This window comes from Rousettus aegyptiacus, unplaced genomic scaffold, assembly GCF_014176215.1.
Source record: "Rousettus aegyptiacus isolate mRouAeg1 unplaced genomic scaffold, mRouAeg1.p scaffold_m13_p_4, whole genome shotgun sequence".
NCBI lineage: Eukaryota > Metazoa > Chordata > Mammalia > Chiroptera > Pteropodidae > Rousettus > Rousettus aegyptiacus.
In genome coordinates this window covers 125564678-125625625 of record NW_023416307.1, presented here as the reverse complement: position 1 = coordinate 125625625, position 60948 = coordinate 125564678, and the positions used below count along the sequence as shown (strand labels likewise).

Here is a 60948-nt window from a genome sequence, read left to right as displayed (position 1 = left end):
GGCAGAGGAAGAACAATCTAGGTGAGGACAAAAATGAGGCAGATGTTACTCTTGGGGAAGGCTTCAAAGACAGATTTTTGAAGGCTATATAGAATTTGCAAGGATGCTGCTGAAGATTGAAAGTATTCTTGGATTGTCCAGACTGTTGCCCTTCTCCCTGTCCTGCCTCTCTCCATCCCTCTCCCTGACTTCTACCCCCATACCTTTATCTTGAAGAATTTTAAAAGCCCAGGAAAATCCTAGTACCTTTAGGGAAACAATGAAAAGGTTAGACCCTGTAAAATCACTGACAGTTGGGTAATTGAAACCTCACTATACTTTTGTTTTACAAATAATAGGACCCATTCTTGCTCTACAGAGCTGGTGATCATTCTCCCAGATTTGACCTGATGAATCTTAGCAGTAGATGCAGCCAGGGTGTCTTGGGACTGTCAATCAGAGGGCCAACTCTTCCCATTCCCCACCCAGGCCAATCAGGTTTTCTTACCAGAAACTCGACCTGGATGGAAAGCATGTAGTTGGAACCATGTCATTCTGAAGGCGGCTTCCTGGAGAGATTTTTCTTGAGTTCTTGTCTCTGGTGACTCTGGAGCTTCTGTCTTTCAAGTCCTTCCTGTGGCTTAGCTGCTCAGCTTTCCCTTTAAACCTGAGATATTCAACATCCATCTCTGTTTCAACATCCATTCAATCACTGCTGTCTGTTTTAGTCAGGAAAGATTTCTGTTGCTTACAAGAGAATCATAACTGATAAACATATAACTCTCTAAAACTATCCCTCTGAAGACCTTTAGAAAGCCACTGACTTGCTGCCCTATGACTTTGCACCCCCTTCTGAAATACCAGGAATTGGATCCTGAAAGTACTTTATTTTCAAAGTTGGCAAGATAAGTACTATCATTATACCCAGTTTGCAGGTAAAGGACTGAGGCTCTGAAAGATATGAGCATCTGCCTAAGGTTACAGCTGGAACCAGGAATCTTGGTTACTCCATGTCAGTAAAACTTAGTGTAGCCTAAGCAAAAGATGTTAATGGAAGGAAAATGAAAGGATCTCTGGCCCAGAGAGCACCTTTCTCCATCTCTCTCTTTCTCAAACCTCATAGTCTGTCATCTCTGCTTCTGCTCCACTTTTCTGCCTTTCTTTGCAGACTGGCTTTCTCTGTTCACTCTCAGTGAGCATATTGCTGAAAAAAGCTGCTCCAAACATGACTCTTGTTATTCACTTGAACTTTACCATTAATTGTAGTTTCTCTGTTTCTTAGTTTGAAATATTGAGAGAAAATTTGTTTGGTGTCTGGACAGCTGGGATAGAGTGAAATATGTCCCCGGCCCCCAAAATATTTACCTCTTTATATGGAAACAGGATCTTTGGAGAAAGTGGTTAAATTGAGGATTTTAAGATGTGGAGATTAGCCTGGGTTATCCAGGTGGGCCCTAATTGCCACCATATATGTTCGTATCAGAGTGAGGCAAAGGGAGATTGGGCATAGACAGAAGAAAAAGTGGTATGAAGATGGTGCCAGAGATCAGAGTGATACAGCCATTAAGCCAGGGAATGCTTGTAGGCACCAGAAGCTGGAAAAGATAAGAAATAGATTCACCCCCTAGAGCCTCTGAAGGGAGCGAAGATCTGCTGATACTTTAATTTCAGCCCAGTGATACTGACTTCAGATGACCGGCATCCAGAACTGTGAGAGAATAAATTCTTGTTGTTTTAAGCCACCAAATTTGTTATAATTTGTTACAGTGGCTACAGGGAACTAATACAGCTGTCGGTGGACTCATTCCTCCTGCATTAGGTAGCCGCTCATTGTCCAATCAGTTCTGTCCAGGGGCTTGTTAATAGAAAAACTCAGCTGCTGAGGCCTAGACTCTCAGCAATGGCTATGGGAAAGTAGGTGGCAGATTCTCAGATAAAGGGCATGGCTGGGAGACACTTGCATGCACCCCACCACTCTCCCTGACACTGTGTATCACATAGGTCTAAGAGGAAGTATGAAGTGCAGAGCAGCAGTCATGCCTGAATGCAGCAGCAAGGGTAGGGCTCTCAACTTCCTTACCCAAATAGGGAATGAGTTCATAAACAGTTCTTACTGGGTGGTGGAAGAAAGGTGGTGAGATTAGAAGATGAGTCTACCTGTCCAGCTAATACAAACAAGTGTTTACTTAACACTCGTCTTTAGCCAGGCCTTGAGATAAGTTCTTAGCACAGGCACTAACCTATAGTCCAGGGGAGGACAAGACCTGCACACCCTGGAGAGCTAGGAAGAAAATAACGGAGTCATTTCATCATTCATCTAGTCATTTATTTGACAAATGTTTGCTGTGGACATAGATGTAAAATATAGAGTTGTCTTCATGGGGTGAGAAAAGTGAGTACAGATAAATAAGCAAAATAATCACAAATTGAAAAAAAAAGGGCTGTGAAAGAAAGGAGTAAGTTTCTGAGACAGAATACATGAGTTTATGGGGGATTATGGTCTGGTGGCCATCAGGGCTTAGAATTAGTTGTATTTGGGGGTGAGTGAGGTTTGTGAGAAGTTTTAAAGAAGTCGAATAGGCAGTTGGATTTAAACTTGGGGCTGGGAGAAGTTTTGGGCAGGAAACGGACATTTGTTGAGAGCCATGGAAACAAAAGAAAGGCTCAGGAGAAAGAGCACATAGAGAAGACGGTTTAAGTTTTGCCTTTGACTCTATGCATAGAGAAGAATATGAACATTCTACGTGTGTACAAGCACTTTACAGAAACAGTCTATAAAAGGCCCGGAAGTTGGCGTCGCTTTCTCCACCGCCACTCCCTCAACCGGACTACATTTCCCAGAATGCAGTACGAACTGCGCGAGACCGGGAATCGCTCCCAGACGCCTCCGGCGCAAGCGGTCGGTATGATTATGGCGGCTTTCGGACCCTCTGTGTCGCTTGGGAGCCGCCTGATAGGCTTTCGAGGCACAGAACGGGTCTGTTTCTGGGCCCGAATTCGGCCCCGGCTCAGCAACCTGCTCCAACAGCTTCCCGGACCCTGCGGAGCGGGAATGCCGTGCCGCCGGTTTGGTTCCAAGGCCGGTAAGTGACCTGCCGGAGGTCCGCTGGGGCGGTCTCCTGGGAAACCTATTGCTGCTTCTGGCTAGCGAGACCCACGCGGAGCCCCACCTCCACCTCTGCTCCTCCCGCTGCGCGCCCTTAACCCAGTCTCCTGCACCGTCAGGGTCTGTCATCTCCGGCGTTTGCTCATTTGTTCATCCAATTAACCAATAGTACTGAGCTGTGCTCTTTGCAAAGCACGTGTTAGATTTAGAGGATGCGGCAAACTAAGACTGACACAGACTTTTGCTTGAGAGGTCTCACGGCCCAGTGGAGAAGTGGCAGTCATTGTGACCTAGGCTGTGATAGGGCAACGCACTTAAGACTGACACTCAAACTAGGTTGGAAGGGCAAGGAAGGACTTCTGGAAAATATGACTAAAGTCGAGACCTGGTTAACCATGTTAGGGAGAAAACCAGAAGCATTCCAAGTAGAGGAAACAGCATAAACAAGAGTACAGAAATGAGACGGAACACAAGTAATTTGGGACCCCATTTTGGAGGTAAGATTGTTGAGGGTCGATAATGATTTTGAATGTAGGAGAAATCATTGTTGCTTATCAAGTTTCTGGCTTGGGCAGTTGAGTGGAGAGTAGTTCTCTTTATACCAAGACTGAGAAGATTAATTGTAGGAATCTTTTTTAGTGGGGAGGGAGAGGAGGAGAGGTGAGGGAGAAAAGGCAAAAGAGATGGGAAGAGAAGCAGAGTAAAACAGCTGTTTTGGAGACCTTAAATTTGGGGTTCCCTTTGAGATTCAAGTGGAGGTGTCCAGTATGCACACGTGGTCACTGAATGGTAGGTAGGTAACAGGCTGAGTAAGAAATTGTTTGAGAGAGGAGAGCTGAGCACCTATTTTGTGCGGGGCACTATAAGAGACCCTGGGTGCCAGGGATGAGTACAAGAAAGGGTAATGGTCTTGGGAGGGCACATTGTCTAGCCTACAACAGAGTGAAGTAAGCAGATCACCTTAGCTTTTTTTTTTTTCTTTCTAAATAATGTGTGTCATTGATGAATTTTAAGCACAAGGGTGACATTGATTGCATTAAAAAAATTTTTTTAGGTTATTTTTCAGTTTTATTGAGATATAGTCGACATTCAACAACATGATTTATATATATACACACATATATATTGTGAAATTATTACCATGACAAATTAGTTAACATCTATCTTCATATAGATACAAAAAAAAGAGAAATTTTTAGTATTTACACTAATAACTTCCGTATAAACCATATAGCAATAGTAACTATAGTCATGTTGTACATTACATCCCTAGTACTTATTTATCTTATAACTGGAAGTTTGTGCCTTTGACCACTTTCATCCAGTTCCCTCCCCCACTCTGGTAAGTACAAGTGTGTTCTCTTTTTTTACGTGTTTGGTTTGTTGTTTTTAGATACCACATATAAATAATACAGTATTTGGCTCTGTTTGACTTATTTCACTTGGTTTTATGCCTTCAAAGTCCATCCATGTTGCAAACAACAAGATTTCCTCTTTTTTATGGCTGAATAACATTCTATTACATATATACCACACCTTCTTTATCCATTCATCCATCAATGGACAATAAAGTTGTTTTCATGTCCTGGCTATTGTAAATAATACTGTTATGAACATGGGGATGCAGATATCTCTTTGACATATTGTTTGTTTCCTTCATATATATATTCCCAGAGGTGGAATTTCTGGATCATATGGTAGTTCTGTTTTTAATTTTTTGGAGCGTTTCCATACTGCTTTGTGTAGTGATTGTACCAATTTACAGTCACCAGCAGTGTACAAGCGTTCTTTTTTCTCCACATCCTTGTCAGCATTTGTTAATCTCTTGTCTTTTTGATACTACTAGCCATTCTGACAGTTGTGAGATGATATCTCATTATGGTTTTGATTTGCATTTTCCTGATGATTAGTGATGTCGAGCATCTTTTTATGTACTTGTTGGCTATTCATATATCTGTTTTGGGAAAATGTTCAGGTCCTTTGCTCATTTCTTTAATTGGATTTTTTTTTGTTATTGAGGTGTATAAGTTCTTAATATATTTTGGTTATTAACCCCTTATCAGTTATATGGTTTGCTAATATTCTTTCCTATTCTGTAGGTTGTCTTTTTATTTTGTTGTTTTCTTTTGCTGTGCAGGAGCCTTCCCCAACTCCTGACTTTATCGAAAGAAAATAGACAATTAGTTGCTCATATTTACATTGTGCAATTTAATGATTTTTTTTCAATTGTAGCTGGCATACAATAATATATTGGTTTTAGTTGTACAGCATAGTGATCAGATTAACATAACTCACAAAGCGATCACCCTACTAAATCTAGTATCCTTCCCCCTTACATATTTATTAAAACATTATTAACCATCTTTCTCATGCTACACCTTACATCTCCATGTCTATTTTGCAACTGTTTGTCTGTACTTAATCCTTTTGCCATCCCCCCAAACTCCCTTCCATCTAGTAGCCTTCAAAATATTCTCTGTATCTTTGAGTAAATTTCTGGTTTTGTTGTTGTGGAATCTAAAGAACAACCACGTATACATGAAATCATGTGATATTTGTCTTTCTCAATCCAGTCTATTTCATTCAGCACAATACTTTCTAGGTCAATCAAGGCAATATCTTTTTCTATCCCCTTTTTTTAGTCTGTGTGTCTTTTAATCTGAAGTGAGTCTCTTGTAGGCAGCATATGTAGGGATCTTGTTTTATTATCCATTCAGCCTCTATCTTTTGGTTGGAGCACTTAATTCTTTTCCATTTGAGGTACTTGTTGATAGAAATGTAGTTATTACCATACTATATTCCTATTTTTGACATGATTTTATTAAAGGAATCCCTCCAACATTTCCTGTAATACTGCCTTAGTGTTGATAAATTCCTTTAGCTTATTTTTGTGTGGAAAGCACTTTGTCTTTTGATTCTAAAGGATAGCTTTGCTGGATAGAGTGAGTATTCTTGGTTGTATATTCTGAGTTTTCATCACGTCGAATATTTTGTGCCAAGCCCTTCTGCATAGTTTTTTTTTTTTGGGGGGGGTGGTCGCTTATAGGAAATTAACTGCTTTTCCCTTGCTGCTTTTAAGATTCTCTCTTTGTATTTAACCTTTGGCATTTTAATTATGATGTGCCTTGGTGTGGGCCTCTTTGGGTTCCTTTTTCTTGGGACTCTCTGAGTTTCCTGAGGTTGTATGTCTATTTCCTTTACCAGGTGAGGGAAATTTTCCATCATTATTTCGTCAAACAGCTCTTCAACGTTTTGTTTTCCTTTAGGTACTCCTATGACATGGATATTTTTACATTTAATTGTATCCCATAGGCTTCTTAAATTATTGTTATAGTCTTGGCTTCTTTTTTCTTGCCATTCTGATTGAGTGTCCTTGGCTTCCTCTTCCTCTTCTTTATCCACTTCATTGATCCCCTCTAATATTCTCTTCATCTCAGAAAATGTGTTCTTCATTTCTGACTGGTTCCTTTTTTTATAATTTCCATTTTATGTTTTATTTCTTTGTTAAAGTTCTCATTGAGTTCATCTACACTTCCTCAAAGTTCATTGAGCATCTTTATAACCAGTGTTTTGAACTCTGCATCTGTTAGATTGCTTGACTCCATTATTCTTGGATCTCTGTTCTGTTCTCTCATATGGTTTCTGCTTCTTTGTCTTCCCATTTTGGCTGTTTTTCTGTGTCTGTTTCTATGTGCTAAGCAAAGCTCCTAAGTCTCCCGATCTTGTTATCGTAGCTTTGTGTAGTAGGTGTCCAGTGGCACAGTCCTGAGAGGGGTTCAGCTGCAGGCCAAGTTTAGCTCCATCCTGTGCTCCTCTGGGGCCACTTGTTAAGATTCAGAAAGCAATCCACAGATGCTGTGCTTATAGTTGCCTTAAGAAACCACACCAGAAACCGAGGCCAGCTGCCACCAGTGTGAATCTTGGTGCTGCCCCGCAAGGAGCACCTGTCTTACCTAGGACACACCTGGATGTGGCTTGAGTAGGGCCATGAGTTGGGGGAGGTGGAGTTTCAGGGAATCCTCTGGGTAGAGTGACCTCTGTTATCCAGTTTGAAAAGTCTCAGCTGTGGTGGCGTTGAATCCCCACCCTGGGAGGGGCGGAGGGCTCAACAGAGGAACAATGGATACCGCCAGGACTTCTGCTCAGGAGAGAGCCTTGCCTCCAGCCCTCACTCGACAGCTCAGTATCCCCCTATAAATCTCTGGTGTCCTCCATGCAGCTGACCCAGCGCTGGTGCTCAGAGTGAGCAGGTTTGTTGCTGCAAAAGTCTGCTCGCCGACACGACCCCTTTAAGAGGTGTCTGCAGCTGCCACAGCCTGTGTCCCACTCAACCCCTTGGGACCGGGCAGCCTCAATTCTTTGCCTCCTCCTACCTTCTAGTTGCAGGTTGATTAATTATTTCTCTTCCTAGTTGTTGTGCTTCTGTTCATCTAGGTCCCAGGCAACTCTTTGCTGTATGCTCCATGTTTCTGTCACAACTTTGATTTGGTTGCAAGAGAGATGGACAAAGCCTCTATCATATGCACCATTTTTTCCCATCTTCGTGTGTGCAGAAGCGTTTTAGTTTAATTTTTTAGTTTGATTGCCAAGACCACTGTCAGGGTGCTTTTCCTGTGTTTTCTTCTAGGAGTTTTATGGTTTCTGGTCTTACATTTAAGTCTTTAATCTATTTCGAGTTAATTTTCGTGAGTGATGTAAGATAGAGGTCTAGTTTCAGTCTTTTACATGTGAATATTCTTTTTTTCAACACCACTTATTGAAGAGGTACTGTCTTTTTCATTTCATATTCTTAGCTCCTTTGTCAAATATTAGTTGACCATATATGGGTGGGTTTATTTCTGGGCTCACAGTTCTCTATTTGTCTGTGTGTCTGTTTTTATGCCAGTAACATACTATTTTGATTAGTGTATATAGTATAGCTAGGAAGTGTGAGGCCTCCTCCTTTGTTCTTCTTTCTCAGGATTGCTTTGGCTATCAGGGTTTTTTGTGGTTCTATATACATTTTAGGATTATTTTTTCTATTGCATTGATTCTGTAGATGGCTTTGGGTAGATGGACGTTTTAACAATACCAATTCTTTCAATCCATGAACTCAGGAGACCTTTCCATTCATTTGTGTCTTTGATTTCTTTTGTCAGTGTTTTGTAGTTTTTAGGATAGAGATCATTCACCTCCTTGATAGTTTATTGTTTTTGATGCTGTTATAAATGGGATCTTTATTTCTTTTTCAAAAAGTTTATTGTTAGTGTATAGAAACACTACTGATTTTTTAATGTTTATTTTGTATCCTGCAACTTTACTGAATTGTTTGATTAGATGTAACATTTTTTGGTGGAGTTTTTAAGATTTTCTATATATAAAATCACGTCATATGCAAATAGAGACAGTTTTACATCTTCCTTTTTAACCTGATGGCTTTTCTTTTCTTGCCTAATTGCTCTGAACTTTTAGTACTATGTTGAATAGGAGTGGTGAGCGTGGATACCCCTTTCTTGTTCCTAATCTTAAAGGAAAGGCTTCAACCTTCCATTAGTATATGAGTATGATGATAGTTGTGGGTTTGTCATATATGGCCTTTATTATGTTGAGGTATGTTCCTTCTATACGAAATTTGTTAATTTTTAAAATTTTTTTGTGAATGGATGTTAAATTTTGTCCTCTGCATTCTCTGCATCCATTCAAGTGATCATAAGATTTTTTTCTTTAATTCTATTAATGTGATGTATCACATTGATTATGTTGAACCATCCTTGCATCCCAAGGATAATACCCACTTGATCATAGTGAATGATCTTTTTAATGTGCGACTGAATTCAGTTTGCTGGTATTTTACGGAGAATCAGAGATATTGCCCTGTAGTTTTCTTTTCTGTTGTCGTCTTTTTGGCTTTAGCATCAGGTTAATACTGGCCTTGTAAAATGAGTTAGGGAGTGTTTCCTCCTTGCTGACTTTTAGAAAGAGTTTGAAAAGGATTGGCGCTAATTCTTTAAAAGTTTGGTAAAATTCACATGTAAAGCCATCTGGTCCTGGACTTTTCTTCATTGGGAGGTTTTTGGTTATTGATTCAAACTCCTGACTAGTAATTGGTCTGTTCTGATTTTCTGTTTCTTTCTGATTTAGTCTTGGTAGGTTGTATGTTTCTAAGAATTTTTCCATTTCTTTTAGGTTGGCCAATTTGTTGGCATATAGTTGTTCATAGAAGCCTCATGATCCTTTGTATTTCTGTGGTATCAGTTGTAATGTCTTCTTTTTCAGTATAATTTTGCTGATTTGGGTTCTTTCTTTTCATGGTTAGTCTAGCTAAAGGTTTGTCAATTCTGTTAATATTTCCAAAGAACCAACTCCTTTTTTATTAATTATCACTTCTATTGTTTAGATTATGTTTTTAAGAGATTTTTCTGGTAGTCTGTGGAGAATGGTTTAAAGTGGAGTCAGAATGGAGTCAGGGAGGCTGGTTAGGAGGCTAAGGCAATATATAAGGATGGCTTTGATTAGGGTAATAGAAGTGGGAAGTGGAGGATTTAAGAAAGATTTATGAGGTATAACAGGCAGTATGTTTGGTGTCAGTATTCTCTTTTGTAAAATGAGGATAATCATAGTGTTTATGGGGTTGTTATGAGGATTAAATGTACTAAGGATGTACTTAGCTTGGTAAGTCCTGGCACATCGTAAATATCTAACAAATGTCTGTTAGATATTTAGCTGTTATTACCATTATTACTGCTGCTGTTGGCTAGATGTGGAGAGTAAAGAAGTCAAGAAGTAAGGTGTTTGGCCCACGTGACCTATTGGATGGTGTTAAGATAAGGAATAATAGGAAAAGCAGGTGTGAGGCATAAGAAAGTTGATGGGGTCCGCTTTGACAATATTGAAGTACATGTGAGATGTCCATAGGGTATTTGGATGGAAGATGATCTTGGCTGGAGATTCAGATTTGAGAATTTATAGCATATAGAATTAAAGTTATAGGAGACTAGGTGATCATCTGTCGAGAATGTGAGAAGGGAGAAAAGAAGGATATAGGTCAGAACCCTGAGGGTCCCCAGCATTCACAGAACTAGCAGAGGAAGAGGTGGCTGGGAAGGAATGGCTTTTTTCCCTAATGGTAATGGAGGTTAGACAAACTGCGTGGGGCAGAGCTGAGATCTGGGTTTCCTGTCCTATTGAAAACTTTTCCATGGTACTGCATGGCCTCTTCAGTATAATGTCCAGTGATCCAGGCCTCTTTTTCCTAGCTGTAAACCCTTAACCTAGAATGCCATTCCCTTTTTTCTCTACCCTCTTTAGGTTCTGGGGAGCCATATTTGACCCTATCATACCCTACCATGCTCCCAGGCTATGTTTAGTTGCTTCTTTTATAGTCACTCCCCCTGCCACTCCCATGCCTCCTCTGCATGTAGTACTTACACTGAGGAGCACCATGATAGATTGGAATCGATTTAAGCTCTAGAATCAGATAAACCTTGATTTAATCCTGGCTCTATCACTTAATAGTTAGGTCTTTAGGCAGGCTCCAGTATCCTCATTTATAAAATTGGGATATCAATACTTATTTTTTGGTTTATAAGCATTCCTGAAAAATGTATGTAATGCTGGCATATAGGAGACAATTCTGTAAATGATAGCAACTATTATTATTAATTTTGTTACATTAATTACTTTTTTATTGTTGCTTCCTCCACTTTTTGGCAGAAACTGTGTCTTCATCATCATGAATGTTCAGTAAAATTTAAATGAAAGCATGAATGACTCTCATAGATATTAGCATTATGCATATTGAGATAGACATTGTATTAATTACTTTTATTTTTAACTTTTCTATTTAGAAGTTTTGTTGGCTTGTCATTTTTCCCATCTTTTTATTTCTTAAAATCTATTTTAACAGAATCTGGTAGCTCGGAGATTAAGAAACCAACATTTATGGATGAGGAAGTCCAAAACATACTCATCAAAATGACGGGCTTGAATTTGCAGAAGGTTTTTAAGCCAGCTATACAAGAACTGAAGCCACCAACCTATAAGCTGATGACCCAGGCACAGTTGGAAGAGGTACGGGAATGAAAGAATATTGGTAGAATACCTTTTTTTAGAGGGTTAAAGAACATTTCCACAGGCCCCTCTAGAAGCTGATGTTTGCTCTTCCACAGGCATTAAAGAGGGAAATACAGGCACAGACCTGAGAAAAGAAATGTGAGTAGGCAAGCAGAGAGGAGCAGGGAGCATGGCCAAAATTACTCAGACTGGGACACGTCAGTCAGGTCTGGGTGTCCAAGCAGAGCCTCCGCTGCACCACACCCAGCTTGAGCAGCCTTCCTTTGGCCTGCTTCACTTCCTTCCTCGAGAAACAATAATTGTGAGCTGCTTTGAGGCTGAAGCTCTGGGGAAATTATGAGATCCTTCTGAATAGCATCCTACTCCAAGCACCAGTATCTTCCTGGAGTCAGTGGGTATTGAGTGCTTTCTGGAAAATGCTTTGATGTATAAATATGTGAAGCTTTACTGCTTTCTTTTTAATTCAAAAGTAATTTATAATCATAGCAAAAAAAATTCAAATATCCAATAGTATATCACATAACGAGTGAAAGGCCCCCTTTCACCTCTCAGGTAACCACTGTTAGACGGTATGGCATAGAGCAGTGCAGTCAGTGGTTAAGAACATAGACTCTAATTGAGTTGTCTGGGTCCAGATCTCTGTTGCAACTTCTTAGCAATTTACTTAACATTTGTGTGCCTCTGTTTTTTCTCCCATAAAATAATAGCATCTAGCTCATAAGGTGGGCCAAATACATTCAGAGTATTTGAACAATGTCTGGCACATAGCAGGCACCCAGTAAATGAAATCCTCGATTCTGTTTCAAGGAGCTTTTGTAGACTGGCTATGTCTCAGAGCATTTCTTGGCTGTTTTGAGAATGGTCCAGCCTGTCCCTGCTGCTCTCAGTCGTACCACAAGGCAAAGGCCAGAGCCCAGGAGCCCAAGTCTGGCTTTTCACTCACTGATTCATGGCTATGGCTTCTTCTCTTGGTAGTCTTTAGCATTTTTGATTAGTATCTGCTTTTGTCAGATGATCCTTTGGTCTGTAACATTGTGGCTTTCCTTAAGAAATGTTTTATTTCACTAGGCTACAAGACAGGCAGTTGAGGCAGCTAAAATACGATTAAAAATGCCACCGGTTCTTGAAGAGCGAGTGCCAATAAATGATGTGTTAGCTGAAGATAAGATTTTGGAAGGAACAGAAACAGCCAAATATGTGTTTACTGATATAACATATAGCATACCACACCGGGTGAGTATATGTCTAATTGCAGAATGATCTTTGTTTGTAATACTGTGTGGAGATGGGACTGAGGGATGAGAATCAACATCATGTGACCAGGTGTCTGAATCTTCCCAACCAGAATTTCTCTGTTTGGATGAGACCCTTCTGGAAGATAGAGCTTAAGGAAAAAGATAAATGCAGACCAGCCCCACATCATGTGACCATATTCTCCTGCAGATTATGGACACAGTATATTCCAGATTGGCTATAAAGAAAAAAGTATGCTAAGACAGATCAAGGGATATACAGACAGAAATGTACCCCAAAACCACAAGTAGGCAAAAATCTTCAAGGCAATGGGAGAAGGGAGAGTCTTTCTGCCTAAGCTAGAATGACTTCCTTAGCTGATGCTCTTTGAGAAGGTAGTGTTTCTTTCCTGTAATTCTTGATGATGCCAAAAACTCAGACTTCCCAAAAGATGTTCACTTTTCAGATTTTGCATTATGAATGGCAGATTTCCCCAGATAATCTTCAGACAGCACTACTTCTGTTGTAGTTTTTATTCTCTAGCTCCTCTTCCCTCGACTATTGGTTCCAAAGGAACACTGGTACTTATAAAATATATCAGTTTCGTGTTGCAGCCTTTTCAAGTCGAGTAAAAAGAAAGCAATTTACAATTTAGCCCACAAAATGCAGTAGAATATTACATAATGCTAGAATTGGGAAGAGAGCCACCCCATAATAGTCTTTTTTATCATATATGATTATGGTTAGAAGATTTGATGTGAGCCATGTACATGTCTGTACATCAACCACCTATATAGCTGCTGTATACACATCACATAGTTTCATTTTAGTTAGAAGTTTTGCTTCGAGGTGCTTTAATATGTGTTCGCAGTGCTTTGAAAGCTAGTTTGTGGGAGCATTCTACAACCTGAAAGGCAAAAATGAAGTTAGAATTCAAATTACCAAAATCCTTTTGAGGAATAATTGTGTTATTTTGGCATATGCTATTTTTTTTTTTTTTGCAGTGCTTGATGAAAGTTTTAATTCTATTATCCTCAGAACATACTCACTTTTACATTTCTGTAAAGTTAAAAGTCAGTACCATCTGGTTAATCAGTTGTATATTAATTATCTGCTATGTGCAAAGCTCTGTTGTCACTGAGTGTTGCAAAAAATTATAATGCACAGTCCTTGCCATTTTCCAGTTAGTTCTATAACAATATTAAATATCTGCGAGGTGTTAAGAATCTTGCACATGATAAGTTGCCAGTTGAGTAGTACAAAGAGTGGGTGGGATTCAGAGGAGGAAGTGACCCCATGGCCTGGGATTTGGCAGTTGGAAGAATGAAGAGACCAGAGCAGATGGGTCACTCAGTCTTTCTGACACCAGTATGAAGAATCATAGAGGTGTGGAATTAAGACTGTACATTCTTGGATTTGTTCCTTATATCCCCAGGACTTTAAATGTAGATCACAAAGTAGTAAAGACTATTTAGGGGAGACTGGCATGTTTCAGTTTGTAAAGGTTTTTATAGCCCTTCTTTCCTCCGAAATGCATTTAGATGAGTATCAGATCAGCTTTTTTTAGTCGAACCATTTTATGTATTGCCACTTTAGAACCATAGTTGGCACTTAGTAAATACTTTTGTTTCAGATTTTTGAGTGTCAGAGGCACAGCAGTGATTAGTGGAGGAAGTATCTTTGAGATTTAAAATTATCATTTAAATCATACATATGATTGCATTTGCGTTTCCCAGTTGTACTTTATATTGTTGATTGCAAATTATTCTTATAATGGTGTTTAATGGGATACTAGAACTAAAAATAAGTCCTCACAAACTCATCCTTGATTATGTTTTCTATTTTAGGAGCGTTTTATTGTCGTCAGAGAACCAAGTGGCACACTACGCAAAGCCTCTTGGGAAGAACGGGACCGGATGATACAAGTTTATTTCCCAAAAGAAGGTCGGAGAACTTTAACACCAATAATTTTCAAGGAAGAAAACCTTCAGGTAAGGTGACTTGGTTTTATAGAATCAGTAGTGATGGTTTCTTTGTTGAAACAGTTGGCTCTGGTCCTGCAGGCATTTTGCTTTGATAAACACAGATAAAAATTTCTAATAACTAGGTTATCTATCCTGTAGCTTGGATTTGAGTTCAAGTGTGACTGTTACAAAGCCCGTGTTATTTCTGCATACCTCTTGATGGGCGCAGATGTGGTCTGTATGTAGATGGACAGGCCTGTATTTGGATGGGCAGGTTTGTTGTGGTGTCAGGACAGGTGTTGAACTTTCGTATTCTTCCTATGTAATTCCAACTCTGCTGTGTGATTTTAGACCCTGTACAGCCAAGACCGGCATGTTGATGTCCTCAACCTTTGCATTGCCCAGTTTGAGCCAGATTCTGCTGAATATATCAAAGTGAGTATATTTTTATAATTTCTAAAGTATGGTTGAGTAAGATTTTTTAATGTAGCACAATAAGGTAGGCTATAAACTTTGATACAGGGGGAAGAGAAAGGAAATAACCTGAATACCTATTGAGAACCTGTATACCAGATAGGTATTTTATGCTCACAATAACCCTTGAGTTATAGATGAGAGAATTTAAGCTTGGAGAGTTGTCGCTTGCTGAAAGCTGCACCACTAATTAAGTGGTAGAGTTAGGACCCTACTTTGATGGCAAAGCCAGTTCTTTTTTTCAATTTACCATATAGTAACAAAGTTACTTACTAAAATTTACCAAAATGCAGTGTGCGTCTTACAATTCAATTTAATAAGTAATCATGTAGTACTTTCTGTGTGTAAGGAAGTATTGTGGATAGTATAGGTGATCATATAACTAAGATAGAGTGTGCTGTCTCAAAGCTTGCTGTCCAGAAATGATTATGGTGAAGGGTACTACATAAGTATACAGATAATTATCACCTTTAGGTCTATATACTAGGTGCTAAGAGGTTACCAAGTGCTCTCAGGAAAGGCTTTGTAGGGATCTTAAGAGTTCTAAAAGGTCAGGGAAAATTGTGGCAGATGGAATTGGGTGAAGAGAGGTATTTCAGGTAGAATGGATAGTATGAACAGGCAGGACACACAACAAAGTATGCTTGAGAAATGGCCAGTCACCTGGTTTGCTTTTATATGCAATGTATATATAGGGGGTGGTTTGGGATTATACTAGAAAGGTAGATAGGGCCCTATCACAGGTGACCTCAGATGCTAGGCTGAAGAATCTGGACTTAAATCAGCAGGGCTTTGAAAGCCTTTGAACACTGCCCTCCCTCGTCAGAGTCCTCATTTAAGATCAATTTGGTTGGAGAATTGAAAGAACATTAGTTAATAAAATGAAATGGAGTAGTCAATGGCATAGGGTAGTTGATAAAATAGAGGGAATGGGGAAGAGTGAAAGAATATTCTTGATTTTTTTTTCTTCCCCCTACTTAACAAGAAATGGTGGCCCATTATTTTCAGTGGTCTGTATATGATAGGTATTTGGCTGCTGAAAAGTAATTGATCTGGCTGTATTTGGTAAACTTTTTCCAGGCTGCCATATGCTTCTACTGTAGAGGGTTGGTCTTGATCATACCTACTTGTTAATGATAGTGGAGGAAAGTATAAGTAGATCTGGTTTTACTGATACTTTCTTGGATAGCACTCATGCAAGTAAATGTTTATCTGATAATGCCGCTCACTTTTTATTTTTGTGTATTTGAAAATTGCATTTTATGTGGATAGGTTCATCATCAGACCTATGAAGATATAGATAAACATGGAAAATATGACCTTTTACGTTCAACAAGACACTTTGGTGGAATGGCTTGGTATTTTGTAAATAAGAAAAAGATTGATGGTTTACTGATTGACCAAATTCAGAGAGATTTGTAAGTATGATCTTTGTAATCATTATTATTATATTAAGTCTGTATTTGAGCCGTTATTTTTCCACTGATGACAGTGTACTGTCCAGTGATAGCTTTTATTTACCTAAGTTTATGCATTTGTTCTTTCAGCATAACCCAGTTTTCTGTCTTTGCTTTTGTGATGTGTGAGCAGAACTAGATTCTTTGAAAGGGTGTGTGGCTTTCGCTCTGTATGGTATACCTAGGGTATTGACTTATCCCTGGCCTTGCCAGTGCTCCTGGGTATCAGTGGACTTTCCCAATATTCAAAGGGGATTAAATAGGAAATGTAAAGAAGTTGACATAGCTTGGGGTGGGGGTGGGGTGCTTGTTTTCTGGTAGGACTATTTCTACGGTATTTTAGTAAAAGTCATCATCATGAAAATACTGTTTTTGATACCCCTTTTTGCAAGATTTTAAGGCATTGAAAAAGTTAGTTTTTATCAAACTTGCATGAAACACAGAATGTCTGTTGTATTTTAGCATGCAGGCTGGTGTGCTCCCAGCCTTTTAGGAGAAACAATAGTGTACTTTACAACTTGTGATAAAACTGAAAATTGTTTTTGAGTACCTTTTTATTAATTGGGTTAGAAAAGGCCAAAATGACAAGGGAAAAAAACCAGCATGGTTGTAATAAGAAAGTCAACTTCCTACAGAAAGCCCTTGCTTTATTCAGAAGCGTGAACTACAAGAGGGTTTTGTAATTGTTCGACCTTCAGACTGTAAATTTTGACTTCAGTATCCGCCATATAATCTGAACCATTCTACAAAGGCAAGGCATTTGTAACTAGAAAGTCCCGTGGGCATTGTTGAAGTACAGCCCGTGTTTGGAAACAGAGCATCATTTCTCATAGAAGCACCATTCCTAATGGGAGATGATTTCCAGCCCGCCCACTTCACCAGCATGTAGTGTATATAACTCAATTCAGAGGGCAGGAATATACCTTCATCCCACATAAGCTGGGGGCTGGCTGGTGGTCATGAGGATGCTCAAAAGTGACTTGCTTTTAGGTGCATTAGCATTGACATCACCTGTGAATGAATTGTCTTCATTTCTCAAATGCAATCATTCTGAAATTATTTTACTGTAAAATTTCATTTTTGAGGGGTAAGAAATTTGAGGAACACAGGACTGTATAACTTTGAAAGTTAAAGTTCTTTATTGAGGTGTACTAATATGTAATAATATAGTAATATTCAGTGGCATGTAAGCTTTACATCTGAAGCAGTTTATTTGCATACTGGGAGGGAGTTTCAGTTAACTGAGTTAACCTTTCCTACTCTGCTGAAGTAAAACTGTTCCTGCCATTGTGAACTGGACAGCTTGTTGCAAATCCCAGGTTAGACACTAGAGGGGTGCATGTCCTCACTGAATGGAACCCAGGCCAGCACAGGGATTCTACAAACATTTCAGACTCAAATCCCACTGATGGTTTTGAATGGAGAGTTTTTAAAAATCTTTTGAAAATGTAAATTTATTTGCTCTTAATTTCAGATGTGGGCTGGAAGTGAAGCTAAATTGTTGAGACGTAGGCAATATACTTTAGCGTGAATGTAATGAAGCCCTAAATGTGATTCTAATATTCAGAAACAGTTAAGTTCTTTATGGGGCCACATGTCTAAGCTCTAAAGGGAATCTTATCTTTTATTTGAGAAGATATTTTGTTGCCACATTGACTGGACTGTTAGATTATAACAAGCACAGAATATTTACAAGGAACATTTTTAAATTTTTTCCCCTGGAAAGTTGTACCATATTGGGTCTGGTTTTGCTGTTCCCCCAAGGGATGGCCTTTAGGGTAGATGGGCCTTGGGATAAACCCAGAACATTCTCTAAAGTCACCATGGCTTGAGAAATTCTTTACCTACTCCCTAGTCACCCAACTCTTTATCCTCCAGCTTAGATAATAGAAAATTCGGGAACATCTAAGAGTGATAGCTGAATAAGGGTGTCCTCACTCCTCCACCCCACAACTAGAAGTCGGTAGCTTACTAAGTGTATACACCAGAACCTCAAAAGCACAAGTATTTTAGAAGGATTATTTAAAAATATTCACTCAGCTTTGAGGTGGAAAATGGTAAGGAGGTGTTCATATGTGAGAAGATAGTGATTAGTGGTTTCGGGAAGGGTAGGAAAATTTTAATGTTGATTAAAATTGTAGGTTTCTAAAAATGTTTAAGTACAAACCAGAATTGAATTCTCATTCTGGCTTCATCATAGATAGTTGTGACACTAAAATTTGATTGCTGAAGTATAACTTGGCTTTCCTTCTGTCTGATGTTTGTAATTTCAAATTTGCTTCACTAAGATGCTAATTTTTACTAATGGGTTCTGGTGAATAGACAGGTGGCCTGGAAGTCTTTCTTTGGAGTCCTAGGAAGCTTCTTGTAGGGGCATGTATCCACTAGGCTTGATGAAGATGTTATATGTCACTGCTAACACTTTAAAGGCAAGTGGCTTTGAACATATCCATGACCACCAGCCTCTGGCATATGTAAGATGAAGGTATATTCCTGCCTTCTGAGTTGGATGACATTATCATCTGCTGGTGAGGTGGGCTGACCTGGAAATCACCTACCATTAGGAATGCTGTTTCTATGAGAAATGATGCTATTTAAAAAATACGACCATTTTTAGAATATATTCACTTTAATGAATTGAGCACTGCCTGTAGTGACTCCTGTTCATAGTGATTCCTGCACTACCTACATCATAGTTGGTATAAAGCCTAAATTAACCAATCTCATTTGAAAATATAAAACTGAAGACTTTAAAAAAATTTTTTTCTGGCCCAAGGAAAGTTCCAAATGTAATTTAGTTTTAAGTTGGCACACCTTTTTATAGGACTGTGAAGCAAATGAAGAGAATAGTAAACTCTTAACAGTAAACCCTTTCACTCTGTAGAGTGGATGATGCCACCAGCTTGGTCCAGCTATATCACATCCTCCATCCAGATGGCCAGTCAGCTCAAGAGGCCAAGGAGCAGGCTGCTGAGGGGTTACATTTAATTAAGGTAAAGGGTCTTTTCCCACATTGGCTGTTGTGTGGTGATAATCGAGTTGAGAATTCTGAAGTGGGTCATATTTAATGGTACCTAAACAGATTTGTAGTCTTGAAACAGTGATGAGAGCCCCCATATTTCTTCATCCTGGGCAGTATAAACAGATGCAGTGTGATGGAGGTAAGGGAGATGCAGCTGCAGTCCAAGAAGTTCAGATAGTGGGGCAGCAGCCCTCTTGTTCTTTGGAGTACTGGCATCTGAGGTGATCAAGTCACCAGCAGGGCATGGTGGAGGACTAGGTGGCACATGTTGCCAGTGCAGCTTCCTGTCCTTCAGTGTAGTCTCATCTTGTCCAGGTGTCCAGAAGGGGAGAGGGTGGTGCTTATATATTACCAAGCTTTAGTTGCATTATTGTTTTGAACTGCATAGCTCTCAAAACCATGGGCTCACACAGATTTCTCTGTAAATGTTGAGATGACTTTCAGGAAGAGGAGATCATTGTATACTTCTCTTCTAATGCTCAGAACAGACGTGGTTTTCTGGATTTATATATCTGCAAGGCAGTTATAAAGCTTACTAAGGCTAAAAATGACAGTGATGACACCCTTGGGAGCAGAGAGAAACTATAGTACTAATACCGATTTTCCATAAGCCAGATAAAGCAAAATGCTTTTGGAGAAAATATTCTTTCTTTAAAGTATAAAATTAGTTTGCTAACTCTCATCTTCTGGATTTCTCTTGAACCTAGTGGTTTTCTCATTTTGATCTAGCAGGAGGTGCAAGTGTTAGGGATTAGTATTGCATGAACTACACTGGATGCTGTTCTTGTCCCTGTAGTATGCTTATTGCTTTATAATCAGAAAATTGTGAAACTTAGAAGACTTTTCAATTGGTACTTTTCTTTGCTACTACAGAAATGTTAATGATATCTCAAAACTAAAAACTTTATAAACAGTATATATTCTATTGCTTTAAAAATTTTTTTTTTTCTTTTCAAATTTAAACAGGTCTTTGCAAAAACAGAAGCACAGAAGGGGGCATATATAGAGTTAACACTGCAAGCATATCAAGAAGCATTTATTAGCCATTCTGCAACTTCTTGAAAAAAATCTTTTAAATAAATTTCATTTTACGAAATACTAGCTTTCTATGTTTGTTTAAAAATGTCAAAATTAAAAGGTACTGATTTGGAGTTCCCTATATAAGTTTTTAAAGTTCCAAATAGTGCCCCTAACAGAAATATATTAAAAAAAAAACTTATTACCCCACCGACTTCCCCAGGCTACAAGGGGATAATTGAGAAGTGTTATCTGAGTGTCTGGATATTAATTTCTCTAATCAATCACATTAGGTAAATGCAGTGTGGGGAGTGGGGCAGGGGGAACAACCTCTGTCTGTGTTACCAGATGGGCCAATCTATAATTTACGCAGAGCCCACCTTAATGAGGTCAGAGGAGCTGGAGTTTCAGGCCCAGATTCCAGAAACAGGTAGCTCCTAGACCAAATAGGGGAAGGCATAAGAACCCAAGCCACATAAATTCAAGGGAATAATGCAATGAGATCAAGAAAAAGGTTCAGAGAATTACAGTATAAGTATTCAGTTCTAAGAAAAATGTGGTTGATGATGTGTGAAAATTATGATTTAGTGATGTAAAGAAGAGAACATGGGCTGATTGGTAGGGTGAGGTGTGGTTTTGGCTCAGCCTTCTAAAACTAGAAGCCTATTTTCATTGTTTACAAAGGAAACTTTGAAGTATCTTCATTAATTCAAAAGGCTTTATGAGATATGGTATAATGACAAGTATGAAAAAAAATCAAAGCCCACATCTGTTTTAGTTAACAGGGAAACGTAGCGATTTAGATGCTGCACATAAAGTTTTGAGATAAGGAGGGTACTGTATTCCAATGAGCCACACATAGCATTTACATATAAAAATCTAAGGAGTTTTGCAGTCCAAAACACTAGTCAAAGTGATGATTAATATCTGTCCATAATAATGATCTGTCTAGTCAGGTAAATGGGAAACATTACATTCAGTCATCCAAAATATCTTCATCCAGGTTGATATCTGTTGTGTCAATATCTTCTAACTCCAAATTATCCAAATCTACTTCCAGTTCGAGTAAACTCTACAAAGGAAGGGAAGAGGGTGAGTAAAATAGTATTGTGTTTAAGAAAAGTTATCTCTGATTGATGATCCAAAGGGAACTAAAACAATACAGGTGCACCTCAGAGACATTGTGGGCTCAATTCCACATCACTGCAATAAAGTGAACAGCTCAATAAAGCAAGTCTTTTATATGCACTGGTTTCCCAGTGCATATAAAAGTTGTGTTTAAACTATAGTATAGTCTATTAAGTACACAATAGCAGTATGTCTAAACAATGTATATGCCTTAGTTAAAAAACTTTATTTGCTAAAAAATGCTAACCTGCATCTAAGCTGTCAGTGATGTTATCTTTTTGTCAGATGTGTGTGTGTGTGTGTGTGTGGGGGGGTGTCTTACTTCCAATTTGTAAAAAATGCAGTATCTGCAAAGTGCAATAAAGTGAAGCATAATTAAATGAGGCATGTCTGTAACCAGTCAAAAAGGGCATCTTCCCATTTCAAATTACCTGCTCTGAAACTGATTACACCTGTTTAAAATAGGCAGAGGCATGTGCATCCTGTAGATATTCATGGGGGGGGGGGGGTGGTGAGGCTAGCATTCTAATGGGAAGTTTGGGTAAAATGGTGGTACCTTTTCTTCTTTGTTGGCTGTGTGGGAGGCCAGGATAACTGGTGTAGGAGAGAGTTTCCCATCAAGTTCCTGAAAGCCCCAGTGGGGATAAAAAAAAAAAAAAAATTTGTTCAAGCAATCTGAAGTTTTCCCCATGGGAAGGCTGATCAGGATTAGGACATGGGAGATGGTACTTAAAATCAACAAATCTCAACCAGATTATCTCATGTAGTATTTTACTGACCTGTTGAGCTGCAGATTTTGAGGACTGAAAGCCTTTTGCCTCTTCCATAACATTTCTTTCTTCATTTGGCTATCAGATAATAGAACGATGAAATGAAATATTTTGAAGTCATAATTCCTCTATGACTCTGGTCTAAATCCTAGATAAGAGCTCTTAATCCAATAATAAAGTATGTAGTACAGTTCAAAAACCTAAGTTGTGAACACACTTCTACCCTGTAGTCATACTAAATGAAGCCCGGCACCTGGTCACTCACCGTGACAAGCGGGTATTGTTTGGCTGGCCACAGATCAGCATGTGTTTCCTTCACCCATTCTTCCACAACAAAGGCTTCTTTTAGTCCAGGAAAAAGGTTTTCATACTCTGTTGGATCAGCAAGGGATTCTGCTGCTTTCTGATTGACTTTTGAGAGATTTTCTCTCCAGAGTTTCACCACCCTAGTATAGATATCATGGAATAAAAGGGAGACTGAATAAGCGAGCTGTTTTTATTTGAAACACTTCTTCCTAAAATTAAAAGTCTGTACCTAGAAACCTGACTGGGTAAGTAAGTCCGGGCCAGGAAGGCAGCTTCTGGCAGTCGTCCAGTTCTAATCAAGAGCTCCAGGCAAGCATCAAGCCTAAAAATTAAAAAGGCACTGTTAACCAAGAATAAACACCATAACACTGGCACTTGACACATTAAAGAAATGTGGATTTAGTGCTGCAACGTCAGCATTCCCTCCCCAACTCCCACACGTACACCTCATTTCGGTCACTGGGCCATCAACTTGTCATCACCAGTATATTACCTAATCAATAGGCTCCAGAAGAGTGAAGACAGCTTTTGTGACCATTTTCAATCTCCTTAACTTGTTTTAACAACTCCTAAGAACCTAAAGGGGCTTTTCAAGACAAGGCAGCATAGATGAGCAAACACCTTTTAAAAGTCTTCAGGAGGTATAGGAATAAAAACACGATCACAAGTGGGAATATGGAGGGCAGTGTCTCCAACATGGACTGTACTGGACAATCCCGTGGTGCCCAGTAGGGAAATATCCAAGCATTTTGTTTTTTTTTTTTAATTTTTTTTCTTTGTAAGTTTAATACAAAGTGGGGAATGTGTTTTAGAATTCAGAATTTTTTGGATTTTAGAGAGGTAATCCAGTACATATACTATACATTACCTAACACCATCAGCTACAAAAAGCAGTTAAGTATTAATAACCTACAGTAACATAAATACTACATTTGATAAAGATATACCAATAGGCATAAAAGCAATAGAACTTCAGAATCAGGTCAGGTTTTTCCATCAGGTTATAAAAAAAACTATTTTCAGAAAACTTTTGGGCTTTTGAATTACAGGTAAGGAATAGTGGACCTGTTCTGAGAGATATATAAATTTATACATTATGTATAAATATAAAAAAATATATAAATATGAAAAGGTATATAAATAAATATAAATCATATATTGGGGTATATATCCAAAGTTTATAATAGAGTGTGGGATTTAAAAAGCATGTAGGGCAAGGTTAATGAATACTTTTTATTTTATAACATGGTCAACTAACATTGAAATGATGTGGTCTGTACCACTAGACTTGTAAAAATATAACATGTTTTATAGTTGAACTGAAAGCTAGAAGTAATGTATACTCATCTCCCTTTATTCTTGCCATGAACAGATTAGAATTATCCAATTTGGGTAAAAATGTGTCATTCAGGTACCAACTGGAACACTGCAAATAGCCTCCTGCTGTAAGTGGTAGGGCTGCTGAGAAATGTCTCCCTGTTGAGTCTCCCTGAGTCTTCTGCATTCATACCCTATGTGCCACTGGCATCTTTGCTGAAGGTGATTGCCACCAAGGTAGCACTGTCCTTTTCTGAGAGCCCCCACTAGCAACACCATTAGGCTAGGCATCAGTTCTCTCTCTAGGGTTCATTCTTCACATTCTCTCCAAAACCACCCCTCAAAGTCAATGCAGCAATAAAGTGCTTTTAATGACTATGCCCACCTCTTTTAGACCCTGCATTAATACTTACTTGCCCTGTAAAAAGTAGCTCATGAATGCCACATTATTCTTGCCATCTCTCTCCGCACCCTCTGCTAGCTTGTTCACCATACTAGCATTTCCAGAGGCAGTGGCCAATAGCAACAGGCCGCCATAATCCTGGGCATGGTGCAGGCACTCCTGGGCCAGGCTGAACTGACATTTACTGATGGCAAGCTCGGCAAGTTGTTTCCATTTCTGTTCTGACTGTAAGAAAGAGTTTCCAAGTTAAAATATCTTTGGATATAAACATTTGAATTTCCAACATCAACATTATTCTCTTAACCTGAACATTACTGTGCTGACAATGGGGAATAGATATATATTGAGCTGTGCTTGTTAAGCTCATTCTATCAAAATAAAAAAGGAATGACAAAATCTATGAGGAAATGGAAATTATTCACAAAATTAATTCAAACACAAACCAATTTTAATGATGCATAATAATCATCAACTCATTGTTATTTTGTAATGACACAGTGAAAATGCAAGTAAAACCATCTAATGGGAGTTTTAGGTAATTAAGATTGCAATTTTAAGGAGTGATTTAATACCATTTTTTTTGAAAGATTAGAAAATTGTTTATGTCCTTAAATATTTAACAATAATAAATATTATCTGTCATTTGTAGCTTCTCGAAAATCAAAATGCTGCACATTTGGATGATCTTAAGATAACTTCCAAAATGTTAGTACCCTCCTTTAAAATTAACATCTTTCTCACTAGTTTGGGATATTGGCAAATTACTGCTATATCTGTACTCTTTTAAGAGTCCCCAGAGTAGTATACTTACTGTCTTACATCTTTCCTTCTCTTCCAAAACAGATCTCCCATAAGATATGAAAACACTTTTTCTCAAATTAGAATATCTCTAATATAATCCATTTAATTTATGGAAAGATTAACAATACATTTCTTCACAAGACCAAAGCGAGGCAATAACCTCGCCAAAACGAGTCACTAATTTGCATTTTGGAAAACTTTAACACAACTTATCCTAAACATACAGAAGAACCTGTTAGTTAACCTTTCTATCACTTATTATTACATACCTCTGCTTCCACTGCTAATTGGTATGCAATTTTTAGTTCTCCAAGCTGAAGAGCAAGTTCAAAGCGATGCTCAGGATCTGTGGATACTGTAAGAGCTTGCTGCTTGAAGCCCTAAACAGATTTAAAAGTAGATACACATGTGTGTGTATTTGTTTATAAAAATGTGTGTGTAGTCTGTACATACAGAGTGCACACACATGCACACAGCATATCCATTTCCCATTACTTAAATCAAAAGTAACAGATAACAAAATATTTCAACGAGAAGACAGAGAAAAACTGAGTCATTAAAATTAACTGATAAGAATTCCAGCAGACAAAATTTAGTCACACAATGCTGTTTTCTAAGCAGTGGAAGCTAACCAGTGCTAGATAAACTCAAATAAAACAGCAACTAGCAAAATCAGAAATATAAAAGTGAATAGAAATATCAAAAAGAAAAAGATTTTAGAAAGTTGAACAATAGTTATTTCAAAAAGGGACAGTGGTGCAGATCTAGATGTTTGTAATCTCAGTAAATTGGGCCTTAGAGATTATCCTATTTAGTCCCTCAAAGAAAAGGAATTCAAATGTAAAACCTATCATCTGTAGGTCATTTAGCAAACATTTGCTTTCAGACCCTGACGTTGATTGGGTGTCATTACCTATGTCTTTATTGTTGGTCTCATTCCAGTATATTCATAAGCATTCCTTCCCATGCTCTACTACTCCAGAGTCATCAGAAACAGGCTTCTAAACCAACTACTGTAATTTCGAAATTAGCTTCTCTACCAAGACAAATAGTACTGGTGAAGTCTGCCTTATGGGCAAGTTCTTTCAGCTCTAGGGATGTGGTGTATTAAACAAAAAGCTCAGACTTCCTCACGCTAAAGAATGCTCAGTTATAGGGTTGTCAGGGGGAAGAAGCTGGACATTTTTCCAAGTTCTATCCAGTTGGATCTTCGGGATGGCTGTACCAACAATGTTGAAAACAAGTTTTAACTTCCCAGACTATATAAACTGCCCCTCCCCCCCCATCCACCCGTAAGTACAATGTAAACAAGGAATTCTGAATAATCTGCATTATTCCTTTTCTTCTCTAGTGCCAATATAGACTACATATAATCTAAGAGTGGAGGATGGACGATCTATGAAACTGGTCAGATACAGGCAAGGACAAAGCAGATGAAATTGGACTAAACACACTGTTTTCCCCGAAATCCCCACTGGAATGACACTAAAGAGATTCTTTTTTAAGGCATAAACTCCCAAGAATACACAGAAAGGCAGAGGAGACAACAGTAGAAAAATTTTGGAAGCTGGTGGAGTATAAACATTGAGTTAAAACACTAGAAAAAACAAACGAAACTGCCTGAAAGTCTACATAAGAAACAGTTAGATACCCCAGGTCTCCATTCATCTCCTTCACACCCCTCGGAACACACAGAAGACAGGAGGTTTACTCTTTGGAGAGGGTAACTAGAGGGTTTTCAGTCTGAGGGATACCTTGAAAACTTGAAGTACTAGGTATGAAAAGGACAACAGATTATGAGAATGGATGTTGAGACTAAATGAACTACTACATACTGAGACAGCTGTTTTCTACTTAGCCTCTAGAATGAAGGTGATTGGGGAGCTTCTCTGTAAACTAACCAGCCCAAGGGGTATGACTTAAAAATACTAAAACGTCAGTGAGGGCTATATGCCAGTTAGAATACTGCCTGGTGTACAGTTAAGTGCTCGGGAAATTCATTAAATGAACAGATGAGGAGTCATTACATTCATTAGATGAAGACACTGACACTGAGGTTTCCCAAATAGCCCAGCCATATTTAAGTCCATACCCAACCAGTCCATCCACTTTTTGATCTGCTTCTTGGACCTCCGCTCTTAAATGAGTGCCCAAGGATCATCAGATACCTGAGGAAAATCTCTAACAGGAAAAATAAGAGATCAAAATGAACCAATAACAGCAACTTGAAGGAAGCCTACCATGTGCAGGGGTCCCCAACTCCCAGGCCACAGACCAGTACCAGTTCATGGCTTGTTAGGAACTGGGCCCCACAGCAAGAGGTAAGTGGCAGGCAGGCAAACAAAAAAGTTTCATCTGTATTTGCAGCTGCTCCCCAGCACTAGTATCACCACCTCAGCTCCACCTCAGATCATCAGGCATTAGATTTTCATAGAAGCACTGGTCCCTGATGCCAAAAAGGTTGGGGACCGCTGATAGGGAAAAAGAAAACTTCAAAACAACAAAAAGCTATCATTCATCTTCTCAGAGAGAGAAGGGAAACTTTCACCCATAAACAAGATTTTAAAAGTCCAAGAATAACAAAATGAGAAAACGAGTTCAGGTGGTCCAACATTTGAATAACAATTCTACAAAGAAGGACTACAGAAGATGAAAGAAATAATTAAAGAAATTAATTTTTAAACCTCTCAAAAATGAAGGACATGAGTTTCCAATTACAAGAGTTCATCAAATACCCAGTGGAATGAATTATCATTTACTCATTTGAAGGCACATCATATCTCAGAACAATAGGAACAAGATCTAAAGAAAGCTTCCAGAAAGAAAATATAAATCAGGCACCAAGAATCAGGATTATAAATGGCTTTAGACTTAAATAATAACTAGAAGCTAGAAGGCAAAAGGAAGATGTCTTTAAAACTCTAAGAGAAAATCACCTTCAACCTAGAATTCTATATTCAGTTAAATGGTCAAATAAGTTTTAGGATAGAACAATAGCATTTTCAGGTAATCAAGCTCACAAATTTATTTTCCATTAATAACCTTTTCCTCGGGAAATTACTGAAGGATAAGCTCCAGCAAAATGAGGGTATAAACCAGGAAGGAAGATAGGGGACACAGGGAACAACAGCTCCAACTCAAAAAAGAGGCAAAGGAGGAGCCTCAACATGATGGTGAGTGGGGGGATATCTGTGATGAGAGCAAAAACACCAGTTCAGACTAAAGCAGACTAAACATATTAAAAGGAGAATTCAAGAAATCAGGAGAACTAGCAGAGTAGGGAGAATACCAATAAGTTCATTTTTAAAAAAGCAAAGTAAAAAAAAAAAAAAAAAAAGACATTTATTAACTCCAAGAAAAGCAAACAACTATAGGAAAGTTATACACAAGCTGTGTCAGCTGTGAACGGTGTTTATATAGCCATAATAATGTAAACATCAAATAATGATCTAATCAAAATTGTGACATAACTATTGGGAGGATAAGGAATAGGAAAAGTGACAGATCTATGGTAGAAGCAGGTGGGTGAAAGAAAGGTAAATCTTCATCTTTGTCATAACAAATGCCTAAAGCTGAAAAATAACAATATAAACTATTTATATGTGGAAATAAATACCAAGAGAGTGAGCTAAAAGATTTAGAAGTAATTACCTTTAGGGAGCAGAAATGAGAGAGAAGGATGGGCTGTGTTTTCTTAAGCCTTGTAAAACTTTATACATTGTGCACATATAACTTTGATTAAAAAATACATTAAGAAAAAGGCATATCACTAATGGCAAATTTTATGTTGTGTGTATTTTACCACACTAAAAATAATAAAGCCAGCTAAGATAGAAAAATGCAGCACAGAAATGAAAATATTGATAGAATGGAAAAGAAGTCAACAGAAAGGGAAGACTGATAATCACCTCCGAAATTTTCAAGGGGGTTACATTGAGAAAAGAGAAGGAAGAAGATAAGTGACTTAGATTTACAGGAGAAACTCCACTGCCTTAAGGAAATCAATGGTAATTGAGAGAAAGTTTTTCAAATTCATAGCAATATTATTTCAAATTGCTGGTTTTAAAAAACACACAAAAATAAAATAAACAACACCTTCTTACCTGCTTTTCCAAAAAGTGTGCAACTCTGGTCCTCTGTTCTTTTGGAATGGTAGGAAGGACCTTATCAGCCATGCTGAAGTCCCTCCGCATGACAGCTGTCTGGTATTCCAGCACTGAAACTAGCAAGGAGTAGCTAACGATGTTCAGTTCTTTATCCCCCAGATAAAGCCTGTTGTCTTTAGGAATATAGCCCAGAAGATACATCGTCCTGTATTAGAAACAAACTAATTTAGAAGTAAGCCAAAATCAGTAGATAAATACTCTCTCCCTCTCTTTCTGTCTCCCTCCCTCTTTCCTTCCCTCCCTCTTTCCTTCCCTCCCTCCAAGACAAAAGCAAAATGATACTCAGCTACCTGTCCAGGTGGGCAATGGTGACTATTTCTCCTCCGACATAATAATTTAATCTGTTCACAGAACTTGTGTAAATGAAGCAATCGCCTACCCACAGCCCTGTTTTCACAATTTCCTGAATCTCACCAAGAACCTACAGAAAGAAAAGAATGCCTATTACTACCTTGTTCAGCATTAGAAATCCTGTCAATAACGTAAAACGATATAATCAAGGGTGTTAAGGTAGAATAAGGAATGCAAAGCAAAATCTGATTTCAAGAAAGAAAATCTATTCTTGGAAATTCTATCTTCTTTCTTCCTAAAGGACAGAATCCTGGATGAGTATTTGTAAGGTAAAACCTTGTGTCAAAGATGTGATCTGAAAAAGTGTTGATCTAAACTCCTAACATGCAAGAAACCGGCATAATAAAAGTATTTCATAAAATACTCCAGGACATCTCCTCAATGGATGATTTATCTTTACCATTTGAGATCTCATTTAAGTCATTCTCACAAAATTGTCTTAAGACGAAAACACCTTCTAATTTCTTTATTGAAAGATAACAAAGTTAGTCTAAGGATTTCCTAAAATCAAAGCACAAAGTTCTTTTAAACACACTTTCAGACCTTGATCTTTGAGCCATGATTTTAATTTTCATATTTTACCCTAACTCCTTAAATGCTTAGTTTCCCCAAACCTAATTTATAATAAAATGTTAAAATGAGTGAAGTTGTTATAAGATCACGAATCACTTAAAAACAAAGCTATAGTTGTGCTGAAGCAATTACCTCAAAGGCATCTTCAATGCCATCTTCAGTAACTCCCTCGTGTGTTTCCTGTGCAGCCAAGACTTTTTCTGACAGATACTTAAGGATAAAAAATGACTCCTCGGTAGCAATACAGACTAGCTCTCCAGAGTCAGACCAGAAAATCTGTAAAATGACAAACAAAAACACAGACAAATGGTTTTGAATTTCTGAGTGGATACGATAAACTACATACACTTTGTTTCTTATAAGATTTATCTTCTTATGTTAAGATAATAAGTAGACACATAACAATATAGTGTACATATACATATATTTGAGAGGGTGGACAGGGCAGTGCTGTTCTATTTAGCCTAAAAATGGAGAGACCGAAGGAAGGAAGGAGAGCTGTCAATATACACCAGATGTGTGGTAATTCACAGCAGCAGCCTATTCCTATTGCTTTAGAATAGTGTTTCTCACCCTTTTCTCCTCATTATCAACTTTCCCTCTTGAAATTTTGATACTAGTACTGTATGTGTATATATATGTTTATACATACATAACGCAATATACATACACATATGGGTGTGTGGGGGTGTGTATGACATGTATATACTTAGGAATACTTATGCTTTATAGATAAAAAGAGTATAAGCCTTTTCACTCCTCAGAAACCAATTTCTGCCCCTTTGCTTGCTGAGAAGACAGAACCAAGCGCCCCTCCAGAGGTAGATTTTGTCTCCAAGGATAATTCCCTGAAAAGAAAGGTTGTCAGAGAAGCAGGCAGTTCTAAAAGGAGAAAATTTTGTCCCTGAAGATCGTTACCTAAAGTTTAAATAGCCATTATCAGGTAAAGTATAAAAAGGCTTTCTGAACTGAGTGGGATCTTTTCAGGCCTTTCCAAGTCAAGACTCCCTGTCTGTCTACAAACCATGCTTTTTTAACTTGGTCAGAAGCCATTTAAAATATGAAAAGCACTTGACATTTGTATAACTTTATTTTTCAAAATCTCTAACATCTATTGCCTCATTTTAATGCCACGATTCTGATTTTGTAAGCAATCCTGAGGTAAACAGCATAGTGTCCAACACAATGGAAAAGGGACAGTAAGGTACAAGGACATTTCTTGACATCAGGGACCCAGAGCTCATCACAAAGATGCACATTCCAAAAACAATGGAGGGAACTCACGTGTTTGGGCTGAATTTCAATTCTGCGTATAAGTTCTGTATTGTCCCAGTCATAGAAAGCTAAGCCATTTACGGACCTGACTCCCAGTAAGAAGCCTCCATAGATACCTAAAAATAACAAAAAGGTAACAAAAAGGTTTTGTTTAGATGTTTTTTGAGCCATTACAAAGCTTCTAAAAATGTATTATATATAAATAACACTCACTTTCAGCTCCAAAATCTGGTTTAAATGATTTTTTTTCCTTAAAGTTCTTAAATATCTTTACAACACTGTTGCTTTCTCTTATTGCATATCTAGGAGGAAAAACAGAAGGCAAACAGCATGTTATATACTAAACCATAATTCCACCGAATGTTACAAGTATCTTCATATATATGTGAGTAATGAATTATGCAAAAATATAAAATATTTGAAGATTTACTAATATAATTTTTTCCTAAGAGATCAGTGAACTCCTTATACAATAGGACAAATAATGAATGGGTTTCACATTACTACACAAATTTCTAGGGCTTAAATTATTTTAGAAACTGTAAACTATCCATGTGAATTGATAGGTGAATGACTAAACCAACTAATATAATCATACAATGCAACCACTACTCTGCACAAAAGGGAACCAATTACTGATCCATGAAACAACATGGATGAATCTCAAAAACACTATGCTGAGCAAAAGCAGCCAGACACAGGAGTGTATGTATATCTTACAACTCTATTTATATGAAACTCTAAAGCAGACAAATCTAATCTATGTGGTGACAAAAAAGCAGATCAGCATTTGCCTAAGGCCACGGAGTAATAGCAGGGTACTAACTGTTAAGGGAAACATGGGGATTTTTAAAAAAATTTTAAAATTTTTCAATTATAGTTAGCATACGATATCATGTTAGTTTCAGGTGCACAACATAGTGATCAGACTTACAAAGTGATCGCCCTGATAAATTTAGTACCCGCTTGTTACCATGATTATTACAATATTATTGACTATATTCCCTATGATATATTTATATCCCATGACTATTTTGTACATCTTAATCCTTTCCCATTTTTCACCCACCTCCCCCAACCCCTCTCCCATCTGGCAACCATCAAAATGTTCTGTGTACCTATGAGTTTGTTCCTTTTTGTTGTTGTTCTTTAGATTCCAAAGTAAGTAAAATTGTATGGCATTTGCTCCTCTCTGCCTTACTCCACTCAGCACAATACCTTCTAGGTCTATCCATGTTGTTGCAGATGGCAAGATTTCATTCCTTTTTTATGGTGGGGTAACATTCCACTGTATATATGAACTATCTCTTGTTTATCCACTCATCCATTGATGGACACCTAGGTAGCTTTTGTCTCTTGGCTATTATAAATAATGCTACAGTGAACATATGGATTCACATGTTCCTTCAAAGTTATGTTTTGGGTTTCTCTGGGTAAATAACTAGATATATGGGGATTTTTTTTTGAGGTGACATAAATGTTCTGTATCTTGATTGTGCTAATGGTTGAAATTTGCATACACTGGTTCAAATTCACTGAAATATATACCTAAAACAGTGCATTTTATTTTGTATAAATTATACCTCAATAAAAGTAACTCAAAAACTAAGAAAAACTTTTATAAGTGGTCATTAGTCAAACATGTTTAGCAACAACTTAAGAAAATTGCATTATTCAGGCATCTACCTTGAAAAGAAAGAGTAAGAGGGAGTGTGACTATTGCTGGATATTCAAGAGTATTTATTGACATGTTCTTTGCTCGCGACAGAAAAGACACTTAACAGGGTCTTGGCCAGATAAAGCTGAAAAAAGAAAACTATCAAACCAGAGGCAGAGGTATGCTGAGAGAGATTAAGGCAATTCATGAACTATAACTTTGCTTAAGATGATAAGGTACTTTACAACATGGAATTGTGTATGAATGAGTGATTCAGGAAATTTATGGAAAGATCAAAATAATTCCTTACCTCTCAGTGAAACTTTGTGTTAAAAAAACAAAACATGCATCTTAATACACAACACTGAGGCTTAAGTTACCACTGCTGGGGCCAGAGGCAATACAAAATATGGGGAAAAAATAAAACTAAGAAAATTGTGAAGATGTAATTCAGTTTGTTAAAAAAAAAAAAATGTCTACAACAGGCATCAAACATGAATGGAAGAGGAACCAATCAGTGACTGTTACAATAATTTAGAATTAAATGTTTTTTCCTGTTTTTAATGAAAACATTTTATGGATATTCTGAATTCAGACAAAATTTGTTGAGAATAGGAGGACAGTAGCATCACAGAAAATGAGATTTTTAAGATTAAATGAGGTTCTCATTAAGATGACATCAGACTTATAGCCTGTCTCCCAAGCAGTTCATAAAGGAGCATCAGCACCTCAGGATGCCAAGGGTCACACCAAGTCACCTGCCAAGGACTTGATTTGAGGACCTACTCTGCCTTGAGCACATCAGCACTAGGCCCTTGCCATGGGCTCCCATCAAGAAAATGGGTGCCGAGTCCTCAGTTTTTATAGAATTATAAGGTTAATCCGAGTGAACAGGCCTAATCCAGAATATAGGAAGAGCAAAGGCAGCTCATGTGACACAGCTGTCTGACTCTAACCTTTCCAACAGGCAGCTCTGATGAAAAAAACTATTTTCTGACACAGGCACGGCATACACTGAGCCTCAAGAACTCTTTAACACAGTCTCATGCAGTACACCCATTTACAAGCAGGGCAAGCTGGATATGGCACAGCCAAAACTTACTCTGAAGAATCATGGGCCCATGCGAACTCCTGGGCAGACCCAAAGCTCTTGTTTCTCAATGCCATTGCTGTGTAGATGATATACTCGCCATCACCACACACCACGACAAACCTAGAAATTACAGAAGCCAGGGAGGGAAGTACACAGGACCAAGGACATGTTTGAGTTAAGAAACAATGATTCACAGTTATGGTAAAATATTTCTGATAACAACATTATTTCAGTTGACTGTTACAATTGAACCTAATTATCTTTTAATGTTATACATCTCTTTGAATAAACAGCTAGATATAAATATTCCACCCAACAAATCCTAAAGCAAATTATGAAGACGGGGTTATTGCTGGGCGTACTGCAATGTCTTTCTTTTATTTAAACAAAGGAGATGGGCACAGGAAGATGAGAATGGCTGGAGATGTACGGGGTAAGATTCCAATAATTCAACTGCTATGTGCTGAGCACCAAGATGACTAGTACTTTGCTTATTACATTTATACCATAAGAAGGTACTATCTTGTTGGAAGATGATCTTCATTTTAAAGCTGATCATTCAAATGAATAAAAACATCTCACTTCAGTTTTCAATGACTGTTAATCAAAATTAAGATATTTTAGCTTATTAAATGAGTAAAAACAGAATGCTGCAGTCAAAATTTTCTCAAGACATAAAACAAGTCTCTTTAAAAGCTCTAATTTAGAACACTGTGTTGGCTGCTATTGGATTGCCAAAGGTGAAATGCAAAACTTAAAAGCAAAAAATGTTTTATGATACTAAGGGGAAAATATATAATGTGTTAATCTTCATAAAAAGGTTTTATTAGAAATAATTATGAACGTCATTTACTGAACTAGGCAGCATACTTGGTTTATATATTTTATCTTTTTTAACACTCAGGATAGCAGTGTAAAAGGCCCATATCTATTGTAAAATAATTTTTAAAGCTCTACAAGTTAAATTCATTATGCTAGCAACTCTTCTCTCACAAGATGTTTCGGTGCTTTATAAATCTTAAGGGAGGAATAGAAACGATGGTTCAAATAACAGTAAAGAAAAAGAATTATTGCCAATCCCAAAGCTTGTTCTAAAAATATATACCTCAGAGCCTCGAAGCCAGGTTTTTTTGTTTGTTTGTTTGTTTGTTTTTTGTTTTTTAGGTGAGGTAACCCTTGTTTGACCTCACAGATTGCAAGGACCTTGTCAGCTTACAATCCCTTATTTTTTATTTTAATTTTTTTTTTTATGCCTATAGCACCTGGTCTTCCTAGGTGGTCTCCCATCCAAGTACGAACCAGACACGACCCTGCTTAGCTTCCGAGATCAGATGGGATTGAGCTTGTTCAGGGTGCATGCTCGTAGATGCCAGCTTTTCTTAAGAGCAATGAGTCAGCAAATATTGAGAGAACACTTTCTAATTCTCAGGATAAGACATGATCCCTGCCCTCAAAGGAGCACAAGAACATGAAACCCAATACATCTGAAATAAGAGTAAACCAAAACCATCTAACTGTTCAAAATTGTGTGATGGGACCAAGCCAGGAAGGCAAATATAGTTCACCTTGCATGCCAACTTGATCGGCTGGTATGGCTGCCTGCAGCAGTGCTGAGGATTATGAGGCCAGGGCAAAGCTCAATGAGGAATGCCCACCATAGGGCAGGAATGTATATGCTATGGATATGCAAACCCTACTCTAACACAAAAGCTCAGAAAGAGATTTCGGTGATGGCTTACCTCCCATTAGGATTGTGCTGAATAGTCTGAGGGTATATCTCACAACTGCCCATATCCTTTACTGCCAGTGGCAATCTTTCTCCATCTTTAATTTCAGCATCTCCCATTGCTTTTAGGTTGGCCTGCTGGACTTCTGAATGCTTGGCCCAAATTATCTTTCCATTGGCATCCATGGACATGGCAGGTTCCTCCCGACCAAGCTGAAAGATAAATAACTCTTAGCAATGAAAAGGCAAACAAAACAACAAAATAAACATTTTCTATTTTCATTTAATAGACAGCTCCTTTCTTCTGCTTCAAACCTCCAGTGCTTAATCTCTTGTACTTAATAAAAAAAGTGCCAGTTTAAGAAAACTGGTGACTTGGAAAATAACTGTACTAAAACACAAGAAAAATTGCTTCCCCGTGTGCATTTATTCAAAGACAGTATAATTAGAGATTACCTTAACAATGATACTCCCTTCATCATAGCCCAAAGCAACGTTGTTGGACCCTCTCAGGCTGGCCACACACCACACCCTCTCCATTCCATAATTCAGTGTGCTTTCAAGGCGATATGTGCTTGAGTGCCATATACGCACGGTGCCTAAAAAGAATAACATGAACATTCTCTTTTAATTCGAATATCTGACAATAAACTGTGTCAGGTGAACCAGCCACAAGGAAGTCTTTATATTTAAATATAAAACACTTCCTGGCAGTTTAATTTTTTTACCTATAGTCCATAAGTGATTTTATAAAGCAACATATATAAATTAATACAAAATGTACAAAAAACTAAAATTAAGAAATGTAATTTTAAGTGTGAACTAATGGCAGTATTCTTGGGTCCAGTGCCTACTATGTGCCAGGTGCTTTATACACGTAATTTCTTCTCATCCTTTTGCTATAATCCTTTAAGGTGGATATACACTTGTTCTCATTTCACAATTTGCCCAAACCACACATCCGTAAAGAGGCAGAACCTGCATTTGATCCCAAGTTTTAAGACTCCAAAGCACAGGCTTTTTCATTTTCTCTAGGACTTTTCTGGATATCCTCTTATTTAAATACTAGAGTCAAAACACATTAAAATGATGATGATGTCCCTTTACTCTTTATAGCTTAAATATTTTACTCTAATATAAGTATTAAAAATCCACAGAAACCTCCAATTACAATGCAGGGCACTACCTAACTTAAATATCCACTTACTAATTATGAGCATAGGAATAAACATATACTTTCAACTTACCATCTTCTGAACCTGTGATGATGATTGGTAACTCGGGATGAAAACTGGCACAAGATACATTTTGGGCATGTCCCTCCAGTGTCTGTACACATGTTTTATTCTGTAATCAAGACACAGAAAATATTATTATTAGTGAAAAACAAGTAACGTCCTTCATTTTCCCAGATTTATTACAAAATGATAGTGGTTATGACAGTCTTAAAAGTATTCAATACAGACATTTGTAAAATACAATTATCTTGTGTATACATATTTCCTTATTATTTGATAGTACAGGCAAACGTAAATGTAAATATCACATTTAAAGATGAATACACGTGCGCGCGAAAGATCTCTGGTTTTCATCTGAGTATTTTCCCTCAAATTCCTAGGATAATGTCTTCAATATTTTTATTCTGTATTTAAATACAAATTTGAATAAGTTCCTACGTAAAACTGGTTTTCTAGGCCTCATTTTATTAACAACCTGGGGAAATTTTGATGTGAAAAACAAATAAGTAAAAAATAACAAAATCTAGAAGATAATAAGCATAGTAACAGGAATTCATAACTAAGTTTACGACAGTCTTTGAGGCAAAATGGTCGTACTGTGGCTATGTCATGGCATGATCTATCTGCTAGCTTTCATATATAAATGGAAGTCTGCCGATGAGGATACCAAAGGATGTAATAACTCATTTTAATTAAAATGTTAGAATTTCTAATCTCTACTTTAAAATGAAAAATAAATATGACGGCATTTTATTTTTAAAATCTTTATGGGGAACTCTGGGACTATAGTTTAGTTGCAAATACTGAGGCCTTAAGTTATTATGCTATGAACAGAGTTAAACAACCCAAGTTTTAATTATCCTATAAGAAACCATAAGAAGCATATTTAACACATGGCAAGTATGGTTATAAAAGAACTGTACCTGATAGTCCCATATTTTAACTAGACGGTCATCTGCACCTGAAATGAGATATGGTTTGTCGCCACCACTGTAGTAATCGATGCAATTGACGCCTTTCTCATGTCCCTCCAAAGTGAAGTTTGGTGATGAAGAGCCCAGCTGCCATACCTTCAGAGAGCAACAGCACCTGCCAGTCAATATGAGTCCTTGCTTTTCAGAAGACAGTTCTACCCTACTTCTGACATATATAAAATGCAAAAGCCCAGGAGAGAGAAGCTACAGAATGTTCATCTTTTTCACCCATTTGTATCTGTTCTTTCTCACTTTACCTAAATTTCCAAAGGGCAGATATATTATGGTACAATCTGAAAATGCCAATTTTCAGCCTTTTATGCCTAGAGAATAAGATTCAGTGGCTTTATGATGAAACTAGGAATCTGATTTTTAACAAACACCCCGGGTAACCCACAACTACACTTTGAGGAATGCTACTTTAAGAGCAGGAAATAATTTTATGAGAGATTTAATAGAAGACTAATGAAAGTGGATTTAGTAAGATATATTAAAACCAGAACATTACTTCTTAATTAAAAGTATGGAAAAGTAGTCAAACATTACTACAGCACTGGTATTGAGCTTTATCTTTACAAATATTTAATGAGTGCCTATTAAATGGAAGGCTCTGCAGGAAGCATAATGACGTGTAAACAAGTGTTTACCATTTACTATATACACCAAAGACAATTCTTATCTTTAAAATATACCTAATTTAGTGAAAAAGTTCAAGACTACTTCAAAGTTTCTGACCAATGTCAAAAGCAAGGACAATCCAATGAAAGGAAAAAAGGTTAAAACTCTAAGATATTTAGACATATAACATTTAATAATAAACTGTCAGAGAAATAACATATAATATTTTATATAAATTAAAGGAAAATAAAATTGTTCTATAGCTATAAGCAATACATGTATGCAAAGTTAGTGCAATATATAATTTTTAAATCTATGTATATAGAGATATTTTATAAACTGTAATGGAAAAAAGAATATGATTGCATTCACTGCAACATATACTAGGCATCTAGTACAGGCAAAGCACCGTGATGTTTGCTAATGAAAGCCTATTAGGGGGAGGAGGGTAACAAACAGTTCCTGCTCCAAACATCAACATTTCATAGAATAAAGATTTCTGAAGACACATTATTATTCAGAAGCAACAGCATGGAAGGAATGGGATGAGCGTAACTGGATGTGTCTAGAGGTGAAATGGATGTCTGAAGAGAGTAAATAATCATGCTCAGCCTTGAAAGATAAGTAATTCTCCAGAAGAAAATAAATTAAATAGGGACAATAAAGAGTACTGCAGGCAGAGGGAACAGCTAAATAAAGTAAGGTTCTGTGAACATTCATGGCATCTCTAAAGAATGGAGAGTTATAGGAGCTACCTCTTGATATTAGCTGAGGTTTCTCTTGGGAACCTTTGTATTCCACACTAAGACATTTGGACTTTATCCTTAGGTTGGCAACTGATTAGAATCCATCTTTTAGAAAGATAACTGACAGCAATATTGAGAAATGGAGTAAGAGAAAGAAAATGGAAGTGCATGAAATTTAAATATAAAACATTAATAATAAGCAGAAGTCAACAACGAATACACTAAAAGGAGAGGAAATAGTAACCTAGAGAATTTATGGGCATTTTTCATATTCTGGGTGTGCAAAGGTTTAAAATCTTACAACATATTCCTTCCATGTAGAAAAACACTCCTTCATTAAGAACACTAAGTTGCTATAATACTTTTCTAAACAGATTCCTTCTGGGTCCAAGTCAGAAGTCCTATTTTAACTTCAAAATGAACTTCTGAGAAAAACTTTTAAAATGGGAATAACTTAACTGGGTAGCCAGCAGTAAAATACCTAAAACAACTATATTTCACCAATAATCATAACTGACACAAATAGTGGACACCCTACCTTGATGGTCCTGTCCAAAGATGCACTGGCAAACTGATTGTTATCTTTAGGGTTGATCACGATCTGCATAACATAATGGGTGTGTCCTTCAAACACTTGTGAGCAAGACCATTTTTTATCCCAGTCCCAGAGCTTGATAAGCATGTCATCTAGGCCGAAAGAAAGTCTCAAGTTAGTTGTAATTCCTATTTCTTTCATTCAGAACTAAGTCTCTGTGTCTTCTAAGGCAGCAAATCTAACGCATATCATACATTCCATGACTTACAGAAACAGAATCAAAATTGAACAGATTTTTCAAAATCCTTATTTATTTTTAAGAATAAACTTATAGAAAAAATAGAGAAATTACTAATAGCAAATATAAAAATTTCATGGAAAATTTTAAGAAAGACTCTGGGCTTTACACAATAACAAAGAGTAATGCAAGTTTGATTAGGTCTGAGTGAATAACAATGGCAATGCCTATTTAGGGAATAGGCATTTCTAATGTTGGTTAAAAAAAGTTTTAAATTACTTCTCAACTTTTAATTTAAAATTTTTTTAAAGAGCTACTACCAATTTAGTGCAACTTGTATTTAATTGCCCTCCAAAAGGTCCACTGTTTTATACATAATACCAAGGAGCAAACCAGTCTGAATATAAAGGTAAAACTAACTAGAGTATATGGCAGCTTGCCAAAAATTCATTCATCAGCATGTGAATTAGCTTTCTGTTCAGCAGATGTTTAAATATCTAGACCTTCAAGTCTTCCCTGACAGGAATGGGAGCAACTGCTATATAAATCCTAAGCAGAGTTGCTATTTCATTAAAATATAAAAGAAAAGTAGCATCAATAGCAAGTTAATGGATTTAAACAGTTTAAAGGCTGTATGGAATTAGAACTCTACTTGTAACAGCAGTAAAGAATTGCATGTATCACTGAATGAAAATGAATTATTCAAAGCGATGCATGTGACCAAAAGAGGTCACCTCTTACCGCTGCTAGTTAGAATGAAAGGCTGGGTTGGATGAACAGCAATACAGCGAATATAGTCTGAGTGTGCTTCAAACATGTGAACTCTCTCCAGAGTATTGTAATTGAATACTCTAATCTGCATGTCATCCTAGAAATAAAAATTTAAAACCATCATTATTGTTATGAAGTGAACGGCAAGGAAAAAAACACTAAAGGCTGGAGGTATAAAGTCCATGCTTTAAAACATTGCACTAATTAACAAATCAGGAATCAAAATTCTGCAACTCATTTACATAATCATCTCAGAAAATGGGATTAAATGTTCATATAATTACTTACTGCTCCCGTCACAACCCAATTCTTCCTTGCAACAAACTTTGCAGCTCGAACAGGAAGATCACACACTTCAAATGTTTTCACCAGTGTCTTTAAAATGTAACAAGAATATACACTTTGAGTTATGAGAAAATAACTGAAAAATCTATTGTTATATTTAAAATATCCAAGTATTTAGGTCACTTCTAATTTAAAAATATTCTCAGGCTAAAATATGAAAGCTCAATAAGTCAAGTGAAAAAAAAAAGACCATTTTTTTCTTTAACAGATTCAAAATTAAAATACTTACAAAAGATAAAAGCGAGCAAATGTTCACGGGATGGAATTCCAGATCCTCTGTGCTCCAGCCCTTCTCTCTGTCTCTAGTCTCATCTTTGCCTACTCCCAACCTTACCTTTGCTCCTGTTCCCTCAGCCTGAAAGCTCGCCCACAGAACCTTCTACTCCTCTTTCATAACTTAGCACCTTCATAATTATGTGTTTAATGTCAATCTTTCCTGCTATGCTCAAGGGCAGAAATCTTCACCACCATATTCCAAGAGCCTAAAACAGCGTCTAAGAAATAGCCATTGTATCATAAGTATTTTCTGAATGAATTAGCTCTTAAGTTTCTTCTTTTAAAAATTAAACCCATAAACTCAAAACACTTATAAAAAATATGACTCTCTTAAACACTTCAACATATGCTCCCATACAAATGCTATTTATCTCTTTAAACTATGAGAACACAGTGATTTAGATGTCCCTCCTAGCTGCTGAGAATGGGGCAATATACACAGCGTAAAGGTAGAAAGCTAGAACACCCTCCTAGAAAAAGCAGGTATGAATGCATTTCTTTGTCCTCCCACTGTAATTCCTTGTTCTTTCAAATTCTAAAAATCAAACTATGATTTTTCAATCTCTCTTTTTATGCCATAGAGTAATAAAAACAGCACAATCTTACTGATTAACCACGTGCACTAAATAAAAAGAATAGGGTCTGGTTCATTAGAACTGTTGAGCCTACTCTGGCTTGGGAAGATTCTTCAGGCAAATACTGAATTAATGGGGACAAAGCTCCAACTATACAACCACTTACAGCTGACTGTGATAAGACACTGAAAGGCAGACAGAACATGCAACCTATGATAAAAATCCACAAAAACTCATACGGAGCCAACAAATCCAGGGATCTGCTGAGCGATAAAAATAAAGCAGCTGTAGAACAAACAGTCATGGTGCAAGTCCACGTTAAGTGCTGTGGATGATAAAATGACACGACGGTCTCCACACTCTAGAAGCAAAACAATCTAAAGACAAGGAAATGATACACACACAACATATAAACGCCTGATATAAGTTAGGAAAATAATGACAAACCTGTTGTACCTTATAGGTCCCATACACAATTTACCTAATTTGATTTAATCCTTTTGACAATCCTGTGATGTAGGGAAGGAAACAATATCATCTTCATTTCAGATAATAGAGCCTTAACATGAGCTTGCCTGTATCATTTAATTAGCAAGATGTCTTCCAATTCTAACATACTGGTTGTTAAACCATTGTAGCCACCACCTTAAAGAATAATATATCTCCTTATCTGAAATTCAAGTACATTTGAATTTACTTCCAAAAACTTTGTTGCCTTTTTCAAAATTTTTTCTCTCAATATACATGAGTGGCAACAACTTCTGGTGGTAGTAAATGGGTGGGGTGGGGTGGTGGGGTAGGGAATTAGGGGGAAGCAAAAGTGGATCAACCATTTGCCAAAATCTTATTGAGTATCTACTAGAAATCTTGACTGCCAGGTACACAGTTGGGGTAAGAGTGAGAAATAAGATTAGAATAATTTTTTCCCCTACAAAACCTCCATTCTTGAAGGAAATAAGAAAACTGAACAAGATACTACCAATGAAATAAATTACGAAAGGGCAAGTAGAAAGCTTTACGGGAGGGCACAGAAGGGTACAAAAGAGAAAAACAAGACAAAATAGATGATCCAGATGATGTTACAGTAAAAACTAGAAAAAGATAAGGGAAGTACATCTGGGTTTTAGAATACACTATAGTGTATATAAATAAGTAATGTGCTGTGTATACACAGAAAATAAAATTTTAAATGTTAAAAAAATATATACTACAGTGACTTGACAGAACTGAGAAACGGCTAAATGGATCTGACAGAAGGGCTCCCTAGGAAGAATTAGGAAGTGTGGCAAAGGTGAGGGGAGGCATCAACATTATTTGTTATATATATAAAATCAGAAAGGTTTTAAACATTTGGGTAGAGAAGTAGACAAAAACAAAAAACAATGCATATTATCTGCATCCAGGCAAAGGAATTCATAGGGTAAACATGAAATTGCAGAAGGCAGAAATCCTAAAACAGTGATATAGTAATAAATGGAATGTTTATTATTCATTAGTGCAACAAATGATTAGTAAGCACTTACTACTATGTATCAGGTAATGTTATAGGCACTGGGACACAGCAGAGAACAGTGTTAATGTGTACGAAATGCCACTGATGGGGTCTTGGTGTAGTGCACATCACTACTCTTTCATTATAGTGATATAGGGCTGTAATGATGTTTTTAGGTTCACTCCTAACCCTGGTTCCCTAAACCTGTTTTTACCATCTTAAATTCCTCAAAGTAAATTTTATTTGGATTTTAAGAACTTAACCTTGGATGTTTAGGATAATTCTGTATAAGCAGACATGTGTATGATATAGAGCTGACTATATAATCTGTACTTTGTAAAAATTAAAGATGATCAAGAAAGTCTGGAAAATATGATACACTAATTTGAAGGATATACTATTTACTCAGATGAAGGATAAAATAAGCATTTAAAGCAAGTATTTCATAAAAATGCATATTCTCATGTGTAATTGAAAGCTGACTACAAATATTTCTCTGATAAAATCTATAACTTGTACAACTGATTGAAAGTTATCTGCATATAATTATATTGGGCACTTGGTTAAAAAAAAAATTAAAAAGCCCTTTCTTAAGACTGTTAGAATAGCCACTAAATGGAAAATTAAGTACTATTAAATACTTTTGCTCGCTAGAGCAAGTGATCTTATATTGGTGTCAGTTTCCTTAATTTCAAAAGAAAGCTAATACTACCTACATCAGACTTTAACATTTCAGCACTATATACAACAAGCCCAGAACAGTTTTTCCTGCAGCTATATCCTCATAAATGTTAGTTCTTCTTTATTAAAAACACATGTACCAATCTGAGAAAGCAGTCTGCATATAGCTACTGCATATAGTTCTCTTCTCTCATTCTAAGCACAGTTTAACACAGTATTTCTAATGAAGTCCTTTAATATTTTTACCTGTGTTTCATGATTCCAAACGCACACACTACCATTGTAAAGACTTGCCAACATCCATGGCTCTGTAGGATGCAAATCCACACTCTTTACTCGATCGGATCGAGCAGTTAGCTTTCTCTTGATATCAAGTCGTAAAGGCTAAGAAAAAACAACATAAAACACAAACATGAAATTGCCAAATAAAATGTTTGAGATCTTAACTAAAAACAGTACATTAACAGGCCTACAAAATAATTCAATTTTTACTTTGCTCAATTATAGACAGTTTCGCGTCTAAACATTTGGATAGAGTAGACCAAAAAACAAACAACCCCCTCCAAAAAAACAACACAGAATGCATGTTATTGGGATTAAGGTAAAGGAATTCACAAAATTAATTCTACCTCTTTACCCATATATACAAAAAATATATTTTAAAAAACTAAATTTATAGCAGCAGTTGTCAAACTTTTGGTCTCAGGACCCCTTTACACTCGTAAAAAATTTTAAGGACCCTAAAAAACTTTTGTTTATATGGCTTATATCTACTGATATTTACCATGTTAAAAACAGAATTTAGACAACTTGTTTTTCAAATAACAAAAATAAACTCATTTCATGTTAACAAGTTATGAAAAACAACTATATTTTCATGAAAAACAACTATTTTTTCAAAAGAAATTTAGTGAGAAGAATGGCAATGTTTTACATTTTTGCAAAACTTTAAATTCTGACCTATTAGAAGACCATTGGTTTTTCACATCTGCTTTGGCAGTCAATATGTTTTGGTTGATGTATAGGAAAAAGAAACATGGCCTCACAAAGATAGTTAGGAACATTTTAATATTTTTTTCAAAAGATTTTAGATATTTTCTTTGATTTCATACTAAAACTTAACATGTGGTAGTTTCTTAAGGTTATTGTAATGTGAAATCTGAAACCATGTAAATGAACTTTTCATACTTTCGTTACTTAAAATCCATTGGTCTATTCTGTATTTTTACTTATTTTTTAATTCTTCAATTACAGGTGACATTCGATATTTTATATTAGTTTCAGGTGTATAGCATAGTGGTTAGATATTTATATAATTTATGAAGTGATCCCCCTGATAAGTCTAGTACCTACCTCTGTACTGTATTTTGAATAGAGCTTTCACTCATGTATCATTTTGTAAAATTATGCATTGGTCATTTTAGAAATTTTGATTCAATGGATTATGCAGATCTTCCAAATGTTGACACATTTCATCATACAGTATCAAAATCACATTCATTAACATCACCATCAACCTCAACTGATAAGTTTTTAAGTATCAGAAACCTGTTTAGGTCAGTGACAGTTTTCTAAAATTCTTTCACTGGAAAGCTCTAATTTTATAATCAGTAATAAATACTATCAAGACCAAATAACTTCTTTTACTTTTTAGAAAATGTCTGCCAAACAATCGAGTCTGAAAGACCAGAGTTTGTCAGCCATTGTTTACAGTAAAGCTAGCAACTTAAACAGTAAGCAACAGAAGTGCTTTTTGTGTAATTCCCATTTCATCATATAAAATAATTAGAAGATGTATACTTGAGTGTTGAGAAGTGATAAAATTAATTTTTACTGCTGCATCAATGACATTCTTAATGAAACTGGCTTTAAAAAAATTGTGTGATAATGAAAAATATACTATACTAGACACTGCACCAGCAGTTTTGCCTTCCACTGCTTTTACAGCATCAGTGCAAATATCAACATAGTGAAAAAGGCCAACTGCGTCTTACTAGTTTTCATTTGTGGACCTCCTAAAAGCACGGGGGATCGTGGACCACACTTTGAGAACACTTGGTTTACAGAATATCCAGTAAACATAAAATATCAAAATCACAACTCCTGCCCATATCATTTGTGTCACATCAGAAAATATTCTTAACAAGAGTTATTCATTAAGTCTTAGTAACCCTAAACTATAATATTAATCAAAATACTACAGTATTGGCATAAAAACAGACACACAAATCAATGGAACAGAATAGAGAGCCCAGAAATAAACCTTTACATATATATGGTCAATTTATTTATGACAAAGGAGCGAAGAATATATAACGGGGAAGGGCTAGTCTCTTCGATAAATGTTGTTGGGAAAACTGGACAGCCATATGCAAAACAATGAAACTGGACCCCTATCCTACACCATACACAAAAATTAACTTAAAACCATAAAACTAGAACATAGGAAAAAAGCTCCTTGACATCCATCTCAGAGATGATTTTTTGAATCTGACACCAAAAGCAAAGGCAACAAAAGCAAAAATAAACAAGTGGGACTACATCAAACGAATAAGCTTCTGCACGGTAAAGGGAACCATTAACAAAATGAATAGGTGATCTACTGAATGGGAGAAAATAAATGCAAATCACACATCTAATAAGGGGCTAATAGCCAGAACATATAAAGAACTCATAAAACTCAACAGCAAAAAAACAAAAAACAATCCAATTTTAAAATTGGCAGATCTAAATAGACATATTTCTAGTGAAGACATATGGATGGATGGCCAACAGGTACATGAAAAGATGCTCAACATCACTAATCATAGGAAAATGCAAATCAAAACATCTACCTCACACTTTTTAGAATGACTATTATCAAAATGACAAGAAAAAAGTGTGGGTGAGGATATGGAGAAAAGGAAACCTTTGTGCACTCTGGTGGGACTATAAATTGATGCAGCCACTATGGAAAACAGTGTGGAGTTTCCTCAAAAAATTAAAAATAGAACTACCAGATGATCCAGCAATTACGCTTTCAGGTATTTATCTGAAGAAAACAAAAGCAACTCAGAAAGATGCATGCACTCCTATGTTCATAGCAGCACCGTCCGTGCACAGTAGCCAAGACATGGAAACGACCCAAGTGTCCATCAATGGATGAATGAATAAAGAAAATGTGATATACATTTTATTATCTATATATAAATATATTTTATTTATATATTTATTATAGATATAAAATCAATGGAATATTATTCAGCCATAAAAAGAATGAAACCTTGCCACTTGCAACAATATGTATGGATGGACCTTGAAGATATTATGCAAAGTGAAATAAGTCAGACAGAAAGAGACAAATACTGTATATCACTTTTATGTGGAATCATAAAAACAAAACAAAACAAAAAAACCCAAGCGCATACATCTGTTCATAGAACAGATGGGTGGATGCAAGAGGTAGGGGATAAGTGTTTGATGAAATGGGAATCAAAGGGTACAAACTTCCAGCTACAAGTCATTAGGATGTAATGTACAGCATGGTGACTGTAGTTAATAACACTGTGTTGCATATTTGAAATTTGCTAAGAGCAGATCTTAAAAGTTCTCATCACAAGAAAAACAAACTATATATTGTGATGGATGTTAACTACACTAACTGTGGTGATCATTTCACAATACACACAAATATCTAATCATTATATTGTACACCTGAAACTAATATAATGTTATATGTCAATTATACCTCCATAAAAAAAAAATTGAGTTCTTTGGAGAAAAGTAGTAGATTTATTTTGGTAATAATATTAGTAAAGGCTAGGCAATGTAATGTGTGATCAATACAAGTTATATCCATGTCCATGAAGGCCTCTGGAGTCAAAATGGGAGTGTTTATAATATTTTAAAGGATTTAAGTTAAAGGAAACTAATAGAAATTAGAACAATTTTAAACAAGAACTAAAATACTCCCTCAAACCAGAAAATACTAATAGTTTAATACAGCCTTTTTCAACCTGGATTCCTCATCTAAACCACAGAACAGATAATGATTTAAATAACTTATTTTCCCAATTCTCCCAAGGATACCACTCTAGGAGAAAGTTAATTCATTATAAACATGATGCCTTAGGGCAGTAGTCTTAATTGTCTCTTGTAAGTAAATTGAAGAAGACTGATTTAAAATATATTTCCCCTTTAATGTGTCTTAAACACAATCTAAAAGTTTATCTGGCAAGCGGAGTTACTGTCAAATCTTTATTTTTGTGATCTTCCATGATGATCGTGAATGGGATAGAAATTTAAAATTACTTTCAACACAAAATGAAGGTCATTAATAATTTCAGCAGAGATTTCTTGAGACAAACACCTCACAAGGCTTATTCATCTTTTTTTCCATCTCTATCAAATTTGGGTTACTTAAAATCTTGTTCTTACTTCTATACATGCCTCCCTCACTTTTGGCAACCTATGCCTCTTGATTTAGTTTAAAAGATCATGGTTATTCGGCTCTTCATTACAATCACCACAAAATTTTTCTACTATCATACCTTTCTCTGATCTCAAACTTTCTACTTTAAAACCATCAACTTCACATTCTTTCCTCATTCGGGGAAGCAGAACCTTTTACTTCATTTACTTTTAAATTTTGCCCCATTAATTATCACAAATCTTAACTCCTTTTTCTGGTCTCCAGAATCAAGAAACATGAAGTGTTTATTATTATGTGCCAGAATCATGGTGGGGGCTTTCACATAAGCCAGTACATCTTGTACTTGTAGTAAATGACAAAACTGCACACTTAGAAACTATGTATATTTTGCCCTAAAAATGTTTTAAATAAATGATTACTAAGCAAAAGTGATGCTCCAGGAAGATGAGTTAGGGGAATGAGCAACCCCAGTATACCTTTACCTTCCCACAATGTACAAATCCCAGTTTCAAAACCACAGCCAAGAGCTCTTGCTATATTTCTCCCTACATTTAAGTGACCACTTTGAATGAGACATTATACTAGGCAGTCTGGAATACAAAGATACTCATAGTGTACCCTCAACTCTAAATGTCTATCTTCCCAAAGCTGGATTCATTTAGGACTCGGCCTAAATGCTACTGCCACCAATATGATCTGACTATTCCAGCCAGAAGTTTCCTTTCCTATGAGATTCTGTTAAAATTAAACCTTAATTTTAACCTTTAACGTTTATGTACATGTCCATTTTTGCTTTCTAGAGTAGATGCTCCTTAAGGGCAGATACATTGTTTATTCATGTTTTTATCCCCACAGCACCACACACACACACACACACACACACACACACACACACACACACACACAAGCACACCTTGGAGATGTTGGCAGTCTGGTTCCAAACCACCGCAATTAAGTGAGTTACACAAAATTTTTAGTTTCCCAGTGCATGTAAAAGTTATGTTTACAATAGTCTATTAAGCATGCAGTACCATTATATCTAAAAAACAATGTACTTATCTTAATTATAAAATACTTTATTGCTAAAAATGCTAACCATCATCTAAGCCTTTAGTGTGTTGTAATGTTTTTTGCTGGCAGAGGGTCTTACCTTCAATTTGTAAAAAAATGTAGTCACAGTACAACAAAACAAGGTATGCTTGTATTTAGATATGGGGTGTTTAAAGACAGTATAATTCAGGTATAGAAAATCAACCTGGATTCAAATTTCAGTTCCCCCATTCACTTCAAATGTGCAAAAGTGAACAGGTTTACTTAACTTCTCTCAGGTCTGACATAGGGAAAGGAGTGATAATACTATTACCTATACCTCTTAAGTTTTACGAGAAATAAATTCAGTGGTAAGCAGTTAGAACAGTGCCTGGTTACTGTAAAACAATACATAAATATTACTTATAACTCACTTTCCCAGCTGTGAGAATTTGGAGGCAAATGTTTTATAGCAAAGTGAATGGCACACAATAAACACTCTATGATAAACAAGTGAATAAATTCACATTTTGTATCTTACACAAATTTTAAATGTGTTAAAGAGGAAATACTTCACTATAAATACATACTCATAAACGTAAAGGTGCAAAAGAAAACTAATTCCACAGATCCAGGGGCCTTTTCCAATAATGTCCATTACTGAAAGCACAGCAGACCCCAGACCAAAGCAGGCCATTTGGTAATATAAAGTGGTAGAATTAAAAGACTTGAAGTCTTACTCAGGGGCTCTTAAACTGGAGTTCCAAGAAAGTTCACGGCTGAGGATGGGGGAGTGAGGCGGGGTGTCCATAATTTTATGCAATGCTGGGCTTCTCTATGCATTTTTCCTGGAAGTAACCATAACTTTCCTGGTTTCCCCAAGAAATCAATTTCTGTTGTAGTTCTAACTCTGTCTCAATTAGCCTGGACAAACTTAATTTTAAGTTGTTTTATTTTTAACTGCAAGATGAGAAACTTGGACTTATTAATTCCTAAAGTCTTTGAGCGCCAAAATCTTTGAACCTGTGCTTCATAACAATTTTTTTTTAAGGCGGGTTGTTTAAATATAAAATACTAACTTTCTTACATTTTTTCAGCAAAGATATTTTCGCTCTATTGTATTTTGTTTTCTTATTATACAACACTCTTGTGAAAAAGTATTTTGGGGCATTTTTGAGGGTGAGGGTGATTTTTTTAAAGTGCTGTCAGGCCCTGCATTCTATCAGCCACTATATTTGTGAACGCAGCATAGCAGTCCAAACAGTTTTAAAAACAATTCTCTAACCCTTCTTTTCTCCCTAGAAACCTAAGCCAGAATCCCAAAGTATTTGAAATTTCACTTTTGACTTCATATATACGTCAATCACTTTTTTTCGCTTTGCTTCTCTGCTTAAGTCCGTAGTTTGTAGTCAGTACACACCATACCAAAAATAAGTTCAACATGAGTGTAAGACCAGTTGTCACCGTTTTAAGGGCAGAATGGGGGTAGTTTTGCTAAATCCTTCTATGAGGTTCGTTTTGGGCCTCTTGTAGTTTCCCTGGACCACGGACCCCGCTGCAGACTTCTGGAGCTCTGTCAAATATTCAAGCACTGGAGGAGTCAGGGACCCCTAGATTCCGGGCATTGCCTCCCCAAACCATCCCGGATTCCTAGGTCCCATCGCCTCCGCCATCACAGAACGCAAAATGGACCAGGACCCCCGCAAGGCCTGAGGTGGTGGCCGCACCGGGAGCCCAAGCCGCTTCTTATCGCAACCTCCAGTCTAGAAGCCCCAGAAATTAGCCTCAACCGAAGGGGGCTTCGCTCCCTCCTGCAGAGTCTGGACCTACCATGGCTTCTTCAGTCCGTGGCCGGACGCCCTCACTTGCAAACGGCAACGCAACCCCCGAAGAGTCCCACCGACTCGCTGACCCACCGACTGACTGACGTGGAACTTCCGGGAGGTGATTCTCGCGATAATGGAGACGAGGACGCGAGCGCCTGAGCAAACCAGGCGTAAGGACTCACGTCTCCCAAGCCCCTCCCCAGTTTCCTAGGCAACGCTGCCTTTCAAACTGCAAAAGAGCCATCGCGGGGCGTTACCTCCGCCGCCAAAGGCTGTGACCTGGGGCTGCTGAACGTGGACGAGAACATGGAAACCTGGAGACAAAAAAAATGAGAAAAATGAAATGCTTAATCCCCGCTGGACGCTAACGGCAGGGGACGCTCCCCTTACAGTGGAATTGTGTCGCAGAGGCTGAGAAGCGGTGTCAGCCCTCTTCTGACTCTGGCAGAAGAGAGGGAGGAAGAGAGAGAAGGCAGATCAAGGCTCTGAGCCCACAGTACTCTGATGGGCTAGAGAAGGAAGCCCAGAGAATTCTCTGCGGGCCCTGGCCCTGGCCCTGATTGAGGTTGGAAAGATATGCGCTAGACTCCAGGCTGCTCTTCAGGCCTCTGAGGTCAGAGAGGGTGAAGAGCCTTCAGTTCTCAAGCGTCCCAGGAGATAGAACTATCCAATAGTGCATGATCACCTTTTATGGAGCATCGACTGTTATTCATTCAACAGATATTTATCTATGTTCTGCTCTTTACCACATGAAATCTGAATTATCTCCATTTTACTTATGAGGAAACTGACTCAAAGAACTTCAGTGTCCTGGCTGAGGCTGCATATTAAATGGTAGAGTCTGGATTTGATCTCAGATATGTCCTCAGAGTCTTGTGCTCTTTCTACTACATCAAAGTATCTCTTCATTAAGGTAGTTGAACTCTAGAATCAAAATCTTTGCTATTGCCTACCACCTTCACCCTCCTACATTTCTACTTTTTTTTTTTTAAACAAATAAAACTTGCCCTTTGTCTACATATAAATGGCCTAAAAGAAGCCTTGGAGTTTTTTCAGACCTCTAGATTTTCAGAAAGGCAGAAATAAAATATGTTTCTGTGTTGAAAGAGATAATCAGAGGAAGACAAGGACTCCGCATCAGGTATTTGGCTTTTTGTAGCTTTGCTACTAATGTGACCTCTTTGTGGGCCTCAGTTTTCCTTATTAAATATATATATATATATATATATATATATATATATATGTTAGATAATTTCTAAAGATCCTTTCTTTTCTATCTTTCTGTGTTTCTGTGATATTCAATAGTGAAAAGAAGAATGGGTCTGGAACTGGATTTTAGTGCCAGTAGTGTGATATTATGATATGTAAATTGAGATGAATAATTGAATGCTTTGCTTACATTATAGAGTGATTCAGGATCACAGGAGCTGAAAATTTTACAAATATGAATGATACCTAATTTACTTGAATACCAGAGCTTCCAGTATTTCTGATTCCTAGATATCTTGCATTTGAACAAGTATCTTCAGACTTAGCACAGTACCAAATAATAGAAAATAGAATGGTACATCATCTCTATTCTCAAGGAACTCAGTTGTGAATACTTAAATCCTTACATACCACTAGGTACCCAAGGATTTACCCAGCTAGTATTGATGAGGGGCTGAGTCCCCAAGTGTCACATTCACTTTATCTTTTCTCATTTTTTACACTGCAGTTAGGGTAACATTGAGTTCTGTAGTTGTATACTATAAATTCATTCTTCTTTCAACCATTACATACTCAATTTGTACTATATTCAAAGCAATATACTAAGTGCTGCCTGAAAATTATACCTATAAAAATTTAGTTTTGGATTTTGGTTGAAAGGAATTTTATTTTAAAGAAGTAAGATTCTCAAATATGAACTAATACATAAAATAATATTAAATATGTGTGTATATATTCCTGTGTGTTCAACTGTGGGTTTAAAATAAAATATTTTGATTACTATTTGGTTTAGAGGAGATTGGAAGTTTAGGAAAATAGCTTTGGGGATGAAAAGAAATATGGACAAGCTTAGAAAATTGATAAAGGGTTTTCTAAGAGGTTGATTGCAATTGATCAACAAGATCTTAAAGTCTTACCTGGTCAATTCTAGGAGGACTGTTTAAACTCTGTCTTTTTTCCTGCTCCTGGGAGAATTCCAAGTGGACATTCAGCCAGCAGTACCTCTTTCAGTACCCAATATACTCTCCATTTTTTCCCTTACCCCTTCATAGGAAGTTAAGGAAGTGAAAAGAATTCCTTGAGGAAAAGTCTACTTGGTATTTGAAAATACATGCCTCATCACTTAGCAAAGTGGTGAGGGCCTAGCTTCTCTCTTCAAAGAGGTTACAATCAATAAGCAGGTAAGTTTTGCACAAATAACTGAATACCAGACAGAATTTGAGTACCCTGAGAGAGAAGTACCAATAAAATCCTCTGAGGATAAAATATCTGGCCAGGTAGATAACAAGTTTCATAACAAAAAAAGCAGAACTTGAGCTGGACCTTGAAGTGAAGAATACATGGTATATATGAAGACTAGAAAAAGTCCAGTTGGCTTGGAGAATGGTATTCATTGAGAAGGGTAGTGAGGGGGAAGGATGAGACTAGATCCTACGAATTTTTAAATAAGGAGGAATTGGGCTTTGATTCCGTAAGCAATTGGGAACCATTGGGTTCATATATGCACCCTATAAGATATGCCTTTTGTTTATATGTATGAAGAAATGGATTGGGACAGAGATACTTTACAAGTTTTGGGGAAGTGAATATGGAAATAACAGTAACAATAACTTTTATTGAGTGCCCACTATGTACCCAGTATTGGTACCCAGCAGCACCATTCATGCTGCAGTTCATATAGTAATAGTTAAAAGATAGGCATTTTCTGCAACTTGTAGATGAGAAACCGAGGTCCAAATGGGTTAAGTAATATGCTCAATTCCACACTGTTTGAGAATGAGTGATAGACTGAGATCTGAACCTAAGTCTATCTCCAAAACTAATGGTCTTTTTACAGGACTGTGATTTCTTCCTTTTTCACTAAGAAGCTAGAATCAACAGGATACACAAATGTTTCGAATTTTTGTGAGATAAGGTATTGAGGGGTATCCTAATGCTAATGTTTTGAATCTAATGAACCCAGATGAACATCTTTAATTAAAAGAAAAAGTAGAACCAGTAAATGACAAAGAGAAGGACCAATTAGAGTAAGACAGCTAGGAAAACTATGCCACAGAAGAAAAAGGAGGCAGAACATAGTAAGGTTACCATAATTCTTCTAAATGGCTTTGAAGAAGTTAAGGAGGCTTTGTATTTGGGGGAAGAAAACTGTTGCCAATGAATTAAATGGTTATGAGGACACTAATAGTCTTCAAAACAGTTTCAGTTGAATAATGCTAAGGGAAGCAGGTTTGCAAGGGAATAAGAAATGATTGAATGATAAAGAAGTAGAGGTGGCGAATATAAACTTTTACCAAAAGATAGGTGATGAAAAAGTAAACATTGGTGTCTCACTGAGAATGGATTGATTGTTCCAATATTTAGGGCATAGCTGACATTCACTACTTCATGATAACACTCCAAATGGATATATGTAACTAAATGGACCTTTACAGTGTGAGTAGGAACTAATCAGACAAATATCAAGAGGGTGGGGCCTTCTGAGAGGAGGGAAGTGAGAATTCGATTTTCCCAAAGAACTGAAAGTAGTTTAGCATGCCTGGGCCAGATAGTAAGAAGGGGAGGATTGAGAAATGGACTCAGAAAGATAGATGAAGCTTAGATCCTGAAGGCCCATGATTGCCGGTTGAAGGAGTCTGGACTTTGTCCTGAGGCTCTAGGGAACCACTGAAGAACGTTAAGTAAGGCAGTCTTTATGCTTCATTACTGATTCATCACCACGTGTCAGATATATTCCCCATTAAAGGAAATGTTAAGATTATGAGCTAGATTTCTGCATGTAGTGAATGAAAGTAAGAATTTTGACCCCACAATCACATATCAACAATCAGCAGACTAAATCGAGTTGGAGAACCACTGAGCTGTCATTCAAGAATGGAACTTGTGGTTGCCTGACACTTAGAGGCAAAAGCTTTGACTGATTGTAAAAGCACTGATTGACTACAGTGTGCTATGAACTTCATATTATTACTGTCTATGAATTTAAAATTTGTTCATACAAATTTATGCCATGTGAGTTTGATATAGGATTCGGGATGGAAGCAATGTTTGCTTAAAAGCATAACAATCCAGAATTTTAGTCATGTTTTTGGTGTGGGTATAATTTTATCTTTCATAAAATTGTATTAACTTCATGTTGCTTTAAAAACATTTTTAGAGGAGGCAGAATTTAAAATGAGTTTTGAATTAAATGAAGGAGGTGATTTTATAGATGGGAACTACGAAACATATAAATATGGCATTAGAGTTTTGGGAGTTTGTCATTTAGTGACCTCCATAGTGATCCACACACCTGGACATTCTATACCTGGCTCAAGTTTGTGGTGCTAAGACCACCTATAGGAAATCATGACCAGCAGTCTTTGGAGACTTCTCTGTCTCAGGGTTGTCTCATGGAGTGAACTCTCTGGATCTCAATTTCGTTACCCTACAAAATAATGTTGGACAAAATAAACTCTAAAATCCCTTCCTATTCCAAGCTTCTTGAGAGCTTGTGATTCTATGTTCTTGTTAAATGAAGCGGAAGAGGAGAATGGCTGCAGGATACATTAACAGACATTTGTTTTTACTTCATTCATACACCAACACAGTAGTTCCTCCCACATATTTCACAGCATACATTGCTCTTTTTCTCTGGGAGCCCCTTTAAATAGGCAAATTTCTGGTGAGGCTTTTGTTATGCTTGGAATAATACTCTATGAACCTGAAGACTCTGTGCCTCAGGGCAAAGAGCCTGGTGGGTATGAGGGGACCAGGAGCAGAGATCCAAGTGTGCACGGTTTGCAGAGGTCCCTGGTGAACATTCTCTGACGACCAATGCTTAACTTTTCTAGAGAAAAGATTTTACAAAGTTTTACATAAGCAAGCTGATAGATTTAGAGCAATTACGTTTCCTCAAGAATTATGTCCTTGTAAATGACAGTGCTGCATATAAATAAATGAATAATAATGACAAATAGCCTGGATATCTGGCATATAGCAGTTACCTTTAAATTAATTGAAAAAAAAATTTAATGTAAAAGTGAAATATCTGGAGTGACAAGGCATTGCACACTATAATTTCCATCCAATTGCCTTATTCCACTTTCTTCTAAAGAATTTGTCAGCTCAAGTTGATCTAAGGGCAATACTGAATTTGAATTCAAATATAATTCGAGCCCCAAGGTTTAAAAATGAAGTCCTTGGGCTCTGAACTTATGATATGTTTTTGTAACTGAAGATGATAATCCAAATCATATTGAGCTTCACTACTACAGGGTTTTTCATTTGATGTCAAAGCAAATTCACATTGATAGTGCTGGATTCATTCACTAGAATCCAATAAAGGCATGAGTCCTAGAAAGAATAAATTGTTTCTTTTGCTAAATATGGCCATAACTTGGTACATCTGACATTGACAATGAATACAGATACAACTTGATCCTGAAAAGATTTATATATAAAGTGAATATTAATTATTTGGATCAGATATACATGCACACATATACATACACACATATATATATATATAGGTAAAGTTAATATTCGAAGAAAGTGGAGGAGACTACAGGTGCTTTTATTTGTATTTTCTAAACTTTTCATTATATACTTATACCGTGTAATAAAGAAAATAAATTATTTTACTCAAATATAAAATGTAGCAAAGGAGTTTGTCATTTGAAGGAAGGCTATTTTGAATCTGACTGTAAAGCAAAAAAACCCTCTTATTTCTGCATAAATGTGGATTTTTCACTCTATAAAGCTCATTTTAGGTGCAACAAAATGATACAGTCATATCCAGGGATGAACAGCTTGTCAAAAGAGAATATACAATCTCTGTCTGAGTGTTCTAAGAGCCAGATTTTGAGAAAGGAAGCTGTCCTGTGGATTTTTGTTAAGGCGTGTTCCTGTAGAACTAGACAAGGAAGCAGCTTTGTTGAAAGGTTTAGTTTGCAGGGGGGAAAGGTGAGGCAGTGACCAGCGAGCAGAGGATGGGTGAGAGCTACTAAGGAGCTCAGTGGAAGAGCTGTAAACTGGGCTCATAGTCAGTTGGCATTAGTACTGCTACCATGTATACTAAAATACCAATTGTTAGATAGCTGCTGCTTTGAATGTCTCCACCACCCTACCTGATTGCGTTCCTCCTCTGAATTTCTGCATATTCTAGCCACTAAAGGGGTAACAACGTCACACCACAGGGAATCTCCAGGACCCTGATCTTGTGCAACAGCCAACATCTTATCTGATGGTGGAATCTTTTCTGGTGCAAAAATAAGAGATTTCTTTGCTTTATAGTCAGATTTAAAATAGGCTTCCTTCAAATGACAAGTTCCTTTGCTACTTAAGTGTAGGTGCCTTAGCATTGTTCAATATTGTATCAACCATGCCTGTTAGATAAGAATAAGGAACTGGTCCTTGATACATCGGTATATAAGGAACCAATGGAAGGAAAAAGCAGGTATTTTCCACCAAAAAGCTATATTCACAGTAGGACAAATTATAAGCTAGGCCTTATAATTGGTCTTTGGTAGCGGCTTCCAACCTCTCAGACACTTCTTCCTTTTCCATCAACTCTGTGTGTTATTACAGGGCCTTGTTCTATAAGTTTGGTCTGATGAACTCATAACCTAGCCCATCACTTTAAAGTGCAATTATTCAACATTGGTTTTTCAAATCCCTCCCAGAATGTCCAGAATTTTATAGGGGACCACAGACCAAGAAAAGGGACCATATTTATTTTTGAATTTGTGTGTATGTGTGTGTGTGTGGTTGTGTATAGAATTCTAGGTTAACACTAATATTCTCTGAGCATGTTAGAGCTGTATCAGTCTGTGTTTTCTGACTGTTAAAAGTCCATTGTCGGGTGTGCCTTTGAAGATAGTCTTTTTTCTCTGGCTACTTTAAGATTTTCTCTATGTCTTGGTTTTCTGCAGTTTCATTATGAATTGTGTAGGCATGGGTTTCATTCTATTCTGCTTGGAATCAACTGAGTCATTTAAATCTGTGAACAGGTGTCTTTCATCATTTCTGAAAAAATTTCAATATCTTATTCTCTTTCATCTCTTCCTGGCATACCAATGTTAGAACTTTGTATCATATTCTCCACATCTCCTACCTGCCTTTGTATATATTTTTTCCATTTTCTTCTTTTAATACTGCATTCTATATAAGGTCTTCTGCCCTAGCTTCCAGTTCATTATTTCTCCCTTACAGTGTCAATATATTGCAAATAAGGTAATTGAGTTTTTAATTTTAATTATTACTTTATCTAGTTTGGTTATTTTTCAGATACAGCATGTAACTTTTCATAGTCTCCTTATAGTTATTTTTAAGGTTGTCATTTATTTCCATAAACAGATGAGCATAATTACTTTTAAACTTGGGTCTAATAGCTGAAGTCTATGTGGCTCTATTTCTTCTTTGTGGTGTTTTGCTGGTTTTTGTTCCCTTGATGCTTGGTTATCTTTGATTGGAGAACTGACTACTGTTCTTAAATTATTTGTGGGTAATCCTAGGCCTAGTTTGGATGTGCACCCTTCTACAGGTTTCATTTTGGTTTGGTCAGGTACTTGGGAGCAAGAACGATTAAGAACTTGTCATACCAAATTCATGGCTTAAAAGTCTCTGGCCCAACCAGGCTAAGTATATTCACAGTATATATCCACAGGAGGGTGATCTATGGCCACAACTTCTTGAAGACATTTTTTGTTCCTTTTCTGATTCTCTCGTCTTACTCACTGCCTTCCTGCAGTCACCTTAGATTGAAGGGTAAGGGAGGTAGATTTAGATCTGTTTTATCCTTAATCTACATGTGTATTAATGTGGGGAGAGTGTTCTGTAAGACTTCATTTTCAGTGGGCTCCAGGCCTTGACTTGTGCCCATCATTCATTAGTGGCCACAGCGGTGCTGATAGATGCCCTTAGGGGTTTGATCATCCAGCGGTCTTCTTATTCTGGTAGCAGGCTTTCATCCAGATTTTGACCAGGAAGTTCTTTACTGTGCTTTCAGATCTTTGATTATTTTAAGGTAGTGGTGTTTATTTAAATCTATTTTAGCAGTATTTTTTATTGTTTTCACGAGTATGTTGATCAGAATAACTCAGCCCACTATTACCAGAAACTAGAACCCTTTAGGGAGTTTATAATTATATCTTAATAAAGACATTCTGAGCATGAAAGACAGTCATAGTGATGAGTTTTTATGATCTAGAATGAAGGAAAGAGGTCTAGGCTGAATTAGCGAGAAGCTGCATGATGGAATGGTAGTATACATCAAAGCTACATTTTTAAAGGAGGTCAGACAGAGCCCTTCTCAGTGGTCCTAAAAATTGAACCTTTCTATGGGTGATGTAGCAGGATAAAATTTTGACATATTTGTCAAGAATTTTCCTCACATCTTTTCATATGCTTATTTTCTCCCAGAATCTCTCAGTCTTGAATCTGCAACAGTCTCTGTTCAATCATCTGTCTCCAGTTCTCCTTCCATTCTCTCCATCACTGCTGCCTCCCTCACCTGGATCAGAATATGAGGGAAAGATCAGTGACCAGTATTTCCAGATTAGAGCAGGATGTTCACCCAAGGGGGGAAAAAAGGCACATGCACATATACTTTTTCATACAATTTTAAGACTTCATGGGACCCATGTTAAAAGCCCAAGCACCAAGCCTATGATGTAGACAGACAATGCAATATCAAAATCAATAACGTTTCCCGATGACCTGTTATGCACCAGGAATCATACAGAGCTCTAGAGCTCTATAAAAAAGACACCATTTTTATCCTAAAGGTGCTGAGCTTATTATAATAGAATAAAAATCATTGTCCTCACAAATATATCCAGAGTGATTACTATTGGAGGAGACTTTATAAAATCATTTTTTCCTTCTTATAATTGAAAAACAAACAAACAAACAAAAAACTTATCAAATTTAGGAAGTTTAGATGCATTGTAATTTCAGTTGCGGCAAAAGAACAGGGGGCTAGATATTAGTGGCCCGGAGCCACAAGGCCAAACAGGTGAGAATGAAGGACACAGTGCAGTGGTCACTCTGCAGGTGTCAGCAGTGCTTATACAGAGGCCCCTCCCCCTGTACCCTGGACATGGAAGACAATGTTCCCACAGGGATCTGGGGCC

General features: G+C 37.0%; 2 protein-coding genes across 3 annotated transcripts; one reads left to right on the top strand and one right to left on the bottom strand.

The window, feature by feature from the left end:
* The first annotated feature begins 2850 nt into the window (after positions 1 to 2850).
* On the top strand, positions 2851 to 20379 carry MRPS22 (mitochondrial ribosomal protein S22). 2 transcript variants are annotated; one of them, XM_016151219.2, is made up of 8 exons: positions 2851 to 3062; positions 10971 to 11134; positions 12206 to 12370; positions 14218 to 14361; positions 14686 to 14769; positions 16081 to 16226; positions 19150 to 19258; positions 20254 to 20379. In XM_016151219.2, the coding sequence occupies exons 1-8, from the start codon at positions 2885 to 2887 to the stop codon at positions 20347 to 20349; spliced, it is 1086 nt and encodes a 361-aa protein (XP_016006705.1). In that variant the 5' UTR covers positions 2851 to 2884; the 3' UTR covers positions 20350 to 20379. The 2 variants fall into 2 exon arrangements, with proteins under 2 accessions (XP_016006705.1, XP_016006707.1); XM_016151221.2 differs by lacking the exon at positions 2851 to 3062 and adding an exon at positions 3156 to 3582.
* A 623-nt stretch (positions 20380 to 21002) lies between these two features.
* COPB2 (COPI coat complex subunit beta 2) lies at positions 21003 to 51764 on the bottom strand. The gene is made up of 22 exons (XM_016151218.2): positions 51630 to 51764; positions 44606 to 44743; positions 41279 to 41365; positions 40961 to 41087; positions 39985 to 40133; positions 38032 to 38178; positions 37118 to 37217; positions 36327 to 36469; positions 35884 to 36083; positions 34154 to 34264; positions 31608 to 31696; positions 31404 to 31510; positions 30252 to 30395; positions 29486 to 29616; positions 29133 to 29340; positions 25299 to 25409; positions 24239 to 24453; positions 22738 to 22830; positions 22468 to 22648; positions 22212 to 22280; positions 21989 to 22057; positions 21003 to 21376 (listed from the first exon to the last, which is right to left on the bottom strand). Exons 1-22 carry the CDS (start codon positions 51630 to 51632, stop codon positions 21281 to 21283), a joined length of 2718 nt encoding a protein of 905 aa, XP_016006704.1. The 5' UTR covers positions 51633 to 51764; the 3' UTR covers positions 21003 to 21280.
* Between the last annotated feature and the right edge of the window lie 9184 nt (positions 51765 to 60948).

Excerpts from the sequence above, each read along its gene's own strand:
- MRPS22 (XM_016151219.2), top strand. The coding sequence starts at position 2,885 with ATGATTATGGCGGCTTTCGGACCCTCTGTGTCGCTTGGGAGCCGCCTG. Across the intron at positions 3,063-10,970 it reads CCGGTTTGGTTCCAAGGCCG|AATCTGGTAGCTCGGAGATT; the intron begins GTAAGTGACCTG and ends CTATTTTAACAG. Across the intron at positions 19,259-20,253 it reads AGGGGTTACATTTAATTAAG|GTCTTTGCAAAAACAGAAGC; the intron begins GTAAAGGGTCTT and ends AAATTTAAACAG.
- COPB2 (XM_016151218.2), bottom strand. Across the intron at positions 41,366-44,605 it reads TTTGGAATCATGAAACACAG|ACACTGGTGAAAACATTTGA; the intron begins GTAAAAATATTA and ends TACATTTTAAAG. Across the intron at positions 36,084-36,326 it reads AAGGGAGTATCATTGTTAAG|CTTGGTCGGGAGGAACCTGC; the intron begins GTAATCTCTAAT and ends TTTATCTTTCAG.